Raw genomic sequence first — 70,988 nt, 5'->3', positions numbered from 1 at the left:
TCAGCGGTCTTCAATTGTCCAGGTGACTCTTGAAACCAAGACAGTGGCTATCTCCTTTTGCCTTGAACAGAATGTTGAGTTTTCAAATCCTTCTTGACTACAGTGAAGATATTCAAGGGGAAATCCTGTTCGTCCTATACAAATTATTCCTTCTCAATGTGTCTCAAGATGGTGACTATCCTCCCAGTTTATTTGGCCATTTCTCGAAGCTCCTTCATTTAGCATTGGAAGTTCTCATGAAAGCTCAAAGTGATGTTGTTCGCTTGAACTGTATAGGTATGCCAGTTCTTCTAACGTTACTCGTTCTTTCTGCTTCTTGAACTTAGATTTTGTGAAATATATTTGCTGCTGACTTGACTAGCAAAGTTCTATGCTCTCTTCACCATAACTCTGATAATCTCCTCTTCAGGCTTCTAAACTCCCTTCTCCCCCCACCGCCAAAAGAAAAGGAAACACAACAGAACAGCCAGCTGCTTCTGGGTTTAGAGTTTCAGCAGGACAATCTCATCTCTCACATTTTTCAAACCAGTGTTACTGTTTGTCTATGCAGCATTCTTAACAGTAATGATACAGAGAGGATTCTTTCAAACTACTTCTATGACTGAAGCAACGAGCTGGAGTTCTTATGATGTTGACCTCTTGATGGAAACAAATGAGCAGATATCAGATGGGCCTCTAGTTATCTTGTTTGCAGAGGCAGTCAAAGGCCCGCTGCTTTCTTCTGATAATCAAGTTCAAATAGCAACTCTAGATTTACTTTACCTCTATCTGACGGGGAAAGATGTCTTAGAAAATGAAATCCAAGTATTTGTGGAAGAGAACATTGCAGATTATGCATTTGAAGTGCTGAGATTGTCAGGTAAGAAGATAAGCAATAGACAGTGCATGAGCAGCTAGATTTATATTGGATTCGTTTGAAGAAATGAAGATAAAAGAGGGTATTTCAATCACACTCTATTTTCATGTACCCTTTTCTTCACTACTAAACTATCTGGAAAACAACCAATTCTCTGACGATTACATCATTTTCCTACAAAACTAATTAACAAATTATGTTGGCCTCAACGTTTGTTGTCCATATGGTTCAACAATCTTTTGCATCTAAGTTCTCTAACAGCAATGAGACAGATAACATTCTAATTATTTTAGGTCAGATTACACGCAGTTAGTGTTGTCTGTATTGACTAATGAAGGAATTTAGAAATTTTCAGGATGCAAAGATCCAACAATTAAATCTTGTATCCAGCTTCTTGATCTTTTAGCAACTGCGGAGCAAGCATTTAGACAGAGACTTGGAATCGGATTCATGGCCCTGATTCCAGTTCTGCATCATGTTGCTGAAATTCCTTTTCACCCTGTACAGACCGAGACACTCAGGCTTATTTGGAACTCTATTGAGAACTGCCCTGGGGTGGTATCCAAGTCTCATGTAGAAGAAATAAGTCTTTCTTTGACGGGGATGCTCAAGAAAAATCTTGATGGAGAAATAGGCATGCTTCCAGAGACATTCACTCTGGCCTGTTCAATACTTGTTGCACTTATGAAATGCTCATCTTCCTATGAGATTTCAAGTTTCTTACTATCAATTCAGGAGGCATCAAGAAATTGCATCTTAACTTGTTTAATTAGTTATCGCAAATACCCAGGTCAGTTTTGTAACTCTCTTCACCTACTGAAAGAGGCATATGCATATAGTTGTGGGATGAATCCCACAAGCTCTATCAATACAGAACTTAGAAAAAGCATTATAGATGTATGTAAAATACATATATTACCTTGGTTTATGAGATCCCTCCATGAGATAGAAGATGAGGATATTGCAGTTGCAATTCTTGAAAACTTCTATTCCATATTGCTACAAGAGTCAGATATCGAAACCAAAATATTTGCAAATGTTCTGTTCACGTCATCCTGGTTCAGTTTTGCATATGGATGTTTAGGCTTTTTCCCTTCAGAAAAGATGAAAATGAAGGTTTATCTTATCTTTAGTGTGATGACCGATATCATCCTTGGGGATGATTCTGGGCGAAGCATTAGGGATGCTGCTCCATATCTTCCGCTTGACCCTGTAGATCTGCTTTTCCTTCTGGGCCATAAAAGCTCCCAAAATCTTGAATTGTCTTCTCGGCAACTGGCAGTTCTGCTGTTACTGTACATCAGCTCACTGTATGACGACAGGTAAATTGTTTCTTTCTACATTTTCCCTGCTTATGTGATTAGTCCTCCCGCCTCAGTTGATCATTTCAACCCTTTGCCAGGCTTGCAGATGATAAGCTTGTGTTAGCTTCACTGGAGCAGTACATTCTACTTAACAGCAACGAAAACACGCATGGAGCTTCTGTTTTGGGAATATTTATAAATCTATATGCACTCTACAGGGGTCTAGCTAAAGTGAGCTACCAAATCCCCTATAGTCCAGAGGCTGAAAAGATTTTATTCCACCTGCTTTCTGAAAAGGACTGGGATTTGCTATCTACAAGAATCCATGTAACAGCTTTGAAATGGTTGTTCCAACAAGAGAAAATATGCAACTTGCTGTCTGCCCAGATGTTGAAATTCTGCAGAAGCAAATTTTCCGAAGTAAACCAGATAAATATACATGGCGAAGCCAATCAGAAGATAGATGTGTATGTTATGGCAGAACTTGTAGCTTCAGGGGATAACTTTTTAGCTATGCTCATGGTGTTCCTATTGGGAGAGGTTGGAGAACAATATTCTGAGTATGACATTGTTTCATTGGCTAATACCATAATACATATAATCGAAATCTCACCCAGTGCTTCAGATCAGTTCTGCATGCATGGGATAGCTGGTGCAATTAAGAACCTGTACTATAAGTTTGGTCATTCTTCATCCCCAGATACTTTCATGGCCACCTCCGAACTAGTATCCTGCATTCTTCAAGTAGTACACTCTGAATCCCTCTCTGATGATGAAACCTGGGTTGCAATTGGGGTGAAAGTATAGTACTCACTCTTTTAAATACTGTTTGCTTCCAGTTCCTCTTTAGTAAATGGACCTTTGCCTTGATTTCAGATTATCGACTACCTGATCCCTTCAGTAGCTGCAGATGGATGGACTCCAGGAACTCTTATATCAATTGGCATTCTTTCTATGGTTTTGCACCACTCAGCAAATCAAGTGATGGTTGAAGCTTCAAAAACCATACTACTAAGTACTCCTTTGCTATCATTGGTTAATACCACAATCGCCAATGCCTGTTCCAAGGGACCTTGTCTAGTTGACCAAGACAAAGGAACGAGATCAGGAGAAGCTCTTGTTTTTGTGCTTTCACTGCTTTTCTTCTCTTTGAAAAGGTAGAACCGTTCCTTTAACACAGTTACTGTCTTTATTTATTTGAATTTCGAAACTAACAGCTTTATTTTACTAGTCTGCATGCCATTTTACCGAGGATTATGGACTGTCAATATCTGCTGGATCCTACCAGCGTCCCACAACCCTTGCCCCATATTAGTATACACTGCCACGATTTGTGCAAGTTATTGCATTTCGGATCTATTCCTGTTAAGTTGCTTTCCTCACAATACCTTCTGGAGTTATTCAGCCGAATAGAAGATGAGAGAAGTAGAAAACCAGGCACGCTAAAATTCAGAACTGATTATATGTTGTCTGTGATGGCTGTTTTAGAAGGCCAAATATTCTCAAGTGACATAACAGTTGCAATGAAATGTTCCCTCTGTTTGTCTATAATCATCGGGTGGCAAGATGCGGAAACGGAAGTATCAGCTATACAAAGGAGCAATTGGAGTCAATTTATAGTAGAAGAGCTAGTGATGTCTTTGGCAGCACCATCTTTGGCTTCAAAATCTTTCATGCTCCATCACAAGCCTGCAGTTCATATTGCAGTTGCACTGCTGAGAAGGAAGGGAATTCCTCAATGGATGACTTCAATCTTTGATGAATCTTGCATATCTGCCATTACTAGAAACGTAACAAACTGTAATTTGAGTGCTGAGCTGGTGATTCTCTTAAGGGAGCTGCTTAAACATGGTTTTCTGAATGATGAACAAATTGCTGCTCTAAATCAAGTATTCCAGGTATTATAGATTCTAATCTCCGACAGTTCATTGGTTCTTATTGTGATCTGGCCTCTTGAAGATCACTTCCTTTTTATTGAAAAAGAATGAAAAATGAAAAGAAAAATGCAGTTATTCTCTTTAAGGATCTGATTGAAGAAATAATGGAATTCCATATTATGTTTACCTGGCAGGAATGTAAAAAATGTATCTACACAGACAAACTTCAACACTATGGGGCAGAGGAGAAGACATTGAACGTAGCAGCTGCTTCTGATTACTTAGGAAAAGTTTGTCAGTTTCTCATTAGGCTCATGACAACTCAACCATCTAGTAGTATGGAGTCTATAAGACCTCAAAGTGGGAAAAGGGAATTGTTGGAAGAAATAGACTTATTCTCGAAATGCCTAATGAGGGATGATTGAGACTAAAAAGATCTTTAGAGTAATACTTTTTGGATAGAAGGACAAGTCGGTTTTGGCAGAATTGCAGTAAATTAGGCATTTTGCCTACGGATCGATTGCATTTGCTGTTGTTAGCGACTTCTTGCACCATTAAACTTGGGTTTTGGCAGAGTATCACATACGTTCTTTACCAAGAACAATTCAGATTTTTTCCTGTTTAGTCACTCATAAACTTAAAGGGCAAAGGCATCTCCTAATATAATCCCTATACCTGTCACCGGAATAAAGTTACAAGAGTCTTCCGCACTATTGGCCAAATGAAAACGTGCAGTGTGAAAATATTGTCTGCGTTTCTTTCAAAGATAATAATGAAAAATACCTCCTCTGTCTCCGTTAATTTGACACCCTTTTCTTTTCGAACCCTTTAAATTGTGTGACATCATTTTATTTCTATTCAACTTTTACAAATTACAAGAAATTCAAATTTTACTAGACTATTCAAATTTTGATTGTTTAAATTGTCCTTTATATCAAATGTAATGCAGCAGCAATTCTACTTATTGCACATCATCAAGTTCTACAGATTATCTCTACTCTTTGTTTTACAATTCAAAAAGAGGGACAAAGAAAGTGGAAAGATAAAGCTAACAATTGACCTCTCCAAATCGAATGGTAGCTGAGGCTTTTTCTTTCTTACTTGAGAGAAATTGGGCTGGGCAGGCCCATCGTTGTGACAAAGCTCTAGGTCAACTAAGCCCAAAATCGTCGGCCCACGCAATCCTCAAATACTCGATTGGTAATCTGGTAACATCAACTCATCAAGCAAGCAAAACAAGTGTTTGATAAATGTTGGTTTTCTGGAAATGCACACACGAAAAGCTAAATAATTGATGGGACCATTACTTTCTAGTTTCTCCCTCGGAAGTAATAGTTATAGTCCCTCCCATCTCAACACTGCTACTCCTTTTCATGAAAAAGATAGCCCACCAATAATATATTTAACTTAATCTAATACACCTTTGACTGCTCAAGGAAACACATACTATACTTAGCATCCTAATTTGTACATACACCAAAGCTAGAGAAAATGGAGGACCCCTACTCCCTCGACTTTTTCTGTTACAAAAAAAAAAAAAGAATTTTGTGTACGGTCAAAACCGATTCTCAGTCATAAAGACCGGTCGAGACAATGACGTTTCAGTCGAAGGGTATCCGCATGGCGAGCTCGGACGAATTCCGAAGTAGAGACGTCGAGCTATAAGACCAATCAACCGCAAAACTCGATATCATTATCGAGCCCGCGTCCGAATCGGACTACGGGGTAACGACGACCGACACAGGCCCCGAATATCGGTGCTCCAAGGCAGAACCGAGCTCGAACTAAAACTGGGGATTCGATCTAGCACCAAGCTCGAGTCAATGCCAAGCTCGCAGACAAGAGCCGTTACAACCGCACCAAGGGAGAGAATCTTGGCGAGAATCAAGGGAGAGACAAACCATCATGGGTTCTCCACTATATGTATTATTTTATGTTGTTACAAATAAAGTAGTGACCCTATACTATAAAAAGGGAGATAGACTGCAATAGGGACATGACACATTAAGATTTCATTGTGCTTGTTCTTCTAATATTTTTTTGTCTTCCCGTCCATCATTTCCCATTTCATAGCAAAAAATACTTGTATCGTCATTTTGTATCAAAGAAATTTGCATACCCTTAGAACCATATCTAAATTTAACGTTATCCGATTTTTCGGGTAAACAGTTTGGCGTCCACCGTGGGGCTAAGGGTAACGGTGATTGTTTGATATAAATCTACAGTACACTCCAGCTTACAACTTCGAATCAGCCATGGCTCTACCTATCGACCTCGAAGCCGGCCTTCAAGATGAAACCAACAACTTGGTGCCCGGGGCCGGAAGGCTACCTGACAACGGTAACGAGGCTCGAATCGAAGAGCCCGAAATTCGAGCCGAAGTACCACCGGATATCAATTCGCAAATAGCTCTAGAAGCGAATCAGCGTTCTGAACCAGAGAGGAGCGTTCAGGGCGGTGCTCGATCCATAGCCCGAGACACCTACAACACGAGGGAAATCGGGGGTCAGCTTGCGTATGATTTTCGAAATGCTGCAAGCCCAACAAGCAGCGATAGCTCAGTTGCAGAGCCGAACTCATACGCAAAGCGCGCCGAACTCCAATCCGCTTCTTCGAGAAGTCACCCCCAAAACGGAACCCGTCGTAGTGAAATCAAACGAGCAGGAATCGGGGACTGCTCCTGAAATTGCTAAATTGCTCGAGGAACTCACAAAGCGAGTCGAAGCCAACGACAAAAAAATGGAAACGTATAACGCTAGGGTCGATCAAATTCTGGGGGCTCCGCCAATGATAAAAGGGCTCGATTCGAAAAAATTCATACAAAAGCCTTTTCCCTCGAGCGCGGCCCCAAAACCAATCCCCCAAAATTTTCGTATGCCCGAAATTCTCAAATATAACGGTACGACCGATCCTATCGAACATGTCACCTCCTACACATGCACTATCAAAGGCAACGATTTGGAGGATGATGAAATCGAATCCGTATTGTTGAAAAAGTTCGGAGAGACCCTCGCAAAAGGAGCGATGATCTGGTATCACAACTTACCACCGAATTCCATTGATTCTTTTGCCATGTTAGCAGACTCGTTCGTAAAAGCACATGCTGGTGCCATAAAGGTTGCAACAAGGAAATCAGACCTCTTCAAAGTAAAGCAAAGGGGTAACGCGATGCTGAGGGAATTCATATCCCGATTTCAAATAGAGCGTATGGATTCGCCACCGGTCACAGACGATTGAGCCGTACAAGCTTTCACCCAAGGACTGAACGGGCTCAGCTCGACAACGTCACGTCGGCTAAAATAAAATTTGATCGAGTACCTAGTAATAACTTGGGTAGATGTACACAACCGGTACCAATCAAAAATCAGGGTCGAAGATGATCAATTGGGAGCTCCGTATGAACTCGTACGTCAGAACCACACACCCACTAAAAATCAAAGGGAAACCAACAGAGAACAAAGGTCGACCAGAGATCGATACCAACCGTACGACACAGATCGGATGAACAACGGTTCAGCACATGACACGGTTCAGAACAACTGAAGGATTGATCGGGGGCAAAATTCTCGGGGACTTATGAGCAAGAGCGGCTTTGATAAATATACAGATCCTATAGAAATCCCTCGACTATCAGAGTATAACTTCAACATTGGTACATCCGCCATCGTATCGGCCATCGGACGCATCAAAGACACCAGATGGCCTCGACCCATGCAAACCGATCCTGCCTAAAGGAATCCCAATCAAATGTGCGAATATCATGGAACCCATAGTCACAAAACGGAAGATTACAGGCAACTAAGAAAGGAAGTGGCCCGCTTATTTAACAAAGGGCACCTTCGGGAATTTCTAAGCGATAAGGCGAAGAACCATTTTAGAGACAAGGAATTCGGTAAGCGAAACGAGCCAGAAGAACCGCAACACGTCATTCACATGATCGTCGCCGGCGTCGATACCCCCTAGGGACCGATGCTTAAACACGCTAAAACGTCGATTGTGAAGCGATCTCGAACTCAAGATCATACACCCACATGGACTTTATCCTTCAGTGATAAAGATACAGAGGGAATCATCCAACCCTATAACGACGCGCTGGTAATATCCGTACTCATGAATAAAACTAAGATTAAGCGTGTGTTAATTGATCTAGGTAGCTCAGCCAATATCATTAGATCGAGGGTCGTAGAACAACTCGGCCTGCAGGATCAGGCCGTACCCGCAACTTTGGTTCTAAACGGATTTAATATGGCATGTGAAACCACTAAAGGCGAGATTACCCTACCGATAAACGTGGCCAGAACCATCCAGCAAACAAAATAGTGTACGGGGAACAACCGGCCGCAAAAGGTGATATGAGATATAATGCCCTCTTCGGAAGGTCGTGGATCCACAACATGAGAGCCGTACCCTCGACCCTACACCAGGTCCTCAAATTCCCAACATCGGGAGGTGTCAAAATAGTGTACGGGGAACAACCGGCCGCAAAGGAAATGTTCTCCGTCGAAGAAGCAAAATCAATATCCTGACCTTTACCAATAAAAGGATCAGGTTCAAAGCAGAGCGCCAAATAGCAATCACAGACATCGGCTTCGACCCGGTCAGGTAAGCAAAACATTGAAGAGGACGATGATGATCGATGGATCCCTCGATCCTTCGTAACCCCCGATGATTTCGATGCCACCAAATCAACAATTGAGGAACTGGAGCAAATGGTACTGATCGAACACTGGCCCGAACAAAAGGTATACCTGGGAATGGGTTTGAGCCCCGAACTTAGGAAGAAACTCATTCAATTTCTTATCAATAACATCGATTGTTTTGCCTGGTCCCATCTAGATATAACAGGGATCCTGCCGGACATAACGGCGCACCAGTTAAGTTTGAACCCTATGTTCAGACCGGTGAAGCAAAAAAGAAGGCCCCAGTTTGAGGAAAAACACGCATTCATAAAGGACGAGGTAACCAAATTTCTCAAGATAGGGTCCATTCGGGAAGTAAAATACACCGAATGGTTAGCCAATGTGGTTGTTGTACCTAAAAAAGGAAACAAACTTAGAATGTGTGTGGACTATAAGGATTTGAACAAAGCATGCCCTAAAGATTCCTTTCCACTGCCCAACATCGATCGTATGATCGATGCCACGGCCGGCCACGAGATTCTCACATTTCTCGACGCCTATTCCGGGTATAATCAAATTCAGATGAACCCGGACTATCGGGAAAAGACTTCATTTGTGACCCGATATGAAACATATTGTTATAACGTAATGCCCTTCGGGCTAAAAAATGCAGGAGCTACTTATCAACGCCTAGTAAACAGAATGTTCGAAGAACAAATAGGTAAAACGATGGAAGTCTATATTGATGACATGCTAGTTAAGTCCCTGCGCGCAGAGGACCATTTGGCCCATTTGCAGGAAACGTTCAAGATTCTGAGAAAATTCAACATGAAGCTCAACCCCGAAAAATATACTTTCGGGGTCGGTTCGGGCAAGTTCCTTGGCTTCATGGTCTCAAATCGGGGAATTGAGATTAACCCCGACAAAATCAAGGCCATAGAAGACATCACCATCGTGGACAGCGTGAAAGCTGTACAAAGGTTAACGGGAAGAATTGCAGCCTTAGGCCGATTCATTTCAAGATCATCGGATCGAAGTCACAATTTTTTTTCCCTACTCAAAAAAGAAGAACGACTTCGCCTGGACGCCAGAATGCCAACAAGTGTTACAGGAATTGAAATGATACCTCTCGAGCCCGCCACTGCTTCATACTCCAAAAAACGGACGAGCAGATCTACCTGTACTTGGCGGTATCGGAAGTCGTCGTAAGCAGCATCCTAGTTCGAGAAGAGCAAGGTACGCAATTTCCCATTTATTACGTGAGTCGGACCTTAGGAGAAACGGAAACTAGGTATCCGCACTTAGAAAAATTGGCACTTGCCCTGGTAAGCGCATCTAGAAAGTTAAGGCCGTATTTCCAATGTCACCCCATAAGCGTATTAACCACCTGCCCACTCCGTAATATTTTACATAGGCCCGAACTATCAGGCCGATTGGCCAAATGGGCCATCGAACTCAGTGGGTACGATATCGAATATCAACCTCGTACGGCCATCAAGTCTCAAATTTTGGCAGACTTCGTGGCCGACTTCACGCCAACCCTCATACCCGAAGTCGAAAGGGAACTCCTTTTGAAATCAGGTATATCGTCTGAGGTATGGATCCTATTTACGAACGGTGCTTCGAATATAAAGGGGTCCGGGTTAGGCATAGTTTTAAAACCCCCCACGGGTAACATTATTAGGCAAGCTATTAAAACTATCAGGTTAACTAACAACGAGGCCGAGTATGAAGCCATGATTGCAGGTCTTGAACTAGCTAGAAACTTGGGAGCAGAAGTAATTGAGGCGCACTGTGACTCTTTGCTGGTGGTTAGTCAAGTAAACAAAACCTTCGAAGTCCGAGAAGGTAGGATGCAAAGGTATCTGGACAAACTGCTTATCACCTTACACCATTTCAAATAATAGACCCTACGGCATGTCCCACGAGAACAGAATAATGAGGCCGATGCTCTAGCAAATTTGGGATCGTCGGTCGAGGAAGGTGATTTGAGCTCGGGGACTGTCGTCCAACTTTCAAGATCGGTAATCGAAGAAGGGCACGCCGAAATAAATTCTACTAGCTTAACCTGGGATTGGAGAAACAAGTATATTGAGTACTTAAAAAATGGAAAGCTCCCTTCAGACCCTAAAGATTCCAGGGTCCTACGAACTAAAGTTGCTCGATTTACGTTGGCTGCGGACGGAACACTATATCGAAGAACATTCGATGGACCGATGGCGGTATGTGTGGGTCCGGGAGATACCAATTATATCCTCCGGGAAGTACACAAGGGCACTTGTGGCAATCACTCCGGCGCCGACACATTAGTCCGAAAAGTGATCAGAGCGGGGTATTATTGGATTGATATGGGCAAAGATGCGAAAGAATTTGTTCGTATATGTGATAAATATCAGAGGTTTGCGCCAATAATCCATCAAGCCGGGGAGCAACTTCACTCGGTCCTATCCCCGTGGCCATTCATGAAATGGGGGATGGACATCGTCGCCCCTCTGCCGTCGACCCCAAGTAAAGCCAAATTTATTTTATTTATTTATGACTATTTTTCTAAGTGAGTTGAAGCGCAGGCATTCGAGAAAATAAGAGAGAAAAAAGTCATAGACTTTATTTGGGATCATATCATATGCCGATTCGGGATACCCGCCGAAATAGTATGTGACAATGGGAAGCAATTTGTTGGCAGCAAAATCACAAAATTCCTCGAAGATCACAAAATAAGAAGGATATTATCAACACCATACCACCCTAGTGGGAATGGTCAAGCCGAATCAACGAACAAAACTATTCTTCAAAACCTGAAGAAGAGATTGAACGACGCGAAGGGAAAATAGAGAGAAATCTTGCCCGAAATCCTTTGGGCATACCGAACAACGTCAAAATCCAGTACGGGGGCGACCCCGTTCTCCTTAGTATATGGTTCTGAAGCATTGATACTAGTCGAAGTCGGTGAACCTAGTCCCAGATTTTGATTCATGACAGAAGAATCAAATAACGAGGCTATGAACACCAGCCTTGAATTATCGGACGAAGGACAAGAAGCTGCCCTCATCCGACTGGCCGCCCAAAAGCAACGAATCGAAAAGTACTATAATCGAAGAACTAAACTCCGCCATTTCAAGCCCGGGGACTTAGTGTTAAGAAAGGTCACCATCAATACTCGAAATCCGAACGAAGGAAAATTAGGACCAAATTGGGAAGGACCATACCAGGTGCTCGAGAACGTTGGAAAAGGATCATGCAGGCTCGGCATCATAAACGGCAAACAGCTATCAAGCAGTTGGAATGTATCACATCTAAAACGGTACTACTGCTAAGGCACGACCTTTCCATATTCATCTAACTAACCCATGCAGAAGTCCGAACAAGAGCCGAAGAAGATCTTTCGATCAAGAGCACGTGTTGCACTCTTTTTTCCTTAGACCAGTTTTCTCCCAAATGGTTTTTTTTGGCAAGGTTTTTAATGGGGCAACCATCGATCTTGCTGCACTTTCAACAATATCCGATTCCTCTTTCCGACAGACCTCGAATACCAGGGGAGCATCAGGGCCCTCAAATACATCGAGTTCAGGTGCAAGATAGTCATCTCACAACAAGGTTCCAACAGGAAAAATTGTAAGAGCCAAATGGTCAAGATGAACCATGCTCATATAGATCGGCCCAAACATAAACACATGTGCAATGACTTGAGATTTATTGTTGAACCAGAATTAAGATTCACTCGACTATTAAGCCTACGGGCTACTATTATTCTGAGTTCGAGCAAAGCACCCACTCTACCATTTAAGCCTACGGGCTACTTACATTTCGAGTTTGAAACATTCACTCGACTATTAAGCCTACAGGCTACTGTTATTCTGAGTTCGAGCAAAGCACTCACTCTACCATTTAAGCCTACAGGCTACTTAAATTTCGAGTTCGAAACATTCACTCGACTATTAAGCCTACGAGCTACTGTTATTCTGAGTTCGAGCAAAGCACTCACTCTACCATTTAAGCCTACGGGCTACTTACATTTCGAGTTCGAAACATTCACTCGATTATTAAGCCTATGGGCTACTGTTATTCTGAGTTCGAGCAAAGCACTCACTCTACCATTTAGGCCTACGGGCTACTTATATTTCGAGTTCGAAACATTCACTCGACTATTAAGCCTACGGGCTACTGTTATTCTGAGTTCGAGCAAAGCACTCACTCTACCATTTAAGCCTACGGGCCACTTAAATTTCGAGTTCGAAACATTCACTCGACTGTTAAGCCTACGGGCTACTGTTATTCTGAGTTCGAGCAAAGCACTCACTCTACCATTTAAGCCTACGTGCCACTTAAATTTCGAGTTTGAAACATTCACTCGACTATTAAGCCTACGGGTTACTGTTATTCTGAGTTCGAGCAAAGCACTCACTCTACCATTTAAGCCTACGGGCTACTTAAATTTCGAGTTTGAAATATTCACTCGACTATTAAGCCTACAGGCTACTTACATTCCGAGTTCGAAATAATCACTCGAATATTAAGCCTACGGGCTACCTTTATCTCAAGTTCGAGCAAGCACGCACTCTACCATTATGCCTACGGGCTCCAATATTTCAAGTTCCAAACATTCACTCGACGGCTAATAAGCTACTTTTTACATCTACGAATTATGTTCCTTCAAAGTGTGAATCATCGACTCAACAAGCAAACTCAGGGGCTACAAACCTGATCGATCAGAGAGACTACAAGGTCAACATTCGATTAAAAGTCTTCACAGAACAAAAACAAGTCGACCTGATTATACATATATATACGAAAATTGCCTACGAGATTAATGTACAAACATGAAGAATTCGAAACTAAGCTTCCTGGTCGAGCTCTTCCCCATCCTCGGATCCGCTTTCACTACCATCATCATCATCGTCATCAGAAGCCAAGGCTTCAGCTTCCGCTTCGAGCTGTTTTGCCTTTTTCACCTCTTCGGTAAGGTCGAAACCTCGAGCATGTATCTCCTCGAGGGTCTCCCTCCGAGACCTACACTTAGTAAGTTCGGTAACCCAATGAGCTTGAGTATCGGCGACCTTCGTCGCTGCCCGGGCCTCCATCTGAGCAGCCTCAACATCAGCCCGGTATACAGCAATGGACTTATCCGCCAAGACTTTCGACGACTCAACCTCCGCCTTAGCCTCAACAAGTCGTGTTTCAAGCTACTCGATCTTCTTAGCTTGAACCGACCCCTTTTGCTTGACATTTCGAAGTTGAACGTCGACCGATAATAATTTTGTCAAAATGGTCTCTTTTTTCGCTGCCAGGCGGTCAAGGGTCTCCTTCCACCGATTGCATTCAGCTCGGATTTGATCGACTTCTTCTCGAAGTAACCCGATCTTTTCGATCTTCTGCTGCAACTGAGATAACGAAGGGTTAACTTCCACGGTTGAGTCAGACCCATACTTTAACAGAACGAGGCTCACCTGCTTATCGAGCTCGACCCCTTCTTCACGGACCTTAGCCAAATCCGCTTGGAGGTCCTTTATAGCCTCGTCCTTTTGGCTGCAAAGAAGCCGCAAGGCATCTCTCTCACCTGAGACCTTCCGGAGCTCGGCCTCACACTGGCTAAGATCGACTCAAAAACTACTAATGGCCTGCACAGTAAGAAACACGAGTCAAGTATGGAAAAGAACAAATAAACGAAGTATGGAAGAATCATTACCCGAGTAATGAAACGCTGAGCCTCCTCCAATAAAAGAGAAGCGTCACCGATATCGGAACCATCGTCGACTCCAGTAAAACAATCCCTGAAAGGATCCCCTGCACCAGAGCCTGCACCGATATCGGGAGTCTTCAATTCTCGAGCTTCCTTCAGCGCCTCCTCAGAAAAAGATGGAAGAGAAGGCGAATCACCTATTGTCATAGCCCCGAGCAAATCGCTCGAAGTACTCCGGCCGAGATTCTGGTCTTCGGGAACAACCCCGACAGGTACAGTCGCCATCGGCTATGGGAGCTCTGGCAACCTCGATGGCCTCCGTAGACCGGACTACCAAAGCCGATGAGCTATTTTATTCTTCTTCTTTTCTCAGTCGTTGGACCGAGTCAATCAAAAGGACAATTGTTTTTCTCTTCACCCTACGAGTTTTGGGCTTGGGGTCCTCTGACCGAGAGGAAGCTTTTCGCTTCTTATCTTCCCCCTGCTTAGGGACCAGGGACTTGTTTCTTTCCTCGCCGCTCGAAGGCCTCAAATCGGGATCCCTGGTTATACCTGCACAAGAGGAAATCGGTAATGAATAGAACGCAAAGAATACTTCAAAGGAAACAAGAAGCAAACCTCACCATGGTTCTTGGCCTCCCATCTGCCTTTTGCCAAATCACGCCAAGCGCGCTCGGCGTAAGAGGAGGTCGAGGCTAACTTCCGAACCCAGTCCTCGAGGTCGGGCACTGCTTGTGGCATCCAAGGGGCAGCTAAACATCAGGGAAGGACATCAGAAAAAATCGGAAAAGCACCTGAAAAGTGAACAAAAATCACTTACGGTCAAAATTTCATTCTTCACGGAACGACATCTTCTCCTCCGAAATGAGATCACGGGTGCTCACTCGGATATAACGACCCATCCTACCTTGATCCTTATCTTCATCGATGCTCGATATCAATGCCTTCGATGCCCGACGATGAAGTCTGATTAGTCCTCGAAAGATCTGAGGCCGATACAGTCAAATGAGGTGGTTCAGAGAAAAATCCAACCCTTCGGCTTTGATAGAGAAGAAGCGCAATAAGATCACTATACGCCATAAAGAGGGATGGATTTGGCCAAGGGTGACTTGATACCTTTTGCAGAAATTAATAATCACCGGGTCGACGGGTCCCAGTGTGAAGGTATAAGTATAAACACTTAAAAACCCCTCCACGTAAGTGGTAACATCCTCATCGGAAGACGGAATTTGCAGCACGACCTCGGAACCCCAGTTGCAGTCTTTTCGGACGGCCTCGAGGTGATCCTCCATTATAGAGCATGTATACATCGATATGTGTTCACATCGACCCAGAACGGAGGAAGGGTTCTCTACCTTAAAATCAGTTTTCAAAATGCATGGGCCAGGAACATAGTCATGAACTGACGGCTCCACCGGCGCCTTATCATTAGACGGCCGTGAGGAAGAGGCCTTTTCCTTCTGAGGTACAGTTTTGGAAGTTTTCGCCATTGATATGAAAGGAAAGAGTGCAAAGGAAGAAATAGACAGCACCAAAATTCTGGCATGAACGGCTCCGTAGCAGCAAAGTAGAGAGGATAAATAGGAAAGTCTGGAAGAAGAGAAGGCGCAAAAATGGTAAAAGTTGTGTGGAAAGATTATTTATAGACTAAGGCCTGACGGTTCGGTATCAGCGGTGGCCGACCACCGTCTGACACACATTAAATGCCTCGGTAAAACCGAGCCGATGGGACAGCCATCACATACGTCGAGATCGGGTTCGATAGAAACGTCGGCATAAATTTGATCGAGCCGCAGGGAAATCATATCGTTCCTCGCCACATCCTTTCCGAGAAACGAGGGGACTATCTGTGTACGGTCAAAACCGATTCTCAATCATAAAGACCGGTGGAGACAATGACGTTTCAGTCGAAGGGTATCCGCATGGCGAGCTCGGATGAATTCCGAAGTAGAGACGTCGAGCTTCGAGCTATAAGACCAATCAACCGCAAAATTCGATATCATTATCGAGCCCGCGTCCGAATCGGACTACGGGGTAACGACGACCGACACAGACCCCGTATATCGGTGCTCCAAGCCAGAACCGAGCTCGAACTAAAACTGGGGATTCGATCTAGCACCAAGCTCGAGTCAGTGCCAAGCTCGCAGACAAGAGCCGTTACAACCGCACCAAGGGAGAGAATCTTGGCGAGAATCAAGGGAGAGACAAACCATCATGGGTTCTCCACTATATGTATTATTTTATGTTGTTACAAATAAAGTAGTGACCCTATACTATAAAAAGGGAGATAGACTGCAATAGGGGCAGGACACATTAAGATTTCATTGTGTTTGTTCTTCTAATATTTTTTAGTCTTCCCGTCCATCATTTCTTATTTCATAGCAAAAAATACCTGTATCGTCATTTTATATCAAAGAAATTTGTATACCCTTAGAATCATATCTAAATTTAACGTTATCCGATTTTTCGGGTAAACAACTTTCTTACACAATTTTCATTAATTGAGTGACCACCTGATAATCAACTCAAATTTTCAACGATAGATAGATGTGGATGGACATTATCTTCTACTTGAATGTATGTTACTTCAAATGAATAGTAAGTACAGTGATAACCTACATTCATAAAACCAAAAGGAATGGAACATATGAAGTTTCGTCCCCTTCCTAAATTATTATGTATGTAATGAGAAAATGATAACAGGGCAGAGGATTTGCAAGGGGGCGTGGTCCCTGTGTGGAGGTAGGTTATCTTGTTAAATCATGGAAAGCAACACCCCCACGTCCTGTCACCTTTTTTCTTTTTATTCTTACCCTGCCCCTTTTTAATGGAATAGCTAAATTTTTACCTAATTCTAATAAGCTCATGATTTCAGTTTTTTCTTTTTTTTTTTTTTTTTTTGTAACGAATCATTCTCTTATTCCTTGTTAAGATATGTTTCTAATTTTACTTCAATCAATTCTATCAAGATAATTAGTAGAAGTATATTATTTCGAGACTCGATTCATTTTCATTTTTATACTCTTCATTTCATGCGCCTATTTTCTTTTACTTTTCTCTTGTCAATTGAGCACCAAAAAGACCTTGAAATCCCTAAAATACAGACATTGCGCTACAAAAAGAGAAAGAACAGAAAGTGAGAAATCATCCACTTTTCTCTTTCGATATATAATTTTCCTGTTTTCCTTCTTTCTTCCTTTCTTTCCAGCTTTTTCGTTCCAGTTCTTCCTAGTTTACTACGGTGCAAGCCTTCAACTCGTGTTTGTGTGGATAAGGTTGTTTTTCATGCTTAACCATATGGTCCATATCTTTTCTTTCTTTTGCCACTATCTATTTTATCACCTAATATTGTAACACTGACTCCTTTGAATTGATATGATCCACACGTGAAGTCAGCTAAAAGCTAAACACACAATTTTAGAGAAGGTATATACTTGTGCTAGTTAGCAATACTCCATTAGTGTAATATTTCTTGTTATATTTGATAAAATATGTGTACAGATCTAGCTGAGAAAACAATTGCATGTGATTAAGAAGAAATCAGTATAGAGAGAAGAAGACGAGTGAAGAAGAAGATGTATGCATTATCTGTGTAACTAACTCTGTTAATATAGAGTGTTAGTTATATAATGGTTCACACGAGTCACGTGTGTAAAATAGATAAAAAAAAACTAAAATACCCCTGACTAACTAACATAACTACCACATGGTTATATGACCCTACATTAATACTCCCCCTCAAGCTGGAGGTTGGAAGACATCCAACACTCCAAGCTTGGAAACTAGCGAGTGATGCTGAGCAACAGATAGACCCTTTGTGAGTGATGTGACATGGTGTGGTGCAAGTAGCCCAGACTTGATTTTTTGTCGCACAAAGTGACAATCTATTTCTACATGTTTGGTACGTTCATGAAATATGGGATTCTCAGCTATTTTAATAGCTGCCTTGTTGTCACAGAACAATTGGACAGGTTTAGAGATTGACATCCCTAGTTCCTCGAGAAGGCCTGGCAACCAAGTGACTTCTGCTGCCACAGCTTCCATACTTCTATATTCTGTTTCTGCTGAACTCCTACTAACTGTTTGTTACTTCTTAAATTTCCATGAGATCACAGAACTCCCTAATTTGACGACATATCCTGTCACTGATCTCCTAGTATTAGGGCAGGCTGCCCAATCTTCATCACAGTATGCAGTCAAACTGTTAACTGGCTTTGCATGCAGAAGAACTCCTCGGCCTAGTACTCCTTTGGTATACTTGACCACCCTTAAGGATGCATCCATATGAGATTGCTTTGGACTTTGCATGAACTGGCTCAATGTTTGCACTGCAAAGTTAATGTCAGGTCGTGTGATTGCCTTAGTACAAGAGCTTCCCAATCAGCTTCTGATATGCAGTAATGTCTTCTAAGTCTGGATCTCCTAGCTTTCCTACATGAGCATCATACTCTGTTGTGGTAAGCTTTTGATTCAATTCCAGAGGTGTTGAAATAGGCTTAGAGCCACTCAGACCTACACCTAAAATTAACTCAAGTGCATACTTTCTTTGGTTCAGTAGAATCCCCTTTTGTGATATGAGAACCTCAATACCAAGGAAGTATCTTAGTTCTCCCAAATCCTTCACCTTGAATTGGCTTTGTAATATCCTTTTTGCATCATTGACTAGCTGAGGGTTGCTTCCAGTGATCAATAGGTCATCTACATAAACTAGTATGATGACCATATCTGAGCCTTGTTTCTTGTTGAACAGAGAGTGATCAAAAGTACTCTGTAGGTAGCCATGTGTGATCAAGGCATCTGTAAGCTTTATGTTCCAGTGTCTTGATGCTTGTTTCAACCCATAGAGCGACTTTAGCAGCCTGCAAACCTTTCTCTCCCCTTGTCTATGAAAACCTTGTTGCAAGGCCATGCATACTTCTTCATATAAGTCACCTTGTGAGAAGGCATTGTTTATATCCATTTGATGCAAATTCCATACTTTTGCTGCAACAATGCTGATAATGGTCCTAACAGGTACTATTTTTGTCACTGGAGAGAAAGTATCATGGTAGTCTAAGCCCTCTTTTTGATTGTAACCTTTAGCCACTAATCTGGCCTTAAACCTTTCTACTTCTCCATTTGCTTTATGTTTTATCTTATAGACCCATTTTGATCCAATGGCCTGCTTCCCTGGTGGCAGATCAACCAACTTCCATGTGCTGTTTTCTTTTAGTGTACTTATCTCCTGTTGCATTGCCTCAACCCACCTGCTATCCAGAGTAGCTTCCTTAAATGATCCAGGTTCAGTGTATGCTGAGAAGGCCTTCAAATAAGACTGCTATCCTACAGTGAGGTTTGCATATGACAATCCTTGTGAAATTGGATATAGACTGTTGCATGTGAATTTCCATTTTGTCATATAATCCTTTAGCCATATAGGTAGTCTAGAGGGTCTTGTTGATTTCCTGACATCAATCACAGCATCTCCTTCAGGTGAAATGCCTCCAACTTCTCCAAATGCATCTGATGCTAAAGGATCTGAATTAATGCTGTTGATATCTGCCTCTTCCTAATTCTGTGATGATAAATGATCAACACTGTCTGCAGGTAATTCTTCATGTAGCTGATTTGGTGGATCTGTTTGTGTGATGATTGGAGATGTACTTTCAACTGGGGTAGGAATATTATGAGAGCTAGGTTGAAAGGTGTTAGGATTAGAGGGTATCTCAATAGGCATTAACTCAGGAGGATCTTGTGGGAATATGTTATCTAGGTCTGAAGTCATTCCCTTGAAAGGAAATACTTGTTCTCTGAATGTGACATCTCTGCTCACTAGAAATGTCCTGCTCTCCAAATCATACAACCTGTAGCCTTTTTGAGTTTCTGAATATCCTATCAGTACAGTCCTTCTAGCTCTTGGAGCAAATTTGTCTCCTCTTGGTAGAGTGCTTGCAAAATATAAACAACCAAAGACCTCCAAATGCTCAATCTTAACTGGTTACTTATAAAGAACTTCATACAGTGATTTCCCTGATAGAGCAGAAATTGGCCATTTATTTATCAAGTAAACTATTGTTTTAACACAGTCACCCCAGAATCTGTTTGGCAAGGAGTTTTGAAACTTCAAGGCTCTAGCTACTTTCAGTATATACCTATATTTTTTTTCCACCACCCCATTTTGTTGGGGTGTGTATGGACATCTACTTTGATGCACAATTCCTAATGAAGTCAATAACTCATCACATTTTGAATTAAAGAATTCAATTCCATTATCTAATCTCAATATTTTGATATTCAAACCAAATTGATTATGCACCATGGTAAAGAAATCCTTTAATACAACAACTACTTTACACTTGGATTGTAACAAACATAACCAAGTATATCTGCTAAAATCATCCAGTAGAGTCACAAAGTAGTATTTTCTGTTATATGTTGGTATCCTATGAGGACCCCAAACATCTATATGCACAAGTTAAAAAATCTGATCTGTTTTACTAATACTAGGCTGGAAAGATAGTCTATTTTGCTTTGCTACTAAAGGACATATTTCATAGCTATGTTGTAACTTGGTATCCACCTTATTCTTTAATAAAGGGATATGTTGCGTTGTAATAGTTGAAGGATGACCTAATATTATGTGCCAAAGTGCTGAATCTTCCTGCATTTGCACAACACTTCTTGCTATAGTTGGGAATTTCCTATTGAGCTCCTTCTTCAGCAGATACAAACCATTGTGTTCTTTACCAATCTCTAGTACCTTCCCACAAAGACCCTGAAATACACAGAAATCAGGGAAGAATGCAGCACAACATGATAACTCCTTAGTCAGTTTAGAAACCGATATTAGATTGAATTTAAAGTCAGGGACATGCACTACATCTCTCAGTGTCAAATCCTCTAATATCTTCATATTTCCTGCATGTGCTACATGACATTTACCTCATGTAGGTACTTGCATACCATTGTTATTTTGATTTTCAATCTTTCTTATATAATCTAATACTTCTTTATAAGGTGTAACATGATGTGAAGCACCTGTATCTATTATTCAATCATAGTTAAATGCCTTGGATAATAATGAAGTTATACCTGCCATTAAAGTATGATAGTCATCCGGATCAGGATCTGGTTTGTTCAAAAGTCCCAACAGATGTTTGTATTGATCTTCTATGAAGTAATGCCCCTGTATCTGAGTAGTGGTGTTAGAACTCCCTCATTCTCCAACTGATACATTAGCATACCTCTTCACACCAGAGTTTTGAGTTTTTTTCTTGCTTTTAAAGTCTGGTGGATAACATATAATCTTGTAACAGTTCTCCTTCAAATGACCTTTGTAACCACAGTAATCACATATGAAACCTGGTTTCCTTGTCGCCTTGAAACCTTGTCCTCTTCCAGCTAGCATAGTTAAAGGCTCCTTATCTGAATTAGCTACACTAAGTGTTCGTTGACTCTTTTCCTGAACTGCTAAGGCATATGCTTGATTCACAATTAACACAAGTATTTTAAGAAGGATCTCACTTCTCACATGACTGTAGCTTTCATTTAAACCAACAAGGAATTGCAATAAGCATACGTTTTTAAACTGATCTAGAAAAGGCTTAGTTTCCTCACAATCACATCCTGCTCCTAGCACCGTTAAATCCATTTCATCCTGCAAATCCTTCATTTTAGTATAATAAGATGTTATATAGTTTGTACCTTACCTCAGAGTTCCTATTGTTGTCCATAAGTGATAAAACCTAGTAAGGTTCGATTTGTTAAAACGTTCCTTAAATTCATTCCACACCTTTCTTACATCTGACGCGTAGATGATGCTTGGCTGCAATTCAGTAGATATAGTGCGACCAATCCACAAAAGCACCATAACGTTACATCGTTCCCATTGATGCCCTAATTCCCCTCTATAAGAGCTTTTTAGACAGGTTCCATCTATGAACCCTAACTTGTTTTTAACCAACAATGCCATTCTCATCGATCTGCTCCATAGCGCGTAGTTTTCAAGTCCTGTAAGCTTGATATCAATCAATGCTATTCCGGGAGTGTCAGTTTGTTGTAAGAACAGTGGATGATTGTGATCAATTTGTAGATTTCCAGTTTCCGCCATGACAGACCAGCTTAAGCTTCGACAATGGCCGTCAATTGAAATTTTAAAATCTACGATCCAATCTCAAATCGCCCGCTCTGATACCATGATAAAACCTATGTACAAATCTAGCTGAGAACACAATTGCATGTGATTAAGAAGAAATCAGTATAGAGAGAAGAAGACGAGTGATGAAGAAGATGTATTCATTATCTGTGTAACCAACTCTTTTAATACAGAGTGTTGGTTATATACAACTGGTTCACACGAGTCACGTGTGTAAAATAGATAAAAAGACTAAAATACCCTGACTAACTAACATAACTACCACATGGTTATATGATCCTACTTATTATATAGTTATCCTATGAGACTTTGCAGTATAGTGATCAACGGGCTGCCATTATGACTAATAGGATTTGTTTCTTTTAACCAACTTTTTGAGCTCGCAGAATGATGGACGATCTTGACAAATCATGTAAAAGTGGGGAAAAAGTATCAAAAACAAAACTTAAGGAGGACAAAACATAAGTAGCCCCATTTTCACCCCAAAGTGACCTTTTATGATTTTAGTTGAAGATTCATAAAGGTGCTTACGGCCAATCAAGAAGGCTACAATTTCTAACTAATTTATCATGTTACAACCATTGAAACAGTATTTGTTAGCTATTAAAAAAAGGAGCCAAATGGAAAGAATTATTCGGTATCTTTCAAGAGATTTGGTGTTTTCCCAAGTCCTAATCGACTTTCAGTGGAAAATTTGCTGTCATACTTTTGCCATATTGATTGTTAAGACTGTTAGCTAGTCAGCAAGTTCATTGATGGGGCCTCTTGACCTTATTAGGATGTAACATGCCTATCTAAATTTTAGGTGAGTACATAGCGAAAAATATATATAGTGCTGGAGCAAAGCCATAAAATTATTACTCTCTCTTGTGTCTACAATAAATAATCATTTTACCTTTTTTGTTTTGATGCAAAATAAGTGTTCATTTACATAATCAAGAAAGAATTAATTTTATTTTTTCAAAATTTGTCCTTTTTTATATATTTTAATGTGTCAAGGTAATAATTAATTAAGGTTAATTCAGTAAATACATCTTTTTTTCTATAAGAATTCGTATTTCCTTAATGGATGTGATAAAGGTAAATTGGTCATTTATTGTGGAAGAAAGGAGTAGAAATCGTTTTCATGCCGAGGATATCGTTTTCTTGAAATTTTGACGTGGCTAGATGGCAGTTGTTTTAGCAAGTCTTAGTTCATGGGACGCATTAGATTTGATTGAATTACGTGTCAAAAAGAAGTATTTAATGAGATTATAGAGAAAAACATTTATGAGTTTCAACAAATTCTTGCACGATATTTTGGTTCGTTGCTCAATTATGTGATCGTTTTAAGACAATTTAGCTTATTGGATAATTATGACCTTATTGTAAAACGTTTTACCCCTATCATTAGCGTTCAATTATGTTGTGATAGTGTTATTATCTTGAACAAGATAGTTATATGATATTACAATGTCGTCGATATATTTCCGTCATCCAAAAGGAAAATTAGCACATTACGCACTGGTTCATAAGAAGTCTATACTTTTATAGAGTTACATTAAATGTTCTACATATCAATAAAGACCTTTTTATCTAGGAAAAACATGCACTTACCAAATGATTTATTAGCTCAAGTGACAAACGGAACTAAGCAAAATAACCAGAGTTTATTTATAACTTTGTAACTTACTTGAATTGCAAATGTTAGGTTTGAGGATATATAGATGTATTAAAAATGCAATAAAAGAAAGTATATACCAAGCCTGTGATACAAGTAGAAGTTGCATATTCAAATTAAATCGATATCATCAAGAAACCCAAGTCCATATTTTACAGTCGGAGTTTAGAAGTGATTTTGGTAAAATGGGTAGATTAGTCATTGAAACTTACAAAACTCCATATTTTTAGCTGAGACAGCACTACAATCATTCGTAACTTTAGGTTTAAGGTTCTTGGAATTAACACCTTGGGATTATCCTAATCACTTATTCGAAAAAGCAATAGAAAAAGATCCTTTTAATTTTACTGTTATAACGAATTATTCTCAATTCCGCCGAAAGATCCACTTTTTTTTCCCCACCTTTTTCACAAATTCGCTTTTTAACCATTGAAAAGAACAACTAAAAAGAAGAAGTGACTTTTAATATACTACTACAGTAAAAGTAAAATAAAAAAAAGAAAACACATAAAATATCCTAAAAAAGAAAAAAAAACAAAGTGGATTTTTTTTTGTTCATTCAACAACTATATATTGAACTAAACACTAGAAAATAATTATAACACACACGAAAAGAACTTTTCAAGAAAATATTTTTTAATAAAAAACTAACTTCCATTATATCAAGCACACTCGATATAAATTGTATGTACTCCATAAGTTAATACTATTTAACAACTCATAAGGAACATTTTAAAAATTTTCTGATGCTTTGAAGAATACATGTCACGTGATTTTAACCTCTTCAGCAATCACCCAATTTTTGCCGACTGCAATGGCAAGGTACATTATTCTTGTTTTGACTTCTGAGGAGCTAAGAGTACTTTTTTCTTTTACTATTAAGTCATAAGGATAATAATGAATACTAATAACTGCACCAAAAAAATAACGATAAATTATTGTACCAAAACCCTAATGATAAATGCTGACTACTTTTATATTTAGAATTAAACCAACTACTTAGCGTAAATTTAAATTAGTGGAACAAGTGAATATCAAATGTTTAAATTAGAAAGAAGATAGAACCAAACTAATTACAAGTATGAAGAAATATCTGGATTGTCAAAATCAGAATGTAAAATTGGTACATGTAAATTGTAATAACTTCTTTTCTCCATAAATAAGTCAAAAATTATAGCACTATAATGTTTGATATTATATTGTCATCACAAAACAAAAACTAATAGTAGGATTTTTATAATTATTTTTCTTTTGGGAGGGACTAAGGTGGAAATTTCCTCAAGTATCAACAAAATTCGAATAGGGGATCTGATGCAAATTGGAACCAAAAATAAGGAGAATGTGTCGGTGTCATTTGTTTCCTTTCCAATTTGTCTCTTCTTTTTGTGCACCCCAATATTCCTCTATTCTTTTTTCTGGATTAGTTGGTACAAATTCCTCAATCATATTAGTCAAAACTCAATTATTTCTTTTAATAATTTGGTTTGCTTAACTTGATTCTGCAGTATATTCAAGGACAAATCCGTCATTTAAAAAAGAACTGAAACAATGTAAGACGTAAATAAGATAAATTTAATAGAAGTTGTTTTGCATATAATTTCTTAGTGACAGACGATAAAAAAAATTTAACCAGAAAACTAGGTGCATTCCCCTTTAAAATATGGACGACAACAATAGGAGAAAAATAGTAAATTAATCGACAGAGAGGGTGGACAGATGGTAAAACGATAACGTTTCTTTAAAGACAAAAATTCCCTGGTTATAAATTCATAAATGGTGTATTTTACTACTCCTACTACTTTCTTATTGAGGTGTCAACCCCTGGGAGCGAATGTGTGTTGACTCAATTCGGAAAGAGAAATAAACAAATAAACAACATTAATAAATGTGTGTCTGATCGAGAGATTCTTCGAATTTTTTTAATTCTTACATCTCTTTATGAAACAGAAAGAGAAGGGGAAAAAAGAAGCGGTGTTCAAAGTTGGGGGGCCAATTTTGAAGTCTTTTTATCTTTACATTTTTGCTTTAATTTTGGCATTAGACTGCAGCAACAAAATACCATCTTCATAAAGTTGGTAGTTTTTTCTTCTTCTTTTTTTCCCTTCGTATAACCTCTGTTTTCCCCTTGAAAATCATTAACTGAAAGTGGGGTCTGTGATTTTATTGACCTTAATACTTCATACCAACTTGAAGTTGCTTAAGGTAGTTTCTTTCTTACAGTGTCAAAACACTGTGTTACAGTTTCATTTCATTTGCATTTCTCTTTTTTATTTTACAGTAAGATATACTAGTACTAGTAGTAAAAAGTGAGTGGATTTTGTGGGAACATATATACATGTGGGTTGTTGTTCCAATCTTGTCAAGCTTGCGTGGTTCATATATGAGTGATTGAGCTTTTTGGGTACTCTAAAAATTAAATCTTTTCTGCAATCTTGCTTTCTAGGTACTCGAAACAAAAAGCTTGAGTCCTTTTTCTTTTGCTAACCTTTTATTGGTTTCTGAGAACTGAGAGATTTATTATGTGTCATTGTGCAGATTTGGGATTTTGCACCGCTTAGTCTCTCTACTCTGTAGACACTTCACCGAATAGTGTACTGTCCTCACTTTGAGAGAGAGAGAGAGAGAGAGAGAGAGAGAGAGAGAGAGAGAGAGAGAGAGAGGGCAGGAAAGGCAGATGAACCAGCACCACATCCACCAAAAGATCAGCTTCCCAATGTTTCTTACTGCATTACCAGTCCTCCTCCTTGGCGTGAGTGTTTAATTCTGTGAGCTTGATTAGTTCTTAGTTCTTGTTTTAGCATAGTAGTATAATCTTATCCATTCTTGCTGAAGCATATTGGCCCTGATTTTTCCTGAACTCTGTTTTCTGCCCCACAGGCTTTACTATTTCTCAGTGAATTGCTTCTTAGTGTAGTGTGTGTTGCTGTATTAAGCAGAGCTCACATTAATTGCTTTAGTTTGACATTTTCTATATTTTCTCAAATTCTAGTTGTTAAAGCATATGACTTTTATTTATTTATTTATTTTCATTTAGCCTCTTAACATATTTGACTGTCATTTAGCTTTTATATTAGTTGTGCCTGAAAGTTCTTCCCTTTTTTTGGGGGTGATTTGTATACTTTATGCTATCCTTTGGTAGTCACACATGAAATATCACGCAGCCTTAGTAGAAATCTTGTGTCTGGTGGCTGATTGTAGAAACTATTGTCCTGTTGGCTGGCATTGGAGTAATATCTAGTCTGTAAAGTAATTGCTTCTTTTTGTGCTGCTGATTTTGAACAAAATGTCATCTTTTTATTTTTGTATTTTGTTGCTGATTATTTTCCGAAATGTGGATTGTGGACTATGCTGATTTTGTCTTATTGTTTAATGCAGCTGAGGCTATCCTTCTTGGATTTCAGCATTATCTGGTTATGCTCGGTACCACAGTTATCATTCCTACGGCTCTAGTTCCCCAAATGGGAGGAGGAAATGTGAGGCCTATTGACAGCGGAAAGCTGTTATACTGCTTAAAATGAATTGTTCTATTTCGACTTAAAAAGTAGTGTGACAATATTAAACAAAAGATTATCTGCCCTTTCGCAGGAGGAGAAAGCCAAAGTTATTCAGACATTGCTATTTGTTGCTGGGCTGAACACCTTGTTGCAATCTTACTTTGGAACTAGACTACCTGCTGTGATTGGAGGGTCTTATACCTTTGTTGCACCTACAATTTCAATTATCCTTTCGGGACGATGGGAAGACCCAGACCCTGTTTCGGTTAGTGTCTTCAGATGCTAATTTTGTCCTTTGTTGTTTGGATCATGTATTATAGTCAATTGAAAAGAAAATTAGAGAAATTGGTTTTGTGATGCAGTTTTCTCGTAGGTATATCAGTTGGATGACAGTTTAGCTGTTCTTATTCTCTTTATAATATTATACTTGAGTGCCAAAAACACTGATCTACAAACTCCTTAGTGGCTTTGGAAACTAGTAATCATATTTCCTCAAAATAATTCTTATTAGTGCATGTTCTTTTAATTTTTATAGAAGATGTTTAGGCATAACGTAGGCTCATCCACTGCATCTTGGTGATGTTCTGTCCTGATATTATGTTACATTTTCTATTTTTCATCAGAGATTCAAGAAGATAATGCGGGCCACCCAAGGTGCACTTATCGTTGCTTCAACACTTCAGATTGTCCTAGGCTTCAGTGGTCTTTGGCGCAATGTTGTAAGGTTTGTTACCATCACAAGATTTATTTGTGTGCCATTTAGTGTCGACATATGACTGGTTGATGTTATTCCCTATGTATAGACTTCTGATCTAGTTCCTATTATCTCAATGTATGACTGGCTGATGTTATTCCCTATTTTAGACTTATGATCTAGTTCCGATGACTTAATAAAGCACTCTTTTCTACACCTGTTATTGTCTTTTCTGGGATTGAAGATCAAATAATTGCTTAAAGGGTCAGTTTTGGTGGTTTGCACCATGTCATTGCATCATCATTTTGTGTTATTTCAGTGAAAAGTAGCTCTGATTGGCATTTTATTTCTGTCCATTATTTAGGTTTTTGAGCCCACTTTCAGCTGTTCCTTTAGTTTCTCTTGTTGGCTTCGGGCTCTACGAATTTGGTTTTCCCGGGGTAAGTATTGATGTAGATTAGCCTTTTTTCCTTTTTGGTTGTCTACTTGCTTGTTGCTATATAATGGCTGAAATGTTTTCTGTATCTGACTACCTTCTATGTTTAGGTTGCCAAATGTGTTGAAATTGGGTTGCCACAGCTGGTCCTTTTGGTCATTTTCTCTCAGGTGAGATGCTTTATCGAAAAATCATATTGCTATCACCTTATGCTGCTTTGAATTGTAGAATATAAAAATTACAGATCATTTGATTTTGGTGGTCATTGCAGTATTTGGCACATTTGATACGCCGAGGAAAGAATATATTTGATCGGTTTGCTGTTCTTTTCACGGTGGCAATTGTATGGATCTACGCACACCTACTTACGGTGGGTGGGGCTTATAATGGGACGCCACCAAAGACCCAAGCAAGCTGTAGAACGGATCGTGCTGGACTCATTGATGGTGCTCCATGGTGAGTGCTTTTTCTCTTCCTTACGCCTCATCCTTTTCTGCTACATTTAGTGCCTGGTCAGACCTCTGGAAATTCCTTTGGATTTCCTTTTGTGGGTCCAAAAGTAGGATTAAAATGGATTTTTTTTTATGAAGTTGAACTTTAAAGTAGTAAGTAGCTCTCATGCTACTAATTTGCTAACGTAATTTGAAGTATTTGTAGTATGGAAATAAAGAATCTCTTACTAGGGACTACGGTGGTGGTGCAAGCTGGGTAGAATAAAAAGGAAGTAGATTGATTAGTTCTAGATATGTTAACGAGCCCAACCTATGCCGAGAAGCGGGAGATCAACTTGCTTGGAAATTTCCTGAGCTCAAGCCCTATCTTGGTTGTCATACGAGCTTAGCACTTGATCAAACAACTAAAGAAATAGCTCAAAAAGTTGAGCTTGAACTTGAGCTCGAATGCGAAAACTGAACTCTCTCTGGACCATCACAATTTCCAACTTTATTTGTCTGTCGCAGCCTGAAAGCACATATATAGACCAGATAGGACGAAAGTTTAGTCACCTTCGTAGGATAATTAATAAATAAGCTTTCACCAACTAGATTCAAATTTCAAGGATTATAGGGGCATTTGATTCCTTATGCATGAGGAAGACATTAATCAGATGTATCTGTCAATCAAACCAATGAAAACTTTGTCAATCTTTGTCTAAATCTCCGCTGAATCTCAAAGAATTGAACAGAAAATGTCAAAATTTTGACATTCAAAGAAGTTGGAATCATCATTGACTTCATGTTAAAGTTTTGAATGTTTGGGTTCGTGATGATTGATGGTGACTCCATATAGATAAACATTGGAATATGATTAATGGCTGGTGTTTGGGATGGTGAGTGACGGATTGTGTGGCAAAGGGAAGAAGCACAAGCATCTGAGTGTGCTTTTGCTAGGGTATTCGAGTTGAGCCGAGCCGGGATTAGGTGAGCGTAGCTTTTTTAAATAATCAAGCTCGAGAAGGATCTGAAACTAAGCTCATTTAATGCATAAATGAGCTTGCTATCTTTATTGATGAACAGATTGGATCATATACATCTCTATGCTGGGACACAGAGGATAGTTTACGTGATGTATATGGCAACCACAAACTTCGGCATAATGACACTTCCATATTGATACATGAGATAACCTCATAATGAGCTTCTAATTCCGAGATTTTAATAGACTTACAGACTCATGAACTGTCTTCTTGTCGCGTGATTTAAGGTTAATCACCTCATTAGATTCCATCAGCAGGAACTCTAAGAAGTTAAAATGTGACTGGTTCTTTCAATGATGTGAAAAGTAACACGCTTGCTATTTTTCTCAAATGACAATAGAGGAAAGATAAAGAGAAATAGGTTGAGGAATTTGTAAGATAAGCCTTTGCATGGGTGAAATTCGGCAATTTTGTCTCCATCACCATATTAGTCGCAATTGAAATGTGCTTATCCTATTTATTGCTATTAATTTTTACCTTGAGCATAATTGGTAGATATCACATTTGAATTACGATTTAGGAACACTTATGTGCAAGTAATAAGTAACCCAATTAGCTCGTGATTGAGGCGTGGTAGTTACTTTTGTATGTGCAAGTGAATACGTAAGGATGGGTGTTAGAAGCTCACCTACCTGATTTTCATGTTTAGGAGCAGATACATTGTCTTTTGAAGTCAGCTGTCAGTTTTTCACTGTTGTACTTCTAAAAGCACAAAAAGTTTACTGTTTTCTCCACTTCCACTCCTTCAATGGTGGTATTATTCTTGCAACACATGATGTGCTATTTTTTTGTGCCAAGCTTTCTATTTGTTTAGCACTTTTTCTTGTATGCACCTTCTATAGTTCACAATGTTGTCTATTCGATTTGGTGCCATTCAAGTATTGTCAATTCAAAGCCACTTATAATCTGTAGTTGTTGATCATATTCTCTCGCTGGTCTTTGTCCGCAGGATTAGAGTTCCATACCCCTTCCAGTGGGGACCACCTTCATTTGATGCTGGTGAAGCATTTGCTATGATGATGGCTGCATTTGTTGCTCTTGTTGAGGTTAGTTTACCCGGCTGGCATAGCAATTGGTCAAAATTGTGAATGCTTTACACTATCTCATTGGAGGTTTTGTGTGTTAGGCCACATTGCTGACTGCATAGAATAGGCTCAGTAACTATTATGAACCCCTAGTTGTTGGGGCAGATGTCTAAGAGTTGTTTTTCAACCCTAATCTGTTCTGTTCTTTTATGATCCCCTGCTCTATTTTCCCCCATTTTGCTTCCTTTTCAGTTCTGTTGTTTCTTTGCACTTCTTTTGATTGCTAAGTTTTATGAAGAAAAAGATACCTGGGCTAGACAAGCCTGGAACCGACTCCCTTCTGATGGTTGATTTTGTTTTTTCAGTCTACTGGTGGTTTTATTGCAATTACGAGATATGCAAGTGCTACTCCCTTGCCACCATCCGTACTCAGCAGAGGTGTAGGTTGGCAGGTAAAAAGGCGTTTTCCTAGAATCATCCCTCCTGCTCCCTTTCTTCCCCGTTCTTTAGCAAAACGGAACATGAATCGTGAATAATATCTTCTAGTTGATGTGGATGTTTACTTGCAATCACATGCGTAGGATTTTTTGGAATGATTTCTGCTCTTGCCATTTATACCTTTTGATTAAGCTTCAGGTTATCCACCAATGTTGTGATGCATCCATCTCCCCAAGTGAAATCTATTTCCTCTCAAATTCAGGTCTATAGAACAATTATTCTGTAATGCCAATTTTAGTCAAATTGGTTGCTGACCTGCAGATTTCAATCTACTTTGGACGTGATGTAAACAACAGATGCCATATCTAGCCGATATCTTTTTTTGGGCTAAAGATTGGAACACTTCAAAATTCATGCATGGCCATCTGATGACCAATAATACTTTCTTGCTTCCTCTTGTGGTTTCTAGGTATTCTTCCTGCTTCCTAAAGCGCAACCTGATGCACTAAGCTCCTGCAGGGAAGAGTCGGATCAAATTGGGTCTATTGTAGGCAGCCTTACTTTACTTTTTCTATACCAGACTATTTTCACAGTTTGAACCCGTAGTGTCCCGGTCTCATGGCAACAACCTTACCATTGCACCAAGTCTACCTTTCCTCTCTACACTATCTAATCATTTTTCCTATGCCTTGTGTTTGCCCTGGAGCATTCTTAATAATCTCAGAAGACTGGGAATCGGGTGTTACAAGCCAAAATTATGCGAATATTATCTAGTTCAAATATTATTGTTTCTTGTGCTTTCTCATTTTTTCTGCAATCTGTACTTTTTACAGTCATGTTGTGAGCCTATGCAAGACTTAAACAGGCTAGCTAACCCATTAGTTAAATCGGGAAGAGCAAGAGCTAGAGCTAGAGAAAGGAGTGTTGATTAACTGGATCTGGATAACTGAATGTTTGGACCATGAGAAGAGAAAAGAAAGCCTCTTTTTGTGAGATCATGTATTGGGAAAAGAAGAGCTCAATAAGATTCATGAGAATGAACTGTTTTCTTGGTCTTTCTACTTTGCTCTTTATTAGTTTCAAGTTTCAGGTCTTGTTGCTGTCGTTAACTTAACAGTCTTTTGTTTGTATCTCAGGGAATTGGCATTTTACTGTCTGGGTTGTTTGGCACTGGGAATGGATCTTCTGTATCTATGTAAGTCCAGAAAAATTCTTCTACCGAGCGATAAACTCTTATTATAATAGTTGATTGAGATGTCCTTTCCTCTGCGTATACGCAGTGAGAATGCAGGTCTTTTGGCACTGACACGTGTTGGCAGCAGAAGAGTTGTTCAGATATCTGCAGGGTTTATGATTTTCTTCTCAATTCTCGGTAAATCACCTGCTTAAACATTCCCTTTGAGAAGGATCTTACTGATATTTTTTGATAATCGACTACGCCCCTCCCTTTCCTTTTTCCCTGTGATTGTCTTGACAACACCATCATCTTCAGGAAAATTTGGAGCAGTCTTTGCTTCAATACCAGCATCCATTGTAGGTGCTTTGTACTGCATTTTCTTCGCTTATGTAGGTAAGCATATGGAAGCAAGTTCAAACCAATAATCTCTGATGTATGTTATTGAAGAATTAGTGAGTTCTTATGTTGTTTGTCGTTTGTAGGCGTTGGAGGCTTAAGCTTCCTCCAGTTCTGCAATCTGAATAGTTTCCGTACCAAGTTTATATTAGGTTTCTCCATCTTTCTGGGTTTGTCAGTGCCACAGTACTTCAACGAGTACACAGTTATTGCTGGTTATGGACCTGTTCACACGAGTGGACGATGGGTATGGAAAATTGGCATTAGCTTCTGAATGTCTTAGCACTTACTTTTCCTAGTCATGTATTAGAGCTTGCTGAGAGAAGTTTCTCGTGCTTTGTTATTGTTCAGTTCAACGACATGGTTAATGTGCCCTTCTCATCGGAAGCATTTGTTGCGGGTATTCTGGCTTATTTCTTGGACAACACAATGCACAAAAAGGATAGTCAGGTAAGGAAAGACAGAGGCAAGCCATGGTGGGACAAGTTTAAGTCTTTCAAGACCGACACGAGGAGTGAAGAATTCTATTCCCTTCCATTCAATCTCAACAAGTATTTCCCATCTGTGTGATTTTGGGGTATCATGAAGTTTAAAGGGTCATTACTCAATATCATCACAAGTCTCTGGGCTTTATTGGGAGAGCATTAGTGCTGGCTTTCAAATGTACCTGTTAAATGCAAAAGGTATGAATAGTCTTGACCACTTTCCAAGTTGCTTAGAACATTTGTTAATTATTTTATCTATGGTAAGGTCATGGTTATATGTACTTTGAGTAGTAAATAGTAATAGAATAAGCTTGCTGCTTCCAACTTATGCTAATTTCAGCAGCAATAAGCCTCTCGGATATGGGGTCAAGCAGACTTATAATGGTGTTCCCGTGATAGTAAACATAATAGTATAATTTTCACTGCCCGTTTAATTGCTTGTGAGTTTTTTCATAGAAATAAAATTTTCAATATGTGAAATACAGCTTAACTTCATGATAATGAGGGTCAACTTAGGATGGTTTCTTCTTTTTCTCACCACATAATTCTTGCATAACTTTCGCAACTGACACGGGTTATATGTATAATGAAGCCGAAAAAAGGAAAAATGAACACAGTTTTATGTAGGTCAATTTTAAATTGATTGTAGTACGTATGTATCTGCTATTTTCGAAAATGACGGGCCTTGTGGCCTGAAAATATTGAAGGCGTTAGTAGCAGTCACCCTTAAATGCAGTGCAGAAGACATTTACTTGCAACCAATTTGGAGAATTTGCTTTTATAGTTGTTTTTCGGCTTGTTTTAATGCTTGTAAGCTTGTTACTGTATTAGCATTATCACTATATGAGGATGTAATAAAAAGGGTAAATGAACAAGTCCTTAAATTTTTTTTTATAGGACATCATGTGCAAAGTACACGTCAACTGATTACAGTTGGGTTTGGAAAATTAATATCAAAGGATAATACATGTCGGAATCTGAGATCTTGAATTTCTAAATTTTATACCTTAAATTCAGCCTTCTGGAAATAATTGAAATTTGTAATTTTATGTAAGAAATGTCAAAGTTGGGCCATGTTGACCGTCGTGCATGACTGATGTTGGGATAAATCCAAGCATTACAATTTTCATAGTCCACAATCCATCTTCGTACCACTTGGCACAAATCAATTAAACTTCAGCAAATCCCTTAGTTTTTTTTTAATTGAAAAAAAGAAGAAGCAAATCCCTTAAGTTTGGGAAGGGAATAGATTCATCCAACGTAGCGATGTTGAATGTTGACCATTTACCACTAACTTATTGCATTACATTCACAATGCTGCCAAATAGACCAAAAATTAATACTAACACTACACCCTTTTGTTAAGTTGGTATGGAACTCAGGAGGATTAGACGACTTTGAATTTAATTTGGCTCAGGACCACCTTAATTTCTATTCGTAAATGGAGGATCTTCTTAAGTATGGATTAATAACTCATGATTTGATCCGTAATTTTTTCTTGATCGGTTAATATTTCAAAAAACTGAACTGCTTAGTTTCTAATCAATTAAGTATTTACGATGAATTTCTGCAGACAATCGGAATCAGTTTTAAAATTCAAAGTGGTGGTTGACGCTGTTTAGTGCGAACACATAATTGGTGTGCCTAGAATGTCAAAATGCAAAGGACTGATACTGGGACCTGCAAAAATTAGTGCTCTTACCCACTACTAGTACAAGAAAAGGAAATCAAGAATTTTGCTACCCACTGGTTTTTTCTTCGCATTTAAAACAATTATATTGAAGAGTGGAAACGTTCGATTTTCAATTTCTAACAGAAAGCTCAACATATTCGATTAGACTAGTCGTTTTTGTTACAACTATTTTATACGCAACTTTAGAGTTTAGATGCTTGTCCAAGAGAAATTTTTCAAAAAAAAAGAAAAAGAAAGTTAAACTAAAAAATAAAAAGAAGAAGAAGACACAGTTCAGTTCTTACACTAACATGGGCTCATTCTAAATATGAAAATTATAATCTCATCAGAAGAGTTTTAATATTTGAAGAATGTCGTTGTATCAAATCTTATACTATTCGATGAGAGTTGTAGAAAATCTTATAATATTCTTCGCCCCACAAGATGTTAATTGATTCAGAAGCTACCATATATGTGAATTATTCCTATTTTCATATTAGAGGGTGTCAACCCTTTATTTAAAGCATTTATTATAGCAGAGAATGAAACCTTTAAAGAGTCAAATTTTGCTGTATCTTGGAAGATAACTGTTGCCATCACAATTAAAGCTTGTAAGGACATTCTTTACGCTTCAAGCGGAGTGTCACACATCAAAATAATAGTCTTGATTATTTGAATTAATTTGTCAACAAAATTCATCAACTAACCTTGATGGATCTCATGTACCCAACAAGAACAGTATAGGAAATTGCATTTTTATAAGGGTTACGCGTTTAAGTTATATACACAATCAGTGTATGAAAATTTTTGTACTATATGTCCCCAAAGAATATTTGTAATATGACCAATATTTTGGTTAATGGAGTCAATCTCACATACGCATAAACATATTTGCAAAATGTAGACTTTGTTGGCAATATTCTTTGGGACCCAAAAATATTGCATTATGTGCTGGATATCATTTGTACAAGTTGTATCTTTTCTTTTACAACTAATAAGCCAAGACTTTTTTGCCTATAAAAAGAAAGGACATTAGTTCATTTTAAACACACCAACAAGACTTGAGTCTTCATTTCTTGTTTCTTCCCTTCCTCCTTTATTAAAAGTGTTTTGTATGAGAGTTGAGTGTTGGAAAGCACTTGTGTGAACCCTTTCTTTGGAGTGATCTTGTGAGGTTATTCTCTTAGGGTATGTGAGATTAATTAGAGTATTTACTCTAATTTTGTACTCTCTTTTGTACTCTTATTGGTATAGCGAAATTGCTCATCTCCGCTTGTGGACGTAGGTCACATTGACCGAATCACGTTAAATTGGTGTCTTCTTTATCTACTTTAATTGCCGTTATTATCAACTTGCATTGTCTTTGTTATTGTCATTATAACGTTGTTTGGCTAAATTCCGCACTACCCGAGTTTCCGATCCTAACAAATTAGTATCAGAACCGGATCTAACCGGGTTTGTTTCAGTAGCCAATATGACTTTGACAAAGATTTACGTTGAAAAATTTGATCGAAGTACAAACTTCGAAATGTGGCAATTAAAGATGGAAGCTATCCTAATTCAGGATGGTTTAGATTTGGCGTTGCAAGGAAATGAGAAAAAGCCGGATAAAATAACGGATGGGGAGTTTGCCGTCTTAGATAAAAAGGCAAAAGCATGTATCATTTTAAATCTTTCAAATGAGATTTTACGTGAAGTTTCTGTAGAAACCACAACCAAAGGCATATGAAAAAAATTGAAAACCTTATATATGAAGAGGACGGTGGAAAATAGACTTTACCTGAAGTAGAAACTTTATACAATTCGTATGGGTGAAAGTACCTCTATTCTCTCTCATCTTGACACCTTTGATTCCATTCTTATGGATTTGAGTAATATAGATGCTGAAATTAAAGATGAGGATCAAACCGTGTTACTGCTTTGTTCTCTACTCCCATCTTTTAAGCATATAAGAGATACTATACTTTATGAAAAAGATAATATCTCTTATAAAGATATTAAATCTATCTTAAAATCAAAAGAACAAATAGATAGTGATATTACTGGGGAAGCTAGTGGAACTCAAGCGGAAGTTGGCTTGTTTGTTAGGGGCAAATCCGACTCAAAATCCAGATACAATAATTTAGAGTGTCGCTATTGTCATAAGAAAAGTCATATTATCTCCGAATGCTATAAGCTGAAAAATAAAGAAAAGCATAAGGAAAGAAAAAATAAGCACAAAAATACTGACACTGCCGAAGCAAGTATAGCTGGTGATGAGACTGAGGGAAAGCAACTAATAATAGTTTCAAATCTAACAATGAGTGAATTTTAGATTCGGGTTGTGCTTATCATATTTGTCCCAATTGGGATTTATTTACCACATATGAATTTATTGGAGGTGGAGTTGTCTTGATGGGCAACAATGCTGGCTGCAAAGTTTTTGGAAAAGGTACAGTGCGAATCAAAATGCACGATAGTGTGGTGAGAATTCTCACCGATGTTAGACATATTCCTGACTTGAAGAAAAATCTCATCTCTTTGGGCACTCTAGAATCTCTTGGGTGCAAGTACGCAGGTGAAGGTGGAGTTCTGAAAGTTTCTCATGGTGCTCTTGTGATCATGAAAACACACAGATCTGGTTTGTTGTATATTTTATTGGAATCCACTGTTATAGGCCCTACTACAGTTTCGGTATCAGACAACTTGTCTGATTTTGATAGCATTAAATTTTGACATATGCCCATTGGAGTTTTTGCGGAGAGGGTGGAGCAAATTTACTATATCATCCAAAATTAGGCCAAGGTGGAGATTTGTAATATGGCAAATATTTTAGCTAATGAAATCCATCTCACATAAGCATAAGCATATTTACACAGTGTAGACTTTGTTGACAATATTCTTTGGGACCCAAAAATATTGTATGTGTGGTGAATATCATTTGCACAAGTTGTATCTTTTCTTTTACAACTAAGAGGCCAAGACTTTTTTGCCTATAAAAGGAAAGGACATTAGTTCATTTTAAGCACACCAACAAGACTTGAGTTTTCATTTCTTGTTTCTTCCTTTCCTCCTTTATTAAAAGTGTTTTGTATGAGAGCTGAGTATTGGGAAGCACTTGTGTGAACCCTTTCTTTGGAGTGATCTTGTGAGGTTATTCTCTTAGGGTATTTGTGATTAATTAGAGTATTTACTCTAATTTTGTACTCTCTTTTGTATTCTTATTGGTATAGCGAAATTACTCCTCTCCGTTTATGGACGTAGGTCACATTGATCGAATTACGTTAAATTGGTGTCTTTCTTTATCTATTTTAATTGCCGTTATTATCAACTTACATTGTCTTTGTTATTGTCATTATAACTTTGTTTGACTAAATTTTGCACTGCTCGAGTTCCGATCCTAACAATATTTATAAGTAAGTCTCCTTAAATGCGAGATTTGCAATCTTAAAAATAAAAGAGTTAGCTATTGGCTACTATAAATGTTAATGTGGTGGTGTAAAAATTTCATTAACACGTATACAACTTAAACTCCATACATAATACAGTAATACACACATATATCCTCGTTGGGTATACAAACTCAATATATATCCTTGAAATAGGCCACACGTATCAGCGCCAAATCATGGCTCGGTCCAAGTCAAGTCAAACCAGATTTTTATACAGACACATCTATTTCGTGAGCTAAGAAGTTACTATATTTCTAAAAAATATTCATGGCAAATAATAATATTTTTTTCCTTTTCTTTTCTATTCTTTTCATTTGTTGAAAGGTAAATGAGAGGAAACGACCTTGAAAAGGGAAAAACAGAAATGATTTAATTATATACATCGATTTTGCAGATGAATTTTGCATAATCAGTGCAATTTAACCTCTTGAGAATGTTATTTGTCTAATTTTCTAGGATACTAGCTCCACCGATTGTAAGTAGTTACATTTAATCACTTTTTAAAGTGTTATCCTAATAGTTTATACATCATTAATAAGCTATCCGTGTGCAAAAGTTAAACCGATCGAGACAGAAATAAGAGTACCAAACGCTAATATAGTTCTCTTAATTTTAGCAAAATCTTGATCAATGTTGGAATGTACACTGCCACCATTCTGGTTCAGGCACCCTTTTCACGAAGAGATGAACTTTATTCTACGAGGTTAATGTGCAGACAAATGCTACCTAGTTCAAACTTAGGTACCATTTCACAAAAATACAACGAAAAAAGTCACCCTTTTTGCTTTACTTTTTCTGCACTAGAAACATCAATAGTGAAAAGTGGAAAGAACATTACAAGAATTTTCTGAAATCTGAAGAAAAATGTATAAATGACACAAAGTCACGATCTAGTATTAAAATTATATAATAAGAGATAGTGTAGCCAAATCATAGTGGTGGTACTGGAGGGAGAAACAAAGGGAAAAAGGACCACCATGAATTGTCATTCGTCGGATATGAAGACAGAAAAACCATAGGATATTTTGGCCCAGGCACTTTGATATTCTTTGTTCTCCCTTTCTTGGGTTATTGGCAAAGGAAACCACTTGATCTGTACCTTCTTGTTTCTTTCCAAATTCCAACCACCAATCATACACTATCTGCTACTTTTTCTTGAGATAGAATGGGGTTGTTACTTGTTAGGTTGGTAGAAAACAATTTAACCCATTATGTTTTTACATTTCCTGTTATCTTTGAAGATATCTTTCTGTTTAATATTATGGGCACAACTGGTTTTTTAAGTCAGAGACACGAGTAGAGAGAGAGAGACTATAGACGAGCCCCGTTACAAAACAAAGCGACCTTATCTCTTTATCATATGATCAAATAACATACAGCTATGTGAATATTATATCAATGGGCGGATATATAGACTATAGACACAGTGAGTTCAACAGAACTCAACCTCTAACTCAGATTATGTGTGTCTGTATGTTTGGAAAAGAATGAACACATATTAAAAGTTAAATTCACTAACTCTAAATTTTGAATTTGTCATATTACATGGTCGACAACGTACCAGACCCCACTTATGAGAATACATTAGGTCAGTGCACGTGACACTCTCCTTTACCCCCCTCAAGCTAGGGAAAATGAAGATATTCTTCATCCCTAGCTTGGACACCAAAAAGGAATGTTGAAGCCTACTCATTCCCTTGGTCAAGATATTCGCTTGTTGCTCAATAGAAGACAAATAGACAGTACGTATCAGGCCTTATTGAATCTTCTCGCGAATAAAGTGACAATCGATATCTATGTACTTGGTGCGCTCATGAAAAACAGGATTAGTGGTAATCTGGATGGCGTATTTGCTGTCACAATGCAGAGGAACAGGGAGGGACATCTCAATATCAAACTCCCCAAACAAACCAATGAGCCACACAAGTTCAACCACCGTAGAAGCTAAACTTCGATACTCAGCCTCCGCGGAATTCTTGAAATAGTGCTTTGCTTTTTTGACTTCTAGGAGATAAGAGAATCTCCAAACTTCACAACAAAACCAGTAATTAATCTCCTGGTATTGGGACAAGAGAGGTCAAATCAACATCACAATATGCAACCGAGGAGGCAGAGCTAGAGGCAGAAAGAAAGATCCCCAAGCGAGGCTCCTATTTGATATATAGGACTATCCTCAGAGCAGCAACCATGTGTGATTCCTTGGGCGCATGCATAAATTGGCTGAGGCACTGAACTGCAAAAGCAATGTCAAGTCTGGTGATAGTCAAGTATAATAACCTCCCAATCAACCTTTGGAAGGTACCCGGATCAGGCAAAACATGATCAATGGTGGGAGCAGGACCAACATGTTGATCAAACTCAGAAGTTGTCAGCTTTTGATTGGGTTCCATGGGCGCCCCAAAAGGCCTAGGACCAGAAATTCCCATATCTGATATCATACTATCTATGTGCTATTCCTTGCAAACTCAATGCCCAGAAAGTATCGAAGATCTCCCAGATCTTTGATTTTAAAATTGTGCTGAAGTATGTCTTTAGTTTCTTAGATAAGGCTCAAATAATCCCCAGTAATGAGAAGGTCATCCACATATACCAAAAACTGTAATGAGAAAATCAGTCTGTTAATAGCTGTTGATGTACTAGTTGTCGTACCGCTCGATTCATCTGCAATCGCAAATAAATTAGTGAAATTGCACCAAATCGTACAAAATTAGGGTTACAAGTCCTAAAGTCGAAGCTAATTCTCTCGATTTTCTTTAATTGAACGAAAAAAATTCCTAGAATTTCTCGGTTGATTGCTCTGATACCATGATAAAATTTATAATCTAGGCTGAAACAACCAATCCTACCAGATGAAGACGAAGCTACGTGAAGCGAAAGAGGAAGCAATGAAACAGTGGAAAATTCTAGAGAGGGAGAGAATTTTGTAATAGAATATTGTAACAGCTTATCTTTTACAAATGAGAAGTTACAGAATATATACACCGACTAACATATCCAACTAATTGCGAGAGTGTTAAGTAACTAAACAGGTAACCACTCACTACTACTAACTATAGTCTAACAACTAAGGTTAAATACAGAGTATGCATATCAGTATAAGTAAGCTAAGTGACTTCTGTGCACGTGACACTCTCCTTTGCGGTTGTATTACATGGTCGACTAATCCATTGAAGAATCTTTTTGAGTACGACTTGCACAAATGTATGGATGCATTGCAGCCATGCATGCATTAACACTCAAGACTTGTTATCATCCTCTTTATCAAAAGTCTAGAAAGTATATGGCATTACTATGGAACGAGTAATTTGAATCACGGGCATGAGGCTCACTAGCGCATGAGTGATGATTGCAAAGAAGCCCATGTATTACTGTTTCAACTACTTATAATAAGATCTTCATTTTTGTCAAAAGAAAGCTACTCAGTATCATTGAAACAATTGATTAACTATCACAAGCGCTTCATTTTATAGGCTCCGATCTATCTTCTTTTCTTCTTGACTAGGACTAAACAGACTAATGCATTATAGAATGTGTTGACCAATTTTTCACTATTTGGTCAAAACGTAATCTTTAAGTTAATAGGATCAGGCCAATGACTTCAGATTTCAGTATGCTTTCTTGATTCTCACGTTTCGACAGGTCTTTGGGTTCAATTTCTCTTGAATATTCTGAGGAGTCTACTGTTTTAGGGTGATTACCTAAGAATATTATAGATGTCCTTTCATATAGAAAGACATCTCGATTTTTCGCTTAAAATGATAAAATGCATTTAAAAGGTTCTATGTTACTACATTTGATTTAACAAACGGTAGATGTGATGTTTTGGTTCATGAACCGAAATTACTCAACGCCACGTTGTAGGAACTTTTAGCAATTAACATATTCTCAGTAAAAATGCCACAAGATAAATTTGACTTTGTGGCGAAACATTACCCTCAAAGAATACTGTTTTCCAAAATAAAAATATATGGGCAAGGGAGAAGAAGAGAATTTTATATTGATTTATGTTCCTTTTAGGGGAAGCAAAAATGGTATTAAGTCAGATAAATAACAGAGGCTGCTGAGTGAAAAAAGAAATAAAGCTGACTTATTTTTTCTTTTTTCCACCAAAGAATAAAGCTGACTAAGACAAAAACGAACAAAAACCAGTGTCGCATATTGCACGAGCAAAGATGTTTAAAGGACAAAATAAAATATATATTTTATTCACTTTTCTCTCTTATTTACCAGAAACTTTTAAAAAAAGATAAAGAAACGTTTTCATACGCGACAAGCACTTATGAGGGGTGTTTGGATGTGGTGCATGCTTATGGTGTGAATGTTCCTGAGGGTCCCACATTCATGAAAAAACTCATCCTATAATTCCCCCCACGGAATTTCACGCCTTGAGTTTTTGTTTTGTTTGGAGAGCCACGCCAAACATCCCCTTCCATCTCAATCAATTTTCTCCCCCTTTTTCCCAGCTTCATACCTATCACGTGCACTTCAATCCCCAACGTCAATAACCCTTTTGACGTTATATTCGAGGGTGAGAAAAAATAACTTTTGAAACTCCTATTTGTAACTTTTTACATTATGTTTGATTTATAAAAGAATGAAATATTTTTTATAATCATACAAAATTTATAGTATATTTAAGATCATAAATTTTAAAATTTTATTCATTTATTAAATTTTATGTCGTCAAGTTAAACTATGATAATTGAAACAAAGGACTATCTTTAGTAGGACTATCTTTGGTGGAGAATATTTTATTTTACTTGTATATAAAGGAGTTTATGTAAAAGAGTATAGATTATCTTTTAGATGAAGAATTTTTATTGATTTCTCGTTCATTATAGTATCCGATATTCGTATTGCACACAAATTAATATGCTTTTGCAAACTTAAACTACACTAAAGAGAGAAGCATTTTATTCTCAATATTCGGACTTGATATTTTTAATTAAGAATAAAAGAAATATATTCATTTCAGTAAAAAAGAAAAATAGGTGACGTCAATTTGAGCTTAATTAAAGTGATTACAAAGAAGCAGGTAGAAGTTGGCGCGTTAGTTGAGTTACTGGAGTAATGGATAGCGGTAAAAGCTTTGGCCGTCGAATGACGTAAAGCATGTGTTTACGTGGGAGAATAGCAATACCTTCTCATACTTTCTTTAAATAGTGTACTCCTCTACTTCTGACTTGAAAAGAAAAAGTATTGCACAACAGCTGCTCCTTAAATTCTTCGTAACGTATCTTCCATTATTATAAAATTAAGAGGTTTAAAATCAATTATTATACAATTTAAGATTTAAATAATTCAATACTAAGAAAACCAGACAAAAGAAAAAGGTTCAAATTTGTTTTTCTATAAACTGTAATATTCACCATTTTTTTCTCAATTTCACAAAACGGATTGAGAAGTTTAAAATAGCTTGCTTTAACAACTATTAAGTGTTCAAATAAAAGACAATCAAGCACTTGTATTTATTAGGTTATTCTATCTATTTTTTATGAATATATTATCCCCGTGGTATCATAATATGTGATACATACATATAATATGTATACTAACGACGAGAGTATATTTTAGGTCAATTTTTAAGGAGAACAAAGTTAAGCAAAAGTTAAAAAGTTTAGAAACAATGGAAAAATTAGTTTAGGGTCTAATCTTGGTCTTTTTTTTAAACTTTGTGTAGCTTCCACATTTTTCTTAGAATTGAATTAATTAATTCCAAAATATATTAATAATTTTAAACTGTTTAATTATTACTATATGGAAGATACGTTACGAATATTTGGGGCGGGGGGCGCCAAAGTAGTAATTAATCCGGCGTCAGTAATAATAATAATAAGTGGTGGTGTGGGCTCTGTTCCTGAGGCGAGTGTGGCTATAAAGAGATCTATTGTTCTTCGTTATCTCCCTTGCCCTGTTCACTTTCCACTACTATTTCTTCTCCACAAAAACAATAGAGAGAGAGAGAGAGAGACTCAAAACAGAAGCTTTTTAGTATAATATTGAGAGAGATGGGGAACTGCCAAGCCATTGATAATGCAACACTCCTTATACAACACCCCAGTGGTAGAGTTGATAAACTCTATTGGCCTGTCACTGCTAACGAAATTATGAAAATGAATCCAGGCCATTATGTTGCTCTTCTTCTTACTACTACCACCTTGTGTCCGCCCACTAACCCCGCCTCCGCCACCGCCACCGCCACCGCCACCACAAACAGAAATAACAGTGTAAGCAAAAATACTGGTAATATGCCAGTCCGTATAACGCGGATTAAGCTTCTCAAGCCAACGGATACACTTGTTTTGGGTCATGTTTACAGACTAATTACTACTCAAGGTTGGTTCTTTCTTTTCTTTTATGGTTAATTAAGTGCTGAAATACTTTTGATTACTGAGTTTGTAATATAATCTTTGTGTGTGGCTTATGCAGAGGTGATGAAAGGGTTATGGGCTAAGAAGTATGCCAAGAAGAAGCAGCAGCTAGACTCCGGGGAGGTACAAGAGAAGTCAACTCATGAGAATTTATCAACTTCACAGTCCAAGAATGGACAAAGAAGATCTGAAATGGACAACTCCAAACAGGTGATTTCCCTTTTTCAAACTTCATGCCTATCTATGAAGAACTTTTATAAAAAAAAAAAGAAGAAGAAGGAATGAAGAAGATAGGATAAAGATCATATTTTGTTTTTTTGGGGGTTTCTATTTGAGTTTCAAAATTACTTATTTCTCTTTCATCTTTTGAAAGGATAAAAATAGAAAGAAAAAAAATTAGCGTCATCAATTAATAGCAGTTTGGAATTCTGGTTATTATACTTACCAGTTTCGATAAAATATCACTACGAAATTTTCTTTCTTTAATTATATAATAATTGTAAAATTATTCAGGTGAAACAAGAAAAGCATCGGAGCTCAACAGGTGCAAAACCGAGAACATGGCATCCCAAACTCCACAGCATATCTGAGGCTACAAGCTGAGACTTTGATGCTTCTATTTGGATTTGTGTATGAGATATTCTGGACTAGGAAAAGGAGAAACCATATTTCCACCAGAAAATTAATAGAAAAGGAAAAAAATGGGTAGTTTTTCGTCATAAAATTAGAGCTAGCTAGCACGTCTAGCTATGCAGAATTAATCACATGTACAGCAGATATGATCAGAATGGAAACCCCCAAAAAAGAACTCACATGGCTTAACTTTGTAATCATTTGGATGCCTTCTTTAATTGAAAACATTGTACGCTTTGTTGGAATCACCAAATTTTGTTACTTGTTTGGACTCTAATAGAGACTTCGAACGTTGAATGAAATTATGATTTGCGTTTGAGTAACACTTGCACACAATTAGTGAAGTTCTTTTTGAAAGTTAATTTCAACCTATTCACCGTAGAGAATAGATGTTAAATGAAAATGACTACTTTAAATATTTTATTACTAATTTTGTAATATTATAATCTTTAGATCGTGAAATACAAAGAATTCGAACAGATGAATGTCAAGTTTTTATCTTTTATTAGTAAAAAGGTCAAATTTGTTCATGTACTATTTGAAATCACCCTTAAGGAAACTCTTTTGCCCTTGACCCTTCGTGGGGCTCCAATCTGTGAGTTAATTCTAACCATGGTAAAAAATTGAACAATTTTCTCAAATTTCAAGACTAATGAAGTTCGCCTATTTCTCATTGGAGTGTCCCTTAATGACGGAGAAAACTTGCTCTCTGATTTAGCAAACAAAATTTGGAACTGTCCCTTTTTAAAATTTTTCTCTATATTACTAGGAACATTATAGTAATAAAAATTTGTCGCTTCACCCCCTTTATGAGCTAAGCTTATATATAGAGCCCAGATAAAATAGAAAAAGGAAAAAGATATTCCAAAAATTTACCCAACAATCATAGAAATATAAATAGTTTCTCCTTGCAATGATCAAGGTGATATAGTTTTAGTAGTGATCATGAGTGCGTCAATGCTTTTAAATCCAACTTCAACTTTTATAACAAAAAGGGAGCACAATTGCAAAAGCCAGTGGAGAGGAAATGAGAGAGACGGAACAAAGAGAGCAAATGGAAAAAGTATAAGATATTTGAGAGTGAAAGTGTGAAAAAACACCTCAAATGACAAAAGGAAACAAACGAGACACCAAGCCAAAAAGTGTCATATGCATGCGTGCATTATTATTTGGTAGGATATGTTTAGCTTCATATATTCCTAATACCTTTTTGATTTGCCAAATAAAATTGGGTCCTCCTTAATGACCTTGCTAGCTAAATCTTTTTCCTAGTTTCTTATTTGGTGTCCATTGAAACCCGACTAATCTCGATTCATATTGCGTAAATTCATTAAAGAGGAAAACGTTCTCTACTAGATTTTTTAATTTTTAAAGCTCAAATTCGAGAACTTAATTAAAAATAGAGAAATCAAATACATTCTATCAAAAAACGTGGCGGTGGACCTAGGTAGTCAAACGTCAAATAAATTCATCATTCATCAGAAATAAACACATACCCCATGAAATGCTATCTAATCATTCGTAGTTCCTACCTAGATTAATCAAACTCTAGATGTGGCACCCTACTAAGAATGGCTCTTATTATATGCCATTCTTCTATAGCTTTTCATGGGATAAATCACGTAGTAATAGTTTGATAATGAAGCTACAACAATGATTTCTAAGTTGAATTGTCACACATTTAATTAGCGTCCCATTAATTTCTCTTTTAGATTTTCTCTTTTATATTCCTTTTTCTAATTCATTTTCTTTTCTGATGTGTGGTAACTACATATACGAATCAAATGCAAAAGAATTTATTTCATATTTACCGAAAGCATAAATATTTATACGATTAGCGCAATTTAACCCCGTTATTTGCTCTTTTTAAGGTTACTGATATTACTGATTATAAATAACTATTTCTAATAACTTTAAAGGTAACATGATAATTAACTTTTACATTGTTATTGTATAGAAGTTAAACTTGATGCAAAATAGTGGTTTCTTGAAAAAGTGAAGGTTTAATTAGGAACTTCATTTAATCTTCTTTGGAACAAAGATTGGGTTGCGCTGGCTAATGCTTTTTCGGTGAATCAACATAGGTTGATATGAGATTAGCAATGAAATTATCAACGTGCTACTCTTTATATGTTCCACACCTTTAGTTATTCATGGTTGTGACACTGACAATAAAGACAGGATGGTGATATGGGAAAATGGGAAAAGAAAGCCTATATTATGAAAGGATACAAAAATTTGGGATATTCCAAATATAAATCAATTTTCTAACGGTATAATTCATTGATTTTGGATGATCCAATTCCTCTTTACTTTAATGCTTTTAGAATGTTGCTCAAAGGAACGAAAGATTAGTTCCAAGAATTATCTGATTAAGCAAGATCTAATAAAAGAGTTTTGAATAATTCCTTCACGACTTATGATTTCTTTTCAAATAATGACCATCAGATGTTATGATACATTCACGTATTTGGCATATTAAACAAAACGATAAGAACAACCCCATCTTAATTCCCATGGTGAGGCCCATTTCCACAAACTTAATAATCACACTCTTAACAAATAATAGCATCAATAGTATTAAAAAACGAAGCTTTTACCTGAAAAATCCATAGGCAGAGCATCTCACTAAGATTATTTTAGGATCCACTAAGAAAAGAGTCCCTAATCCAATATTGTTGTGAAAATTAATGGATAATCTGCACACCTGGAATGAACTCTCAGGCCAATTCATTTTATTTATATTGAAGGAGCCACAATATACCCCACTTCGGCAAAACAAACTATTCTCAGATTCTAATTCAAGATGAGAAAGTAATCTGCTTAATCATTATAAGACTTGGCAGTCTATAATAAAAGCATTTTTTTGTGACAGGTATTTATAATGAATATGGGACAACAACTGATGAAGCAAAGTTTATAAGAATATTTGTAATAATAATGCTTCGTTCATTTTTGACTTAAAGCAATCATTTTAGTCATCTTTTGTTGCACTGGAATAAGCGTGCATCATTCCCCTTCTTCTAGTTTCCCTACCAAAGCCAATTAGATCCTTCTTTTCTTTTAGATTTTCTCAGCTAATAGCCTAACGTACTAGTTGGAGAAAACAAAAGATAACTTTCTCACAGCTCCCAACTTTCTAAATTTTTTCTGTTTTTTTATGGACATAAATTTGGTCGGAATTAGAAAAAAGAAGTTTTTGAAGTTGAAGTCGAAAAATGGTATTTTGAATGTGTAGAAACAAAGTTTGGGTGGATTTTCTTCAATTTAATTTTATACTTTTGAGTACTGTTTCTTTCGGTTCATTTTCTTATTATCTTGTTGTTCTGCTTGTTGCTAATGCTCTCTTTTCTATCTTTCCTTGAGGCGAGGGTCTATCGGAAACAGTCTCTCTACCATCAAAGTGGGGATAATATCTGGGTACACACTACCCTCCCCAAACCCACTCGTGAGATTATACTAGGTTTGTTGACTTTTTAGATCTAAGTAGTGAATCAAATCAAAGTACATATTGGTTCTTATATACAGTTTAGGTGGATTTTCTTACTTTTAGTTTGATTCGGTTTTTCTTCAACATTTTTACTTTCAGATGCTTTGATGGAGTAAAAAGGTAGAGGCGCTACTATCTGGAGAGAAATTTAGCCAAGTCTCCCACTGGTTTCTGACCACAGGAACTTAGACGAATCAAATTAAGATCATGGCATTAATGTAGCTGTGGTCCAAACAAAAAATTGTGGCAGATCATATCCATTGTACGACCTTCATTTGATTTGCAGCTTCCCAATTTAAAATATGAAGAAAACTCGTAACCAACCCCAACAACCGTTTTGCATCTCTTACGTCTTTAACTTTCTCCACCTAAAATTTCAGAGCCACCAGAGTATGATGGTAATGTTATTGTGAAGGTCCATTAATTTTGGTAAATCAGTGCAAGTACCTCACAAGTATATATCTACATTACTTGTCCAATATCCTCTCGAAATCAAGTTAAACTTGAGTTAGTGTCTTACCTCAAAGGGTATGCATTTGCTTAAAATGGGCCAAGTAATTTAGGAGCATAAGATCATGGAAGATGGATGCAGAAGATCTTTACAACCATATATCAAGAACTTATGCCACAACAAACTGATAAAAGTATAATACAAAAGATGAAACAAGTCTGCGAGTAAAATTGAGAGATAGAGAACATAGGAGAAATAAATTGCATACGTTGTTATTGAACTCGGAATTTAGCGAGAATTCCAGGAAAGAAGCCAAAGCAAATCTGAAGTGGAATGCAAAAAGTGACACACAAGACATATGTGATATAGCTCAATAAAGCAAAACAGAGATGCAGGAAGTTAGAGATAAAATTTGACGCACTCATATAGCAGTCGGAATATGAACCATTGTCACTCGTTAGGCTTCCCGATATAATTGATCTGAACGGACAATTCGAATACCAGAACATCCTTCCATCCCTCGTTCAACTGATCTACAGGGGCTCTCATACAATTGAAAAATACATCATGTCTAAAGAATTTTAACTTTCTGATGCACCTTATGCATGATGCCTCATAACAAAAGCGAACCCTTCCGTTTGGGTGGTAAAGTAGATCCAAAATCATTAAAAACGATAGGAACCTGACACTTGATATAAAGAAGATAGGAACCTCCAACTTCAGTTTTGTCCTATAAAGTTAAAATCTAAAATCAGAACAGTCTTACAACTTATGATCTGCTACTAACAGTTTGTTCAACATTTTTTTTTACAGATATACGTGTTCTTTCCCAGAACTCATTATTACGAGTAGTCATCGTAGCAAATTTCTTCTTCTGAAAGTGCAAAAATCAGAAGCAGTCTAAAAAAAGGATCTCTATGTCATAAACTTCAGAAATGCCCTTCAAATCTGATGGCAGTCACGATGAATCCTTAACTTCATAATGTGAATATTCAAGTCCCAGAAAACATATTCACGGAACCAAACGTGACGGCTAGCTTTTCACCAAGCCAAGCTGCTGCTTCCTCGTTCTCTCGCTCAATGAACGATATCATATGCGTGGGGTTAGCAACAATGCCTTCTAGGAGAGCACTATCCATAGTTCGTTTAATTTGTTCAGAACTTTTAAAATCTGTGGGTGTAACTTATCAGCAACACGAAACTCGTGAACAACACCATTCACCTCGATCCAACTACATCCGATGTCTGATTGGGTCTTTCTCTGACCCATTGCCTTCCTCACTTCAGAAACTTTGTTCCAGTTGCCTAGAGATGCATACAGATTAGAGAGCAGTACCTCACTTCCACTGGGTCCATCATAGTTAAGCTTCTTTATAAAATCTATAATGCTGTAACCGAGGAAAATGTTGCGATGAATTCTACAGGCACTGAGCAAAGCCCTCCATATAACTATATCAGGTTTTACCTGCATGCTCTTGACAACTTCAAGTGCCTTTTCCAAGTATCCAGCACGGCCAAGTAAATCAACATAACAGCCATAGTGTTCAATCTGAGGCTTAAGTCCCCATAAGGTCTCCATGTTATAGAAAATTGAAGAACCCTCTTCTACCAGACCTGAATGGCTACAGGCGTTAAGCACTCCTATAATAGTCACTTCATTTGGATTAACATTTTCATCCAACATCCTGTTAAACACAGTTAAGGAATCCTCACCAAGCCCGTGATATGATAACCCCGATATCATACTTGTGAAATTGTGTACATCAGGTCTTGGAATTCTATTGAAAATCAATCTTGCACAGTCTATTCTCCCACATTTTGCATACATGTCAATAAGAGCAGTAGAAATATTTGAACTATTGGGAACTTCATTCCTCATAATATAAGAATGAATCCAGTTTCCCTGTTCTAAGGCCCCAAGATTAGCACAAGCAGATAGAGCACAAACAAGAACAGCCTCATTAGGCCTTACCTTATCCTCAACGGCAAAAAGCATTTCATTCAAATATGTAAGTACCTCCATATACCTTCTGTATCCAGCAAACCCCGATATGATAACAGCCCAAGAGACATCATTTCGCAGTGGCATTTTATAAAAGATTTCACAAGCTTGATCCATCTCATCATTATTTGCATACCCACATACCAAACTAGTCCAAGAGAACACATCTCTTTCAGTCATTTTATCAAAAACTTTGTAAGCATCGTCTGTAATCTTGAAAACCGCATACATATTAATCAATGAATTACCCACATATAAGTTTGATTCCAGCCCATTTTTCACCACTAACCCGTGAACAATTTTTCCGTGTACAATTGATCGTTGGTGGGCACATGATGTAACAATGAAAGTGAAAGTATACTCATCTGGATGAACCCGAATCAGGGGATCTAAATTCAACAGTTGGCGAAAAAGACTGAAACTTTCTGAAGAATTTTGGAGTTTGCAATAGGTTCTGATAATCAGATTCCATATTAGAATGGGGGGTGAAGGCAGAGGATAGTGAAAGAACAAAAGTCTTGCTGAGGTGAACTCCTTAATGTGCAGGTAACAGTGAATGAGAGAATTAACAAAAGAAGCAGTTGATGAGAAGGATTGTGCGAGTATTTGAGCATGTATTTGCTTTAGTTGGGATTTAGGTGGGCGTTGGTGTAGCAATTTAGATAATTCTTTTCGAGTTATGTGAATATTCTGGCTGGGAATTCTGTTATCTGTTGATGAATAACAGATTCGACATTTGGGACCAGTTAAGTGTTTGGCTTTACGCCACGAAAGCAAGCGCATTTGAAAGATTCCCAAAGAAGAGAGAAACTGGAAATCAATTAGGCGCCTCAGCTCTAGGCCTACTAAATATTCAGTGCCTGCACTAAATTCTGTCTTTAGGGGAGGGGGAGGGGGGGGGGGGAATAAGTGAAAACTCAATGATGTCAAATAAAACTAGTTTTTAGAAGTTTACTTGACAAATTCAGTTACAAAGACTTCAAGCTAACTGAGTGAACCTAACTCCCCGTGCGTAGTCACAGTTGATGTTGTACAAATTATAAGATGATTTTGTTATTATCTAGGAGAATAAGGATAGGCCAAGTGATCACATGGAATTTAGTAATTGAGTGTAAGTAGTCAAAAGAAATTGCAACAAAAGAAACTGAAAAATGAATTTACTTAGTTTATAAACCAAGGAAAGACTATTCCCTGATAGAAGCCACACCAATTTCCGGACAACCACAAGAGCAATCCCATTATACATACTTTAGGCAAAACTATGATGTTTAGCAAGTAAAATACACACCAAAAGAAAAAGAAAAAAGAACTGAAACTCTGTTGACTCTCTCATGAAAATATCACATATAGGCATTGATAATAACCCTCTTGTATGTATTAACCTCTTGACCTGATTAAGGCCAGAAAGCTGACTCTCGATGTTGTATTGCAAAATCACACAAACACGAAAACTTTCATGGCAGAACTCTATGCTTTTCCATTTGCAATCACCCCTTTAATCTTCTCTTGGTCTTCCATGTGGCTGAAGTTGCCTCTTTGCTTGAAGAGCTGCGTGTGATGGTGCCTACAATACAGCTTATGATCATGAGCCACATAATTTGATGGACTAATCACACAGCCCCCATGGCTACATTTGAAACATGCCCTGTGGTACGACGTGCCATCAACAGCCACCTGTGAAATAGCAATGAGTATAATAAGTATATATGTTGATCTAAGAGGAAAAAGGGAGCTTTCAACATTTCATAAATTCTTATTTTCTGGTGAATACAGAACAAATGATTAGATTGCCTACATTAGGGCACTCAGGCTTGGATTTCAAATGAGAGATCAATGTCTATAGTGTTATTATTCATCGTTTTCCACTAATGCTAACTACTAAACAGAAAAGAAAATGTCAGTATGTACCTTTTCGAGGGGGTAAACGGTTTTCTTGCAGGATACACATTTATCTTGAGTTCCACCAAACAAAGCTGAAACTTTGCTGTTTGATTGACCCTGGATAGATCAGTAACACAACACAAGTGAGGTCAGCGGTTAAAGAGAAGAGAATGGTGTATGCTTAACGGATCATAAGAGATCTTGACATTAGAATCAATCATGGAATACCTGATCAGCAGATCTTTCCCTGGCTGTTCTTGGAGCTCCTACTGCAAACAATACAACGAGCAAGTGAAAACAAGCTTCAAAGGAATAAGTGATGCAAAAAATACTTATAAGAAATATCGACTTGGTAGCTCTAGTTACCTTCAAAACTCTTGTTCAGGCTTCCAGTCATTTTGAACAGTTGATCAAAGTGAGGTCTACAGTATAAAACTCCTTCATAGGAGTTGTAGTTACTTAGCTGCACAAGTTTAAACAGGACAAGGAAATTAAGATCAAGAAATCTATTTATTGATTGATGAAAAAGACACGGAAAGTGATGCAAAAGATACATGAGAGAATAGTACTAAATCAAGTAGCGCAAACCAAAGAGAGATTTAACAAAGTTGTCAGAAACAAAGACATGCTTTGTCCTCTAAATTGGAGGAAGAGCTGCAATTTCAACACAAACCAAGAGTTGTACTGTCATAGCTAGCAAGTTAGTTGTTAAGTTGAGGATCTGGCTTCAAGACCAGAATGCAAACAGGCCACTTAACTCCTCAACCAAATAGTGAAGGAAAAAGTATGTCATTTAGCATAGAGACCAAAGAAATGCCAGCACTTGCGCAATAGAACAACTAATCAGAATTTACAAATTCATGGTTTATCCTTTGCACTATCTTTTGAAAAAGCTAATAAATCTAGAATTTACAGTTCAACTAAATAGGAGAATCAGTGACAGTATAAGAGGTTAATGAGGATTAAGAGAAGACAATATTTAAGTTAGCAATACAATCAGTTTTTATGTAACAAATGATCCTGCCCAGCTTCAAATGCAAAAATTGGATTTTTACATATTTCACCTAAGAAAGAAGTAGTACCAAATTCTCAACCTTTTAATAACATTAGGAGAAAAAAAATACACTGCTTTCAGGATAATAAATGTCGACCATAAATGATCTCAAGCAATCAGAAAGCCACTATATATAGGCCATAATAAAAGAGGAGGATATACTATATAATTGTCAGAAAATGAAGTAATCACCTTAAGAGTACCCTTGCAATGATGACATCTGAAACAAGCCTTGTGATAGACTTTGCTGTCAGCCTTAAGTTGATCAACCAAGTAGACAGTTTTCTCACAGGCCTTACACTTCTGTGTTGTCCCTCCAAATGTTGCCATTCCCTTTTTCTCTGCAGATAGATAGATCTCTACTCAAAATTCAATCCCTCAAATTCTGATCCAGTAAGCCAAAAAAAAGAGACCCTTTTCTCCTTTTTCCAGGAATAGTCTCTCACTTTGAAAATTTGAGTAAATTACAGCTGAGAAGAAGTTCGGGCGTTACCGACGTGTTGAATACTTATTAGTAGTAGTAGGGGAGGACAGGCCTTTTCAATTGTGAATAGATTATTGTCTGTCCACATTGTGGGTGTGGGGCATTACGGCCAATTAAAATTTGAATTTTTGTTCGCTAATTCCATTGACTCCTGCAAAGTTATAGTGGACGGACAATAATATCCATTACTGAAACACGCGCCGATTGTTAAGAGAATTATGGCTTCCGCCAACTATAATTTTGGCTTTTGTGCGTTGTATGTACCGCAGCATTTAATAATCGTTAGTGACTTAAGTAGCCTATTTTTTCTAGGAATTAGTAACACATAGACGTGATATTGACTCTATTGTTGAGATGATTGTTACCAATTGTATCGTATTGTATTGTTATTTTAAATATGCTATTTGTTTTGATTGTTATTAAAATTTTATTATATCGTATTGTTAAATAAGATTAATGTATCTCTATAACAGACCGGAACAGTACCTGTAATGACAACATCAGATGCAACTGCCTCCGTCCTAGCAGGAAGGACATAATATCTAGCCTGGCCTCCCCCTCTAGGGCGACCTCTACCTGTCCGACCTTCACCTCTAGCTGGTTGTGCGGGTGGGGTGGTAGCTAATGCTGTAACCATAGCCTGAGGACCTGGTGGAGCACGCGGTGCCTAAGAAATCTGTGGAGGCGTGACTGATGTGACTGGCTCGGGTCTGATCGATTGGACTGACCACCGAAAACACCTCGTACATAAGGTACACTGAACAGTGGCGGTGCATAATAGGGATCTTGGGGCCTGGTAGTGGCCGGAGCACCGCTGGCAGCTAGAAGTGCTGAATGAACAAGGCTGCCCATATAACCCCTGCCATGACGAGCTGCCGCTGGGGCACGAGTGCCACTGTAAGTGCCAGACTCTCAAGACCTCTTGGCCTCTCTCTCCTCTCTATCCCGAGTCAGCATACCCTCCAACCTCCTAGCAATGCCTACTACCTGCTGGTACGCAATATCCATCTCCAACTCTCGGGCCATACTCAATCTGATACTGGGGTTGGGCCCCTCAATAAACCGACGAACCCGCTCTCGAATAGTAGCAACCAAGGCTGGTGCATGACTAGCAAATCACTTAATCGGATATACTCTGACACGATCATAGAACCCTGGTGCAACTGCTCAAACTATGCGCGTCAAGCATCTCTGAGACTCTGGGGAACATACTCCCTCAAGAACATATCTGAGAACTGAGTCCAAGTGAGTGAAGCTGCCTCGGCCGGACTATCCAACTCGTATGCGCACCACCACTGATAGGCCGCTCATCTAAGTTGGAACGTAGTGAAAGAAACCCCACTGGTCTCCGCAATACCCACAATACGGAGGATACAATGGCACTCCTCAAGAAAACCCTAGGCATCATCTGACGCCAAGCCACTAAAAGTAGGAGGGTGGTACTTTTGGTACCTCTCGAGCCTGAGCTGCTCCGCCTCAGAAGTTGTTGCCCTAACCTCAAGCTGAACTGGAGCTACCGGCTATATCGATATGATTTATGGAACCTGGTCGACCTGAACCCGCTGCTCTGGGGTACTGGCGACAGGAGCCTGTGCTCCTCCCCCGACCTGAGATGTGGTAGGAGCAAGAGGTATCAATCCTGCCTGAACCTAGGTGATGAACATGCTCAGAAACTGGGCTAGAGTCTCATGGAGAGCTGGTGTAGTAACAGGCGTCTCAAGTGCCTGTCCCTCCAACTGGAGCTACTGGTGGCTCCTCTGTAGCAGCTCGTGTGGGTGCTTTGGTTGCACCATGTGGACGTTCTCGACCTCTACCCCGGGCCCGGCCTCTCGCGACTCTAGCAGGGGGCACGTGTGTCTGATCATCCGATCCAGTTGTACGTGTCCTCACCATCTGTGAGAAAATAGAAAGACATAAGTTTAGAGTCCGAAGTCAAAATCTCTCACAATAAGGAATCAAAGAAAGTAAAACTTTTCCTAACTGTTCCATAGCTTCCCTAAGATAAGTACAGACGTCTCTGTACCGATCCGCGAGACTCTACTAAACTTGTTTGTGATTCGTAACACCTATGAACCTAGAGCTCTGATACCAACTTGTCACGAGCCCGATTCACCCTTCATAGGATGTCGTGATGGCACCTAGTCTCTAAGACTAGGTAAGCCTAACAAATTTGCAGAATAACATAATATAAATCTGAAGCCGAATTCTCAACACATGAAGTAAATATAAAACTACAAATCAATAATTACAACTCCCAAAATCCGGTAGAAATAAGTCACAAGCTTCTAAGAGAAAATACGGAATGTTTCTATACATCAAAGTCTAAAGGAAATAAGAGAAGCAACATAATAAGGATAGAGAGGGACTCCAATGTCTGTGGACGCTGGCAGATATACCTTGAAGTCTCCACGTACAGTCCAACTCACTAGTATCTGGTCTGATAGGAAGAACCTGGATCTGCACAAAAAGATATGCAGAGTGCAGTATGAGTACGCCACAACGGTACCCAATAAGTGCCAAACCTAAGCTTGGTAGAGTAGTGACGAGGTCAGGTCAGGACCCTACTAGTTTAAAAGGGAAGTAAGGCAGAAGATATAATAATATTTGAAATGACTGAGAATTTAAATAACGAGAAGCTTCAGAAAATAATAGCACAACAAATAGAGGTAAACAACAGTGCGCTCCCGAGGTACCGCCTCATAGTCCCAAATGTAAGTATGCAGTACATGGGGGATCTCCCGAGGAACTGCCTCATAGTCCCAAAGTAAATATGCAGTATAGGGGATCTCCAGAGGAACTGCCTCGTAGTCCCAAAGTAAATATGCAGTACAGAGGGATATCCCGAGGAACCGCCTCGTAGTCCCAAAGTAAATATGCAGTACATGGGGATCTCCAGAGAAATCGCCTCGTAGTCCTAAAGTAAATATGCAGTACATGAGGATCTCCTGAGGAACCGTCTCGTAGTCCCAAAGTAATTATGCAGTACATGAGGATCTCTAGAGGAACCGCCTTGTAGTCCCAAAGTAAATATACAGTACAGGGAGATCTCCCGAGGAATCGTCTCGTAGTCCCAAAATAAATATGCAACAAATAACCGAAGGAACAACGAATTTACAACAAGAATTTTACAGTTAAAGATTTAATTCAAATCAAGGGAAGCAGGTAATTCAACTAAGCATGTTGCACAAATTGCAAGTAAGAGTTAAGGAACGTAGACATGCGATACTAGGCTAAACATGATTACTACATATGCTAAGGCAACTCAGTTAACGAATTTAAAAGAAGACAACTCAGCAAGAACCAAAATTTTATCAATTAGCCCGTGTACTCACTCGTCACCTCGCGTACACGACGCTCATATATCACAAAGTATTACAACAGTACCACATCCTAAGGGGATTTCTCCCACACAAAGTTAGACAAGTCACTTATCTCAAATCTCGCTCAATCAATCAATAAGAATGCCTTTCCCTCGACTTTCCAACTCCGAATGGCCAAAATCTAGCCAAAAGCAATTGCATTTCATGAATAAAACTACAAGAAACTAATTTAATTAATAAATTTATGACTTTAGCAAAGAATCGAAAAATTGCCCCAAAAAGTCGACTAGGGCCCACGTCTCGGAATCGGATAAAAGTCAAAAAATACGAACACCCATTCGATATCGAGTCCACCCATACTACCAAAATCCGACACCAAGTCGCTACTCAAATCTCCAAATTTAACTCTCCAAATCCCTAGCCTCAACTCCCAAATTCCACCTTAAATACACACTAACTAGGTGAAAAAATCAATGGGGAAACAAGATTATTGATAAAAAATAAGCACAAGGGACTTGCCTCAAGAAATCACTCGAAAATGCTCTCAAAACTCGTCCTACACCGAGGTTGCAAAGTCCAAAATGAGAAAAATCACGAAACCTTTCGGTTTTAAGCACTGCCCATGCTTTTCGCACTTGCGGCCAATTCTACCGCACCCGCGGAACCGCTTTTGCGGTAAATTTCTCCGCTTCTGTTGAAATCACTTAAGTCTCTCAAGGCCCGCACCTGCGCTCCAGGTTCACCTGTGGATGCGCTTCTGCGGCCCGTGATCCGCTTCTGCGGAAACAACTCCTAGCACATATTCCGCTTCTGCGGGTGCGCATATGCGCAAACACGCCCGCATCTGCGGACAGACCTACCCACACTCGTCCGCTCCTGCGTTCAATCTTCCGCAGAAGCGACTCCGCTTCTGCGGCCTTCACACCGCACTTGCGACCACTGGCCATCCTTCTCGCCTCCGCATCTGCGACTCCCAACTCGCTTATGTGAGAGCGCACTGCGGCCAAACCCATTGCAGGTGCGATGACACCAGAACCAGCCCAACACTAGAAATCTTCTAAGTCCAATAATAATCCGTTAACCACCCGAAACTTACCCGAGTCCCCCGGGACCTCAACCAACTATACCAACAAGTCCTAAAATATCATACAGACTTAGTCGAGCCCTTAGATCACATCAAACAACGCCAAAAACACAAATTGCGCATCGATTCAAGCCTAATGAACTTCAAACTTCTACATTCGACGCCGAAAACTATCAAATCAAGTCCGATTGACCTCAAAATTTGCACACAAGTCATAATTGACATTACGAACCTACTCCAACTCAAAAAGTCCACTCCCGATCAAACTTCCCAAAAATCATCTCATTTTCCAACTTTTGAACTTCTCATTTCTTTGTTAATTAAGTGTTCAAGGTGCACATATGTCATATTGAAAATTTTGTTATCTCAAATTACTTTGCATCAGATAAATTTAACGAGCGACGTCAAAGCATCTCAGATAATATTATATAAACATTTAGTAAGAGAACTAGTAAACTCTCCAGAAGTATACTAATGTCTTTAATTATCTACCAAATGCTTTTGGTGAAACTAACAAATCATATGGTATGTTCCTTTTTATCTAAATTATTTGAAGGGCAAGTATATGGTCAACAAGGAAGATGTCAAATTGTTGAAAAGTCATCAAAGTATAAAGACGCAAAGCTCCTCTACGAAAGAAGATTTAAAAAAACAACCCAACTATTGAAGCATTCAACTCTAGGGCAAAAGCACCGCCAAAAGGTGTGATGAAACGAAAGATGGTTTTTTCATTCTTATCTAATTCGACTTTTGAGAAAGAATAATAATTTCAGTATAACTTCACAAGTGAGGTCTGAAAAAAGAGTGAGTACGTAGATCTTATCTCAATCTCTAGAAGGTAAAGAGACTGTTTTTGATGGTGAGGGGCGAACCCACGTGTTACGAAGCGGGTTCAACTCTGTCAAAAATTAGTACTGAATACATTAGCGTATTTTGTTTAAAACAAAGCAAAATAGAATAAGAATGTTCATTTGAATCCGCTTGCAAGACCAAAGCGCATCCTCTGTCAAGATGGTAATGTGGGTTCATACTTCATAGTTTGATTGAGGTCATGCGGTATTACTCCAACGTCTACTATTTATTCCTTTTCTCTATTTCACTTAATTAATGTAAACCTTTTTACAACTTGAACTTTAGTTCTCTTTTTCATAAAATTTGCTAAATCATCCAACTGTATTTGATGAAATTATTGATAATTTGTTAGTTTACGTTGATAGATTTTCTTTGTTTTATATTGAAATTTCTAGTTTAGTGTATCATAGGCGGAGCCAGAATTTGAAACTTATGGGTTCGGGGTTTTAATCATTTCAAGTTACTGGGTTCTAAATTAATAATTTATACATAGTCAATAAATTTTTAAGACAAATATATAGGTTGGATCAAAACGACTGGGTTCGACCGAATCATTATTCAATGAGCTAGCTCCACCCCTTCGTGTATGGGCCCTCTTTCTTTAATTATTGGTACAATTTAGAGTAGTTTATAACTTTTTTTTAATTGTCTTCTAATTGTAAATAACAACTAGTAATTACTTATAAACACTAAAGAGATTTTATATCCCGGAGTTAATATATTTTTTAATTGGTTGAATTGTTTTGATTAAAAGTATAACACTTTTGAATTTAGTGAAATAAAATTTGTTAAATAAATAGCTAACTGTTTAAAAACTAGAAGTAAATAGTTGTTAGTACTACTTTTTAAAGCGGCAAAGGGCTCTACTTTCTAAACAATTTTTTTTGTAAAAACTGGAAAAATTGCTTTAGAAAATTGCTTTTCGAGTATGAGTAATAAGTCTTTTTAATTAATTAAGAGATATTTAGAATTGGTCAACAAGACGATGACACGTGTCCTTCCGTTTAAATGAGGGGTATATTTGAACCCAAAGTATGACTGCAGGGGTATAGATAACCCAATAGTATAACGAGGGATATTCTTAGATCATTTTCGATAATAGAGGGGTATATTTGACCCTTTGCCATTTTTAAAAAGTATGTCCACATTTGCTTAAAATTTAGAGCGGTAACTTTAACACGTCTTCATTTTAGGGAGAAATTCAAAAATAGTCTGATTTACAAGTGGTAATTGAAAAATAGCCACAATTTCAAAAGTAATCGAAATTTAGCCACTTTTCATATAAAGATAAATCTGAACGAAAACACTATTTAAAATCCGAAAAATATTCCAGCATAATATACTGTAGTTCTAGCATAATATACTGGAGTTCCAGCATAATATACCGGTCTAGCATAATATGCTGGAAGTTCATACACAGGTACTCCAATCTCCAGTATATTATGCTGGAACTTTCCGCGTGTTGGAGTTCTAGCATAATATGTTGGAAATTCATACACAGGTGCACCAATCTCCAGTATATTATGCTGGACCGGTCCGTGTTGCAGCAAAATAATGGCTATTTTTCTATGACTTTGTAAATGCTGACTATTTTTCAATTACCAATCCGAAAACTGGCTAGCACGTGATATTTTTACTTCATTTTAAGATCATAAAAAGATAAATAAAAGGAAAATAAAATGACATGACCAGATCATGCTTGTCGTACCCGACACTATTTATACTATTTGTTATCATCATCTTTGACTGAATCTGCTTGAATAAAATTCTGAGTCTGCCACTGCGATAGACTCTGAAGACAATTTTGAGAAAGAAATTTTTGAAAAATAATTTTCTTTTAATGAATCATTTGTAGTACAGAAACATCACTAAGAGGTGCAATATGATTTTCTTTTCCACTTTTTATTAGAGATCTTAGATTCGAGTTTTGAGAAAGATATGCAATACAAATATGAAATAGTACTATTTATAAAATTTCTAATACCAAATAACTAAACAAAAAAACTCTCGGCAAAGCGCTTCGGTGGAAAAAAGAAACTTATGTTTCAGCGAATGATTTTGTTTCACGAGTTTTTGTGTCACTAAAGCTACAGTAATGTATGATTTAGTTAAAAATTATTTTACATTTAAAAAAAATTGTTTCCTCGATAATTTTATTAATAATTTGGACAGACACAAATGCATGTGGGGAGGTACAACTCATCCTCAATTATTCTTTGCAAAATTTGATCCCACTTTCACTTTCTCTTTTTGCATACACTTTTATTTTTTGTTTTATAGTATTCAGATTTTTGTTCCATTCATCAAATAAAGTGGGTAGCTGTTGCTTAATAAATGATTATTTTACTGGATGTCCCCAATGAATGAGCCCTCCCTTTTTCTTTTTCTAATTTTCTCTTTTATTTTCTTTTTGATTTCCTTATCACCGAAAGGTTGTGGTTGTCACAAGAATATGCTATATCTAATAAAGAATAATAAGACGACCATAAAATCAAACACCCATGTTTGGAACAACTAATAATCCTCTTATCAAATATCTTTGTTAGAGTTGTTTCCACCTTTCAAATAATGATAAGAATATAATTATTGTCCTAAGAAGACTGGAGCCATAACCTAAGTTTGTCTAACAGAACATTTACGAGTATGGTTTCAGGGAACAATTTCACCGCGCTCAACATGATAAAAAAATGGTACAAAGTGTATTTCTCGGGGATTTGCATCTATACCCAGTTTTTAGGTCACATTTTAACCTATACCCGATTTGTAAAAAATAATTGCAAGCGTACCAACTTTTCGGGTAACTTCAGGTATACGGGCATGAAGTAGAAAAAATTTATGTCTGAAGTTTGAACTTCAGAATTTTTTACCTGAAGTGTAGCCTTATCAAAGCAAAACTTCAGATATTTTTGCCTGAAATTTGGCCTGACTTGCTAAGGCAATCACGCAAACTTCAATTCATAGTGCAAGGGAAAATTTCAGTTTTCCCTCACTTCATAGTGCAAACTTCAAACAAATTAGTGTGAAATTCTTCAATTTGTAGTACAAACTTCAGGAACTTCAGTTCATAGTGCAAGGGCAAACTTCAGTTTCCCCTCACTTCATAGTGCAAACTTCAGACAAATTAGTCTGAAGTTCTTCAATTTGTAGTGCAAACTTCAGGATAAATTAACTTTCAGTGTAACTAAGAGCTGGTTTGGCATCACATCGGGCTTTACCTCATGGGAAATTCTTCATGTTCTTCATACTGGATTTGGAACTTCTGTATATTCAGTATAAGATAAACACATAACAAGATGAACTAGAGAGTATCTATTGCGCTCTCGATGCATTTGGATTTGTATCTCGAGTTTGCAAAATAAAGGATTGTAAAATTTGCAGAAGCCCACCTTTTACCTTCTGTTGACAGGGTTTCTGAATTCAAATAGAGAACAATAGCAATACTCTATTTTGTTATTTTATGATAGTATTTGATCAAATATAGGTTAAGTTGTTAATTTGACTTCACATTTTATTAGTGAATATATTAAAGTAGTGGTTGAAAAGTTAATTTGATAGACAAGAAGAGGAGGAAGAAATGAGCGCATAGGTCAGGAGGAAGAAGAGGAGGCGTCTGAAATTGTTAAAATTGGGGTATAGGTTAAACAATTTTAAAAATATGAGTATAGGTTAAATGTGGACGACCAAATAGGATGTCCCGTGCAATTTTTACATATTTCTTGTACGTAATTTTATTACTTAATCTCTGTTTTATAATAACTCACGGGAAGGAATGTCGACCATAACTCAAAATAATTGTTATAAGTATTTAATATTAACTCCTAAACTTAAATTAATTAAACATAGTGCATATAGGTCTTGGGTTTTCATGATTTAATTCTTCATATCTGGTGAGTAGTAGTATACATGGCCGCATAGCAGTTTAAGGAGAATAATTCAAAAGGCATATATCTATAATCTATGTGAATGCTGTTTACCCAAAAAATGGATAGAGTTGAATTTATACGCAGTTCCGAGGATATGTGGCGTAACTTAATACAAAATGCAAGGATAAATAAAAATATAAATATAGATTGGAGAGAATGCAAAATAGATAAGGTTATCAGAAACAATGAATCTTAGTGTTCAACAAATAGAATCAATCTAAGGAGTCTGAAAGAACGATTTTTTATTGTAGAAGGATATAACACTTTTATTACAATGTAAGCTTCAGAAAAAACTTGTCCTACAGAAATGGTAACCAAGCCCTTTTATAGTGGATGGATTAGGCTCTAAGCATAATAAAATAAACATTCAGTGGGAGACCCATGATAGGTCAGCTTTTCCATAATCTCTGCCAAGATTCTCTCTAGTGAGATTGCAACGGCTTTTATCTGCGAGCTCGATCCTGCTTAGAATCCTCGATTTTGGTTAGGGCTTGATTTCGGCTCGAACTCGTGACCTTGGTTCGAGCCCGATCCTGGTTCGAGCCCTCGAATTAATTCGAGGTCAATGTTGGTTGGTTTCTGGATTATCAGAACATAGATCTACTCTACATCATGGTTTGATTTTGATTCGAGCTCGATAATGATATCGACCTCGACACGGATCAGCCTTCCGGGTTTGAGGTTAGTTCGTTCCACGCTTAGGATCTTACTCCGATAAATCATCGTTCGAACTCGATCGGACGTGCTAAGGCCGAAATCTATTTCGACCGTATACAGATAGTCCCCTCGTTTCTCAGAAAGAGTGTGGCGAGAAACGATATGATTTCTTACAGTTCGAGGATTATAACCTGACGTTTCCATCGGGTTCGACCATGACGCATCTGGTAGCTGTCCCGTCGGTTTAGTCTTTCAAGGCATTTAATGCATGTCAGGCGGTGGTCGGCCACTGCTGATACTGAACCGCCATCGCTTGAACCTATAAATAACCCTTTCTTTTATCTTTTACCACTTTTACATCTTCTATCCTCCAAATTTCCCAAGTTCTTCTTCGTACTTTCCAACTTACCAGTAAATCTATGATTTCTTTCCGTAAAAAAACCCCTCTTCAATTCTGCAAAAATCTTTGTGACTTCCTTTTATTCCTCACCTTTGAATTCGAAAATGGCGAAAACATCGCAAACCATTCCTCAGAGAGAGAAAGCTTCATATTCACAGTGTGCCACCGACGAGACACCGACGGAACCACGACCTGAGGAGTGTGTTCCTGGGGCGTGTGTCCTTACTTCAGATTTTAAGGTCGATAAAGGTTCATCGATCCCTGGCCGGTGTGAGCCGGTATCGAGGTACATGTGTTCGATAACTGAGAAGCACCTCGATCAGTTACAGAAGGATTGCAATTGGGGTGAAAAAGAAATAATAATTCCTACCCCTGACGAAGATATCACTTCTTACGTGAAAGGGTTTTTGAATGTGTATACTTACTCTTTCACTTTGGGTCCCCTCGATTCCGTCATTATTGACTTCTGTCGACAATATCAGGTAACCCTAGGCCAGGTCCATCCTTCTCTGTGGCGGATCGTTATCCTGATTCGATATTTTGTGAGCAAAATCAAGGGGATGTCGTTCATCCTCGATCATCTTATCCGATTGTACCATCCTCGACTTTTTCGAGGAGGGTTAATAAAACTCCAGCGTCGGCTACCAAGGCTCCGTTCTCGAGTATTGAGGAGGATAGGGACCGGGGCTGGATGGGCAGGTTCGTTCGAGTAAGGACTTCGGACCTGATTCCGACTGAAAAGATGCCTTTTTCCGAGGAGTGGAATATGAAACGTAAGTGTGATCTTGTGGTTGCTTCTATTTTGTTCTTTCATTTATTCTCTTATCGACAATCCCCCTTTTTTTGTTGTGATGTAGCAGTTCCCTGGATGCCCGGAGCAGTTCTCGATCTCAAGAACTAGGTACGAGCCCTTGTTTTGACCTCCACATATGCCGAGCGCTCATGGCGTGATTTGTCAAAGGGTCGGTGGGAGGCCAAAAATCACGGTAAGCTTATTTCTCAGACTCTGATGATCCGAGTACAAGGCATTTTTCAAAATATTTTTATAAGGTTTCCCATATGTAGGTTTGGGTAAAGACGCGGTCTTGAGGCCCTTGTCCAATGAGGAGGAAATTTCGGCCTATGTCCCAAAGCCGGTGAAGGAAAATAAAAGGAAGAGAGCCTCGGTCCCTGAATATCCAAAACCGAAGAAGAGGACGACTCGTAAGCCGAACAAGAATGTCATTCCTTTGACCGTGGAATCCGTTCTGCGTCTAAGGGATGAAGATGAAGAAGAAGAAGAAGAAGAGAACGATGAGTCCACGCTGGCGGTCCGAACGAAGAGAACCACCGATGCCTCATCGCCGGCTGGATCAATGATGCTCTATGAGGCTCCGCCTCGAACTGAAGATATACAGAAGAAAGATTCGGGTAGAATCCCCGAACTGTCGGATATCCAAGACGCATCTCATCAGAGTCAACCGGCAGAGGATATGATCGAAGAGCCCTTCGAACCCCTTCGAACCGAGGGGAACGCTCCAAGCAAGTCATTTGGGGCAGCAGCGATCGAGGATTTGCCTACCTTTCCCGCTTTTTCTGCAGGGGTGATTCGGGAAGCTCAATATCTGGGAGCCCTCGATCTAGACAGGCCTCACGATGAAGAAGATCCGTTTCGTGACCTGTTTACCGGCATTGAGGACGTTGCCGGTGCCGGTGCCGGTGCCGGTGATGAATCAGATCTTTTTCACGGATTGTGGCAGGCTTTGAATCAGGTGAGCTTTTAAAATTATTTTGTCGGTACTATCTTTATGTTCATTTTTCGTTAACTTCGCTTCTTGTTTCTTTGTAGGTAGTGACAGTTCATCGAGAACAATGTTCTCGGTCCCAGAATGAGCTGCATTGATACGTGGCCGACCTACAACGGGCTACTGACGAGAGGAACTCCCTTAGACTTTCCTTAGGGGCAGAGAGAGGAGGAAATAAAAGACCTCCGAGCTGAGTTGGCCGAGGCTTATTGAGATCAGACCGATTTGTCTGAGCAGGTAATGATGCTTTTGAAAGCCTATGGGCTTGATACCGGAATGATAGCTAACATTTTGGTCTCACAGTTGCAGCAAAAAATCGAGATGATCGGGAAGCTTCGTGAGGAGGTCGACGTGATAAGAACGGAGTCCTTGCGGTGGACAGAAGGTATGGACCACTTTGCTGCAGAAAAAGAGACTGCTCGAGCCCAGTTATCATCGTCCGAAACCCAACTTCAGAAAATGAAAGAAAAAGGCCTGGTTCAAGCAAGAAGAATTGAGGAGCTTGAGGCTCGGTTGGCCTTTGTACTTGCCAAGGCCGAATCCGATGCCGAAAAGGCAAAGGCCGATGCGGATGCGCTCGTGACCATCTATCGGGCCGATGCTGAAGCTGCCCAAGTCCAGGCAAGAGAGGCAGCCGAGTCCGCCGATATTCGAGCGCATAGTGTTGCCGAACTTGCTAAGTGCCGATCCAGAAGGGAAACTCTCGAGGAGATTCATGCTTGTGGCTTCGATCTCGCTGAAGAGATAAAAAGGGTCAAAGAACTCGAAGCCGATGCTGAAGCTCTGGTTTCTGATGGCGATGACGATGACGATGGAAGCGAGAGTAGATTCGAAAATGGGGGGGAACCTGATAAAGAAGAGACCGCTCCTGGTCGAGAAGTTTAGTTCTTAGTTTTTACGTTGTAATCACCCATGCAGATAAATTTGTATATAGACATATCTCCCCTTTTGCCGACTTGCTTCTATTTTTATTTCCAGTCTTGCGAGGACTTTATTCACGCCTTATGAATGTTTTCACAATGATTTAAACAACTTAATCAAATTTGGACCTCGTAGGCTTAGTCGAGTGAATGATTCGAACTCAAAGTAATGTAGCCCATAGGCATAATGGTCGAGTGAGTTTTTGCTCGAACTCGAAATAAAAGTAGCCCGTAGGCATAATGGTCGAGTAAGTGTTTGGTCGAACTCGAAATAAAGATAGCCCGTAAGCTTAGTCGAGTGAATGATTCAAACTTCGAAGTAACGTAGCCCATAGGCGTAATGGTTGAGTGAGTGTTAGCTCGAACTCGAAGTAATGTAGCCCGTATGCGTAATGGTCGAGTGAGTGTTTGCTCGAACTCAAAATAAAAGTAGCCCGTAGGCGTAATGGTCGAGTGAGTGTTTGGTCGAACTTGAAATAAAAATAGCCCGTAGGCTTAGTCGAGTGAAATGATTCGAACTCGAAGTAACATAGCCCGTAGGCGTAATGGTCGAGTGAGTGTTTGCTCGAACTCGAAATAAAAATAGCCCGTAGGCTTAGTCGAGCGAATGATTCGAACTCGAAGTAGTGTAGCCCGTAGGCGTAATGGCCGAGTGAGTGTTTGCTCGAACTCGAAATAAAAATAGCCCGTAGGCTTAATCGAGTGAATGATTCGAATTCGAAGTAGTGTAGCCCGTAGGCGTAATGGTCGAGTGAGTGTTTGCTCGAACTCAAAATAAAAATAACCCGTAGGCTTAGTCGAGTGAATGATTCGAACTCGAAGTAGTGTAGCCCGTAGGCGTAATGGTCGAGTGAGTGTTTGCTCGAAATCGAAATAAAAATAACCCGTAGGCTTAGTCGAGTGAATGATTTGAACTCGAAGTAGTGTAGCCCGTAGGCATAATGGTCGAGTGAGTGTTTGCTCGAACTCGAAATAAAAATAGCCCGTAGGCTTAGTCATCGAGTTTATCTTAATTCTGATTGCATAATAAATCTCAAAATAGAGGAATTTTCATTGGATATAAGATGCCGATAAAGAAGAGAACATAAGTTATTACACGCCTGGGTTCAGGCCAATCTATATGAGCATGGTTCGCTTCGACCATTTGGCTCTTACAATTTTTCCTATTGGGACCGTGTTGTGAAATAACTTTCTTGCGAGACCTCGAATATTGTTGTAAATGCTGCATGATCAATGGTTGCCTCATTAAAAACCTTGCCGAAAAATCCATTTGGGATAAAACCGATCTAAGGGAAAAAGAGTGCAACGCGAGCTTTCAAGCGAGAGATCCGTCTTAGCCCTTGTTCGGACTTCTGCATGGGTCAGTTTGAGATATAAACGAATATGGAAAGGTTGTACCTTAGCAGTAGTACTGTTTTAGATGTGATACATTCCAGCTGCTTGATAGCTGTTTGCCGTTTATAATCCCGAGCCTGTACGATCCCTTTCCGATGTTCTCGAGTACCTAATATGGTCCTTCCCAATTCGGTCCTAGTTTCCCTTCATTCGGATTTCGGGTATTGATGGTAATTTTTCTCAACACTAAGTCCCCAGCTTGAAATGACGGAGCTTGGTTCTTCGATTATAATATCTTTCGATTCGCTGCTTTTGGGCGGCCAATTGGACGAGAGCAGCTTCTCGTCTTTCGTCCGATAGTTCGAGGCTTGTATTCATAGCCTCGTTATTTGATTCTTTCATCGCGAATCAAAATCTGGCACTGGGTTCACCAACTTCGACCAGTATCAATGCTTCTGACCCATATACTAAGGAGAATGGGGTCACCCCCGTACTGGATTTTGACGTTGTCCGATATGCCCAAAGGACTTCGGGCATGATTTCTCTCCATCTCCCTTTAGCGTCGTTCAACCTCTTCTTTAAGTTTTGAATGACAGTTTTGTTTGTCGATTCGACCTACAATTCCCACTGGGGTGGTATGGCGTCGATAGTATCCTTCTTATCTTGTGGTCTTCGAGGAATCTTGTTACTTTGCCGCCAACGAATTGTTTTGCATTGTCACATACTATTTCAGCGGGTATCCCGAATCGGCATATGATATGATCCCAAATAAAGTCTATAACTTCTTTCTCTCTTATTTTCTCGAACGCCTGCGCTTTAACCCATTTAGAAAAATAGTCAGTCATAAATAAAATGAATTTGGCTTTACCTTGGGTCGATGGCAGAGGGCCGACGATATCCATTCCCCATTTCATGAATGGCCACGGGGATAGGACTGAGTGGAGTTGTTCTCCGGGCTGGTGGATCATCGGTGCGAACCTTTGACATTTGTCACATTTACGAACAAATTCCTTCGCATCTTTACCCATATCGATCCAATAATACCATGCTCTGATTATTTTTCGGACTAATGTATCGGCTCAAGAGTGATTCCCGGAAGTACCCTCGTGCACTTCCCGTAGGACATAATCGATATCCCCCGGACCCAAGCATACTGCCAATGGTCCATCGAACGTTCTTCGGTACATCGCTCCGTCCGAAGTCAACGTGAATCGAGCAGCTTTAGTCCGTAAGGTTCTGGAATCTTTAGGGTCCGATGGGAGTTTTCCGCTCTTCAAGTATTCAATATACTTGTTTCTCCAATCCCAGGTTAAGCTTGTAGAATTTATTTCGGCGTGACCTTCTTCGATTACCGATCTCGAAAGTTGAACAACATTCCCCGAGCCTGAATCATCTACCTCGACCGACGACCCCAAATTCGCAAGCGCATCGGCCTCATTGTTCTGTTCCCTTGGTACATGCCGTAAAGTCCATTGTTTGAAATGGTGCAAAGTGACAA

The 70,988-nt window shown here is 38.5% G+C and overlaps 6 protein-coding genes across 9 annotated transcripts in view; 3 read left to right on the top strand and 3 right to left on the bottom strand.

Moving 5' to 3' along the window:
* The window catches only part of LOC107770290 (protein PUTATIVE RECOMBINATION INITIATION DEFECT 1), a 6,306-nt gene extending 1,658 nt beyond the window's left edge, over positions 1-4,648 (top strand). Inside the window, exons 2-9 of the mRNA XM_016589581.2 lie at positions 1-22; positions 104-276; positions 551-859; positions 1,212-2,178; positions 2,259-2,961; positions 3,037-3,317; positions 3,392-4,058; positions 4,232-4,648. The exon at positions 1-22 is cut by the window's left edge and continues 88 nt beyond it. Of these exons, the coding sequence (XP_016445067.2) occupies positions 1-22; positions 104-276; positions 551-859; positions 1,212-2,178; positions 2,259-2,961; positions 3,037-3,317; positions 3,392-4,058; positions 4,232-4,462 (3,353 nt within the window). The 3' untranslated portion in view covers positions 4,463-4,648. The remainder of the gene's footprint in view (positions 23-103; positions 277-550; positions 860-1,211; positions 2,179-2,258; positions 2,962-3,036; positions 3,318-3,391; positions 4,059-4,231) is intronic.
* A 16,880-nt stretch (positions 4,649-21,528) lies between these two features.
* Positions 21,529-22,422, bottom strand: LOC142179862 (uncharacterized). The gene is made up of 2 exons (XM_075250750.1): positions 22,105-22,422; positions 21,529-21,969 (listed from the first exon to the last, which is right to left on the bottom strand). Exons 1-2 carry the CDS (start codon positions 22,420-22,422, stop codon positions 21,529-21,531), a joined length of 759 nt encoding a protein of 252 aa, XP_075106851.1.
* A 3,497-nt stretch (positions 22,423-25,919) lies between these two features.
* LOC107799171 (nucleobase-ascorbate transporter 6) lies at positions 25,920-34,180 on the top strand. Of its 4 annotated transcripts, none has more exons than XM_016622255.2 (15): positions 25,920-26,570; positions 26,663-26,876; positions 27,503-27,600; positions 27,713-27,886; positions 28,245-28,345; positions 28,680-28,755; positions 28,862-28,921; positions 29,023-29,207; positions 31,175-31,271; positions 31,616-31,702; positions 32,825-32,883; positions 32,969-33,060; positions 33,181-33,258; positions 33,348-33,508; positions 33,613-34,180. In XM_016622255.2, exons 3-15 carry the CDS (start codon positions 27,541-27,543, stop codon positions 33,829-33,831), a joined length of 1,449 nt encoding a protein of 482 aa, XP_016477741.2. In that variant the 5' UTR covers positions 25,920-26,570; positions 26,663-26,876; positions 27,503-27,540; the 3' UTR covers positions 33,832-34,180. The 4 variants fall into 4 exon arrangements, with proteins under 4 accessions (XP_016477741.2, XP_016477742.2, XP_016477743.1 ...); XM_016622256.2 differs by having other exon boundaries at positions 26,160-26,329; XM_016622257.2 differs by lacking the exon at positions 26,663-26,876 and having other exon boundaries at positions 26,188-26,329.
* A 10,558-nt stretch (positions 34,181-44,738) lies between these two features.
* On the top strand, positions 44,739-46,176 carry LOC107799173 (uncharacterized). Its single transcript, XM_016622260.2, has 3 exons — positions 44,739-45,185; positions 45,279-45,430; positions 45,734-46,176. Exons 1-3 carry the CDS (start codon positions 44,858-44,860, stop codon positions 45,821-45,823), a joined length of 570 nt encoding a protein of 189 aa, XP_016477746.1. The 5' UTR covers positions 44,739-44,857; the 3' UTR covers positions 45,824-46,176.
* A 4,171-nt stretch (positions 46,177-50,347) lies between these two features.
* Positions 50,348-52,685, bottom strand: LOC107799170 (pentatricopeptide repeat-containing protein At2g20540-like). The gene has a single exon (XM_016622254.2). It carries the CDS (start codon positions 52,577-52,579, stop codon positions 50,915-50,917), a length of 1,665 nt encoding a protein of 554 aa, XP_016477740.2. The 5' UTR covers positions 52,580-52,685; the 3' UTR covers positions 50,348-50,914.
* A 256-nt stretch (positions 52,686-52,941) lies between these two features.
* Positions 52,942-55,349, bottom strand: LOC107799172 (LIM domain-containing protein WLIM1). Its single transcript, XM_016622259.2, has 5 exons — positions 54,924-55,349; positions 54,044-54,140; positions 53,906-53,946; positions 53,705-53,794; positions 52,942-53,470 (listed from the first exon to the last, which is right to left on the bottom strand). The coding sequence occupies exons 1-5, from the start codon at positions 55,059-55,061 to the stop codon at positions 53,264-53,266; spliced, it is 573 nt and encodes a 190-aa protein (XP_016477745.1). The 5' UTR covers positions 55,062-55,349; the 3' UTR covers positions 52,942-53,263.
* Between the last annotated feature and the right edge of the window lie 15,639 nt (positions 55,350-70,988).

This window comes from Nicotiana tabacum, chromosome 4 (assembly GCF_000715075.1).
Source record: "Nicotiana tabacum cultivar K326 chromosome 4, ASM71507v2, whole genome shotgun sequence".
Classification (NCBI taxonomy): Eukaryota; Viridiplantae; Streptophyta; class Magnoliopsida; order Solanales; family Solanaceae; genus Nicotiana; species Nicotiana tabacum.
This window is presented reverse-complemented; position numbering and strand designations above follow the sequence as displayed.

Excerpts from the sequence above, each read along its gene's own strand:
- LOC107799172 (XM_016622259.2), bottom strand. The coding sequence starts at position 55,061 with ATGGCAACATTTGGAGGGACAACACAGAAGTGTAAGGCCTGTGAGAAA. Across the intron at positions 54,141-54,923 it reads ATTGCAAGGGTACTCTTAAG|CTAAGTAACTACAACTCCTA; the intron begins GTGATTACTTCA and ends AAACTTGTGCAG. Across the intron at positions 53,795-53,905 it reads GGGAAAGATCTGCTGATCAG|GGTCAATCAAACAGCAAAGT; the intron begins GTATTCCATGAT and ends TGATCTATCCAG.
- LOC107799171 (XM_016622255.2), top strand. The coding sequence starts at position 27,541 with ATGCTCGGTACCACAGTTATCATTCCTACGGCTCTAGTTCCCCAAATG. Across the intron at positions 27,887-28,244 it reads AAGACCCAGACCCTGTTTCG|AGATTCAAGAAGATAATGCG; the intron begins GTTAGTGTCTTC and ends ATTTTTCATCAG. Across the intron at positions 31,703-32,824 it reads GCAGAGGTGTAGGTTGGCAG|GGAATTGGCATTTTACTGTC; the intron begins GTAAAAAGGCGT and ends TTTGTATCTCAG.
- LOC107799170 (XM_016622254.2), bottom strand. The coding sequence starts at position 52,579 with ATGCGCTTGCTTTCGTGGCGTAAAGCCAAACACTTAACTGGTCCCAAA.
- LOC142179862 (XM_075250750.1), bottom strand. The coding sequence starts at position 22,422 with ATGGCGGAAACTGGAAATCTACAAATTGATCACAATCATCCACTGTTC. Across the intron at positions 21,970-22,104 it reads ACGCGTCAGATGTAAGAAAG|GATGAAATGGATTTAACGGT; the intron begins GTGTGGAATGAA and ends AAGGATTTGCAG.
- LOC107799173 (XM_016622260.2), top strand. The coding sequence starts at position 44,858 with ATGGGGAACTGCCAAGCCATTGATAATGCAACACTCCTTATACAACAC. Across the intron at positions 45,186-45,278 it reads CAGACTAATTACTACTCAAG|AGGTGATGAAAGGGTTATGG; the intron begins GTTGGTTCTTTC and ends TGGCTTATGCAG. Across the intron at positions 45,431-45,733 it reads AAATGGACAACTCCAAACAG|GTGAAACAAGAAAAGCATCG; the intron begins GTGATTTCCCTT and ends AAAATTATTCAG.